This window comes from Pistacia vera, unplaced genomic scaffold (genome assembly GCF_008641045.1).
Source record: "Pistacia vera cultivar Batoury unplaced genomic scaffold, PisVer_v2 Contig269, whole genome shotgun sequence".
In the NCBI taxonomy this organism is placed as follows: Eukaryota; Viridiplantae; Streptophyta; class Magnoliopsida; order Sapindales; family Anacardiaceae; genus Pistacia; species Pistacia vera.
The window spans coordinates 22718-94806 of record NW_022196078.1 but is presented as its reverse complement, the minus strand read 5'-3'; positions in this window follow the sequence as shown (position 1 = coordinate 94806).

Sequence of the window (72089 nt, the reverse complement as noted above, 5' to 3'; positions counted from 1 at the left end):
AGGTATTTATGGATGATTTTAGTGTCTATGGGAAATCATTTGATAATTGTTTGGGTAATTTGACATTAATTCTTAAAAGATGCATAGAAACTAATCTCGTTTTAAATTAGGGAAAATGCCATTTTATGGTAAATCAAGGGATAGTTTTAGGGCATATTATCTCATATAGGGGGATTGAAGTTGATAAAGCTAAAATAGATCTTGTACGTTCCTTACCACCTCCTACTTGTGTGAGAGAGGTACGTTCTTTTCTTGGACATGCAAGATTTTATAGGAGATTTATCAAGGATTTCTCTAAGATCGCAAGGCCCTTATGCTGTTTGTTACAAAAAGAGGCAGCGTTTGAGTTCGATGAAAAGTGTATAAAGGCGTTTGAGAAACTAAAAGAACTCCTAACCACAACCCCAATTATTCAGCCACTCGATTGGAGTCTTCCATTCGAGTTGATGTGCGACGCAAGCGATCATGCCATTAGAGCCGTGTCAGGACAACGAATTGGAAAGTTACCACCCGCCATTTATTATGCTTTAAGAACATTGAATGACGCTCAACTTAACTACTCCACAACTGAGAAAGAACTTTTGGCGGTTATTTTTGCATTAGAAAAGTTTCATTCCCATCTAATTGGCACTAAAGTTACTGTTTTTTCTTACCATGCAACTCTTAGGTATTTGCTTACAAAGAAGGAGGCTAAACCAAGGCTTATAAGGTGGATTCTGTTGCTACAAGAGTTTAACCTAACAATCCAAGAGAAAAGAGGGAGTGAGAACGTTGTAGCAGGCCATTTAAATGTAGTAAATTACATAGTGACCAAGAGAACCCCACCCAACATGTCATGTGCTATCAAGGACAAACTGAAGAAGATCGCCAAGCAATATGTGTGGGATGATCCATATCTTTGGAAATATTGCCCCGACCAAATCATAAGAAGGTGCGTTTCCAAAAGTGAATTTAATTCAATTTCAACTTTTTGCCATTCCTATGCATGTGGAGGACACTTCGAAGCAAAGATGACAGCTCTCAAGGTTCTTGAGAGTGGATTCTATTGGCCTACACTCTTTAAAGACGCATATTATTTTTGCAAAACATGTGATTGATGTCAACGCTCAGGTAATTTAGGCCCCAGAAATCAAATGCCCCAAAATCCGATTTTATTTGTTGAGATTTTTTATGTATGGGGTATTGATTTCATGGGACCCTTTTCGTCTTCGTATGGTTACTTTTATATCTAACTTGCTATTGATTATGTGTCTAAATGGGTAGAAGCAAAGGCCACCCAGACTAATGATTCTAAAGCTGTTGTAGATTTTGTAAAATCTAACATTTTTGCAAGGTTTGGAACACCTAGAGCCATAATTAGTGACGGGGGCACTCATTTTTGCAACCGTACATTTTGGGCTACCTTGAAGAAATATAACGTCACCCACAAGATCTCTACGCCATACTACCCACAAACAAGTGGACAAGCCGAAGTCTCTAATCGGAAAATCAAGTCCATCTTAGAGAAAACCGTGAATCCAAATAGGAAAGACTGGAGCTTGCGACTTGATGACGCATTGTGGGCATACAGGACAACATATATGTAACGCCCACACGGTGGTATGTAATTTAATTTATGTTTTTATATCCCTTAATTGATTTTTGTTAGAATTATTGTAAGAGAATATGAAGAAATTGCCTTAAACTTGCATTAAGGGTAAAATAGTCTTTTCACTCAAAATTAGTTGAAATTGTGGGGAGTGAAAAGAGATAGAATTTCATAGAGAATACAATAAAAATGAGGGCATTATGATAATTGACTAAGGGGCAAAGATGGAATTTCTAAGAAAGAGTAAGGGCAAAATGGGAAAGTGTGGTTATAGAATAAGATATTAAGGGTTTGTAACCCTTATTTCTCTCCTTTCCACCGCCACTTTCCTTTTCCATTTTCTCTCAATTTTTCACTCAATTCTCCAAGGATTTTGAGGACTTTTGAGTGGATTTTAATAGGGTTTTGATCCTAGGCAACAAGGGGTAAGAATTCTTGCTTTATATATATGATTTATTTGTGTAGAAGTTGAATTTATTAAGTTTATGCTTAGGGTTAATAGAAGGTTTGAATCCAACAAGAGTTGAGAGCTTTAGTGGAGACTACTCAAGTATAAGGTAAGTAAATTCCACTCAAACTCCAAATCCAGTTAAGGTTTAAGAAATCAAGTGAGTAGAGATTTCTTTTAAGCATGCATATGTTAAGATTATTGAGAAATTGAGATGACATGATGATTATTTATGCTTGTTGTTGGATATATTTGAGTATGAGAAGTGTATGTGGATGAGGGTTGTACCAAGAAGAATTTCCTACATGCATGCCACCTTAATTGAGTGGCCTAAGAAGAAAGAAAGAATGTGTACGGTCCACAAGAGTGCATGTAGATGAGGACTGTACTCACTCACACAGCCAAGGTTCCAAATCCATGCATCAACCGAGACTGATCGGCAAAGAATAAGAAAGGAAAGAATAAGAAAGAATGAGAAAGCTTGAACAAGCAAAGAAAAGAAAAGAAAAACAAGAAAGAAAAGAGAAGCTTGAGCAAGACAAACAAGAAGAAAGGAAAACAATAGAAAGAAAAGAAATAGAAAGAAGAAAGAAAATGCATTATTGCACATGCATTTCATTCATGCATATTACCATGTAGTCCACCATGGTTAGAAAGAATAGAAAGAAAAGGAAGAATAGAAAGAAAGAATAGAAAGAAGGATAGAACAGCGAGAATTAGGAAGAAAGAAAGAACAGTAAGAATTAGAAACAGAGAAAGAACTAGGAACGAAAGAAAAAAGAAGAGAATTAAGTAAGGAAATAACCAAAGAAGGAGAAAAGATAAGGGATTTACTTACTGAGCATTTTTGTGCTCACCCCGTTGTTTTTCCATGTTTTTGCAAGAAATAGGTGAGCAGCGGTTGGAAGGACGTCAACAAGCGGAGAGCATTGGCATTACTGTCCACCGTTGCTAAGTTTTTGTACTTGTTAATTTCATATGTGTAAAGAATTACATTTTATAAGTAAAGAAAAATTTGGGCCCAACTATTTTTCATATGCTAAGTATGTATGTTTTATTGTATATATTCTAAAGTATACTAGTAGAAAGAAGTCATTACATTTTTGGTATCAGAGCAAAGATTTTGGGATTTGACAGTGTGCCATTCTCACCGCAGAGAAATTACATAGCCAACCATTGTAAGTTAAATTTTCTTTCCTTACTTAAAGTGTTGCATGAGTTGATTAAATGTGGTTGTTTTATAGATGAGATGTAGAACCCGAGCAAGTAGTAAGAAAGCAGTGAGTACGGGGGAACCTTCTAACCCACCAGAACCTACTCCCCATACCCTTGATGAAGCTAGAATTCAGGTGATTGTATAGCAAGTCGTAGGAGAAAGACAGGGGAGAGTTGAACAAGAAAGAATTGAAACCCCCATTCAAATACCACCTACTAGAGAAGAAAGAGAAAGGCCGGTACCCCCGACAGTACAGAATCAGATTGAACTGATTTATGGGCTTCCAAGTCAATATCAGCCATCAGACATTAAAGGTACAACAGACCCTTTAGTGGCAGAAGAATGGTTTAGGTCCGTTGAGCGTACGACGACACTGTTTCCTATGACGGATAAGGAGAAGATCCGGTATGCCAGTTTCTTGTTTTGGGGTGATGCCCGAATTTGGTGGGAATTGATAGAAGACACTCATAATGTTTCAGTGATGACCTGAGGTGAGTTTAGAAGATTTTTTGATGCCAAGTATAGAACAGTGGATCGGGTACATGAGAAGATACAAGAGTTTATTAATTAAAAGCAAGGGTCGAGTACAGTGAAAGAGTATTCTGTGCGGTTTAATTCGCTTGCCAGGTTTGCACCTGGAATAGTCAGTACCCCAGAATTGAGAAGAGATAATTTTGTCCATGGGTGGAAGCCAGAGATAGCCCAGGATGTAATGACAGGAGCTGAGCCCCCTAAAACCTATAGTGAAGCTTTAGAGCGGGCTTTGAGGGTAGAAATTTTTGTAAACAAGCTCATCCCAACAGGACCAAGTGAATCATCTCCCGCTCTGCAGAGAGAAAGATTTGAGAGTGCAAGAAATAGAAAAGTGAAGAATAAGAAGAAGTTTCAGCCAAAGAAGAACAGAAAAGATTGGTAGAATAAACGGCCAAGAACAGTGGAGTTTCCCCCATGTCCTAAATGTGGGAAGACTCATCCAGGAGAGTGTCTGAGAGAGTTAGGCCGTAATGTATGTTACCGATGCCGATAGGTAGGGCATCTGATGAAAGATTGTAAAGCTCCTCTTACACCTACAGCACAGAATTCTAGAGGCATTAATGCCAGAGTGTTTATAGTATTACAAGGTGAAGCAAAGGCCAGTCCATCAGCTGTTACTGGTCAGTTATTATTTCATGCAGTTCCTCTTTATGCTTTAATTGATTCTGGAGCCACTCATTCATTTATATCTTATGGGATGATAGAAAGATTAGGTTTGAAACCTACTAGAGTGAGTCGACCCATTACGATAGAGTTACCTGATGGGGTTAGTATTGTGACACATGAGATGTTGTCAGGTGAGTCCGTGGTGATCCATGGTCTGGAGTTAGCAGTTGATTTAATAGTGTTTAATATGCCTGACTTTGATGTGATTTTGGGTATGGATTTCCTAGGGAGGTATGGAGTAGAAATTGACTGTTGGAAGAAGAAAGCGAGATTTAATCTCGATAGTGGAAATAAGTTTAGTTTCGGAGAGGGCCATCAGTTGAGTATGTTGATTAGTAGCATGAAGGCTACAAAGATGCTAAGAAAATGGTGTTCTGGGTATATAGCCCATGTGGTATAGAGTAGAGATGTCCCACAACCAGAATTGCAGAGTGTGCCAGTAGTTCGAGAATTTCTAGATGTATTTTTGGAAGACTTACCGGGTTTTCCTCCAGAAAGAAAAGTTGAGTTTAGTATTGAACTGGCACCAAGAACAACACCGATATCTAAAGCCCTTTACCGAATGGCCCCAACCAAGCTTCAGGAATTGAAGAAGCAACTCCAAGAGCTCCTAGATAAAGGTTTTATCCGACTAAGTCATTCTCCTTGGGGAGCTCCAATCTTGTTTGTAAAGAAGAAAGATGGGTCATTACAGATGTGTATTGATTACAAAGAGTTGAATAAAGTGACAGTGAAGAATAAATACCCGTTACCTCGGATAGATGATCTTTTTGATCAATTAAAGGGTGTAGTAGTATTTTCCAAGATTGATTTGAGGTCGGGTTATCATCAGGTAAAAGTGGCAGAACAAGATATAGCTAAGACTGCCTTCCGGACAAGGTATGGGCATTATGAATTTGTGATGATGCCTTTTGGGTTAACTAATGCCCCAGTAGTCTTTATGGAATTAATGAACCGGGTGTTCCATGATTGTCAGGATCAGTTTATGGTGGTATTTATTGATGACATCCTGATTTATTCAAAGTCGAGAGAAGAGCATGAGGAACACTTAAGATTTGTGTTGCAGTGATTGAGAGAAAAGAAGTTGTATGCCAAGTTTTCTAAATGTGAGTTTTGGCTTGATCAGGTGATATTTCTAGGCCATACTGTTTCTAGCGAGGGAATTTCAGTGGATCCTAGTAAAGTAAAGGCAATCCTAGAATGGCAAAGGCCAAAGACAGTAAAAGAAGTGAGGAGTTTCTTGGGACTAGCAGGTTACTATCGCCGGTTTGTGGCAGAGTTTGCCCAGCTGGCTAAGCTATTGACAACTCTTACTAAACAGAGAGCTCCTTTTATATGGTCAGTTACATGTGAAGAGAGTTTTCAAGAGTTGAAGAAAAGATTAACGATAGCTCCAGTGTTAGTGTTACCACATGAGGGTGTAGATTATGACATTTATACAGATGCCTCACTGTAGGGACTTGGTACCATATTGATGCAGTTAGGTAGGGTTATAGCTTATGCTTCTCATCAATTGAAAGAGTACGAGATAAGATACCCTACACATGATTTAGAATTGGCAGCAGTAGTCTTTGCCTTGAAGATTTGGAGGCATTGCCTTTATGGTGCCGAGAGTAATATCTACACCGACCATAAAAGTTTAAAGTATTTCTTTACTCAGAAGGAGTTGAATATGAGACAGAGAAGATGGTTAGAGCTGGTTAAAGATTATAAGTGTGAGATTAAGTATCAGCCAGGGAAAGCTAATGTGGTAGCTGATGCTTTGAGCAGAAAAGCTTATTTGTCCCGACTCACAAGACAGAAATAGTTAATAGAAGAGTTGTGTAAAGAGCAGATTGAGGTCATACTAGGAAGGATTGCCAGGTTAGAGGTTCAGTCTATTTTACTGGAAGAAATTAAAGAAAAACAAGTAACCGATGAGTGGTGTCAGAAAATAGTTTAGCAGGTGCATGAGGGCAAGACATTAGAGTTTCAGATGTTGGATGATGTCCTCCATTTTAGGAGTCAGTTGTGTATTCCTCAGGATGATGAATTGAGAAACAGAATCCTTATAGAGGCTCATGACACACCTATAATGCCTGGTTTGTCAGCAAGTGAAAGCAGAACACCAAAGGTCATTAGGGTTGCTTCAGCCACTTAGTATTCCTGAATGGAAATGGGAGAGTATCTCGATGGATTTTATTACAGGTCTCCCTATAATGCAGAAAGGATACAATGCTATATGCGTAATTGTAGATAGATTGACTAAATTAGCTCATTTTCTTGCAGTAAAGGAAAGTACCACTTCGAATCAATTGGCCTAGATATATATTAAAGAGATAGTGAGACTTCATGGTGTACCCAAGACAATAGTATTAGACAGAGATTCCAGATTTGTCTCAGCTTTCTGGATGAGTTTACAAAGGAACTTGGGTACCAGGTTGGCTTTTAGTAATGCCTATCATCCTCAAATAGATGAAAGTATCCTAGCATGAGATGTTACCCTTGGTGAGTTTGCTTATAATAATAGCTACCAGTCTACAATTAAGATGGCTCCTTATGAGGCTTTGTATGGTAGATGGTGTAAATCTCCACTGCACTAGGATGAGATAGGCGAGAGAGATGAGCTGAATATAGCTCTTGGCTAGAAATGACTCAGAAGATGATAGAAGATGTAAAGCTGATCAGAAGCAGAATGAAGCAAGCCCAAGATAGGCAGAAAAGTTATGCTGATCTGAAAAGAAAAGAAGTTGAGTTTGAAGTGGGTGACAAAGTTTTTCTGAAAGTTTCCCTCTACAAACGGGTGATGCGTTTCGGTAATAAAGGAAAGTTAGCACTAAGATTCATTGGTCCATTTGAGGTGTTACAGCTAGTAGGAGAAGTGGCCTATAGATTAGCATGACCACCTAGTATGGACAAAATTCATAATGTATTTCATGTCTCGATGCTTCAGAAGTATGTAAGTGATCCCTCCTATATTCTGAGTATAGAGGACGTAGACTTCGAAGAGAATCTTGCGTATGAGGAGCATCCAATGTAGATTTTGGACAGAAAAATTAAAGAGCTCCGGAACAAGAATATCCCTTTAGTGAAAGTCCTCTGGAGAAATCATAAAGTTGAAGAAGCTACATGGGAGACAGAGCAAGACATGCAGAACCGTTACCTGGAGTTGTTTGTTTGAATTTCAGGGACGAAATTCTTTTAAAGGGCGGGGGGGAGAATTGTAACACCCACATGGAGGTATGTAATTTAATTTATGTTTTTATAGCCCTTAGTTGATTTTTGTTAGAATTATTTTAAGAGAATATGAAGAAATTGCCTTAAACTTGCATTAAGGGTAAAATAGTATTTTTACTCAAAATTAGTTGAAATTGTGGGGAGTGAAAAGAGATAGAATTTCATAGAGAATACAATAGAATTTCATAGAGAATACAATAAAAATGAGGGCATTGTGGTAATTGACTAAGGGACAAAGATGGAATTTCCAAGAAAGAGTAAGGGCAAAATGGGAAAGTGTGGTTATAAAATAAGATATTAAGGGTTTGTAACCCTTATTTCTCTCCTTTCCACCGCCACTTTCCTTCTCCATTTTCTCTCAATTTTTCACTCAATTCTCCAAGGATTTTGAGGGCTTTTGAGTGGATTTTAATAGGGTTTTGATCCTAGGCAACAAAGGGTAAGAATTCTTGCTTTATATATATGATTTATTTGTGTAGAAGTTGAATTCTTATTAAGTTTATGCTTAGGGTTAAGAGAAGGTTTGATCCAACAAGAGTAGAGAGCTTTAATGGAGACTACTCAAGTATAAAGAAAGTAAATTCCACTCAAACTCCAACTCAAGTTAAGGTTTAAGAAATCAAGTGAATAGAGATTTCTTTTAAGCATGCATATGTTAAGATTATTGAGAAATTGAGATGAGATGATGATTATTTATGCTTGTTGTTGGATATATTTGAGTATGACAAGTGTATGTGGATGAGGGTTGTACCATGAAGAATTTCCTACATGCACGCCACCTTAATTGAGTGGCTTAAGAAGAAACAAAGAATTTGTACGGTCCGCAAGAGTGCATGTAGATGAGAACTGTACTCACTCACACGGCCAAGGTTCCAAATCCATGCATCAATCGAGACCGATCAGCAAAGAATAAGAAAAGAAAGAATAAGCAAGAATAAAGAACAAGAAAAGAAAGAATAAGAAAGAATGAGAAAGCTTGAACAAGCAAAGAAAAGAAAAGAAAAACAAGAAAGAAAAAAGAAGCTGGAGCAAGACGAACAAGAAAAAAGGAAAAGAAAAGAAAGAAAAGAAAAGAAAAGAAACAGAATAAGAAATAGAAAGAAGAAAGAAAATGCATTTTTTGCATTATTGCACATGCATTTCATTCATGCATATTACCATGTAGTCCACCATGGTTAGAAAGAATAGAAAGAAAAGGAAGAATAGAATATATAGAAAGAAAGAAGAATTAGAAACAGAGAAAGAACTAGCAACGAAAGAAAGAAGAAGAGAATTAAGTAAGGAAATAACCAAAGAAGGAGAAGAGATAGGGGATTTACTTATTGAGCATTTTTGTGCTCACCCCGTTGTTTTTCCATGTTTTTGCAGGAAATAGGTGAGTAGCGGTCGGAAGGACGTCGATAAGCGGAGAGCATTGGCATTACTGTCCACCGTTGCTAAGTTTTTGTACTTGTTAATTTGATATGTGTAAAGAATTATATTTTATAAGTAAAGAAAAATTTGGGCCCAACTATTTTTCATTTGCTAAGTGTGTATGTTTTATTATATATATTCTAAAGTATACTAGTAGAAAGAAGTCATTACAATATAAGACACCAATTGGAATATTCCTATTCTGAATGGTTTATGGTAAACCATGTCACCTCTATGTTGAATTAGAGCATAGAGCCTATTGGGCAATTAAGCAATGCAATATGAAATTAGACGCAGCAGGAGAACAATGGAAATTCCAATTGAATGAACTTGAGGAGATACGGAATGAAGCTTATGAAAGTTCACGCATTTACAAGGACAAAACAAAGGCCTTCCATGGTAGAATGATCCAGCGAAAGCATTTTGAAGCTGGACAAAAAGTTCTTCTATTCCATTCACGTCTTAAACTTTTTCCTGGTAAGTTACATTCTCGTTGGGTTGGTCCTTTTGTGATTACTAATGTTTTTCCCAATGGTGCAGTAGAAATTAGGAGCATGAAGATCGGGAAAGACGTCAAGGTTAATGGTCATCGTCTAAAGCCATACTACGAGCCATTCATGGAACAATTGGATGAAGTACCTCTCCATGAACCAACAGACTTGGACGGTTAAGCAAAGAACAATGTCAGGCTAACGATGCTAAACAAAGCACTACATGGGAGGCAACCTATTGAGTTGTGTTAGTTTTCATTTTTCCGAATGATTTTTGTTTAATACCAATTAATAGAGCAATGAGGACATTGCCCAGTTTAGGTTGGGGGTGGGACATAGAATTATTAATTCTTTGGTATGTCTAAGTATGTGTTTACATTTGTGTGTTTGCATTTGTTGTTGTTGTAGTTTTTTTAAGTGTTTGCATGTAACAACTACTGCAAACTAGTACAATGCATGCATAATAACAATGTAAAATTGGGCCCAAAGTTTTCTTTTCATTTCAACTCATATGTCTTTTATACACAAAGAGTACTGTTTACAAAAATTCATTTTAAAAGACAAAACAGGGGAAACAGTGTAGCTATTGCTCCTCGCTTGCCGACGCCCCTCCGACCGCATCAACACCTAGAACCTGCATCCACAAAGGAAAATAACGGGGTGAGCACAAATAATGCTCAGTAAGTAAAACCCTCTAACTGTCTGTCCCCGTGTATAACTCTTAATTCTTTCCTTTTTCTAATTCTGTTTCTGTTTCTACTAAATACCATGGCCTCATCTTACCGGAGGTACGGCCGGATGGCGTTCACACAGCACCATCACACTCTCCATGACTACCGGGTGGAATTCACACAGTACCAACCCGTTCTTAGTGACTACCGAGTGGGGATCACAAAGCACCTACTCGGTTTTCCTAACTATCGGGTGGAGACCACTTAGCACCTACCCGTTTCTCATGACCTTTGGGTAACGATCACCAAGCATTAACCCGTCTCTAGTCACTGTCGGGTGATGATCACAAAGCATCAACCCGCTTCTACTAAATGTTGGATGATGATCACAAAGCATCAACCCACTTATCTAACAACTAACCGGGTAGTGGTCACAAAGCATCTACCCATTTCTACTACTCATCGGGTGACGATCACAAAGCATCGACCCATCTCTAAGGGCTATTCGGGTGGTGATCACAAAGCATCATCCCGATTCCCATAACTGTCGGGTGATGATCACAAAGCATCAACCCATTTCTAATAACTATTCGGGTGATGATCACGAAGCATCAACCCGATTCTCATAACTGTCGGGTGATGATCACAAAGCATCAACCCATTTCTACTACTCTTCTCATTCACTCTACTCTAGCACTTCTCATTCTCTCTACCCTTAGAGTAGTTGCATCCACAAAGTTCTCTACTCATAGAGCAAGTGCATACACAAAGTTTCCTACTCTTTCTTAGGTCACTTCTCAATGCACAATTAATGCCTATGGATGGTTCATCTCCACTAATGCACTTATGAAATGCCAACATGCAATGTTGCAAGAATTAAGGTTCACTACTCATACTCAAACCTCTATTAGGCATTTCATCAAACAACTCAAGTGCATAATAAAACTCTACTATAACAATAATTCTAAATCTTTCTCTAACCATCCAAAATGGGGAGAAACCCCCTCACATAGCCACATATCCTGCCAAAGAAAGACACTTCCAAAAGGATTCCTCAATACCCTTCAATTCCATCTCAAACTACCTTTCCAACCCACAACTCACTTCTTATATTTGAAAGGTATAAACAATCACAAAGCACTAGAAATCTCTATTTAAGCCTCAATAACATGGCATATAACATGTATATAACATACATACATAATTGCTATCAAAACCCTAATCAAGAAAATTCCCAAATCTCAACTTGGGTTGGGGTTTACTTACCTTGTTATGGAGAGATTTCACTAACTCTTCCTTTCACTTGGTTTGCTTGACTTTTTCTCTACTCTTAAACAAAAGAACAAAAACCCTCAATATTCAATATATACAAAAACTCACAAAGCTTCACAACCAAAGCAAGAATCCTTACCTTAGGATGCCTTAGGTTGATTTTCTACCCCAAATCACTCCAAAAGCCCTTTAAAACTCCTTGATCAAAAGAAAGAGAAATTGAGAGGAAGCAAGAGAGGAGAGTGGCGATGGAGAAGAAGAATGAAGGGTTTGCAATGACTTAATTCCTTTTAATGAAATTTATACACAAGCATTCCCATTTTGCCCTTACTCTTCTTTGGGAATTCTATCTATATCCTTTGATTCATTACAAACACACCCCCATAGCAACATATTCTCCATGAAAATTCCTTACATTTTACTCCCCACTTTTCCTGCTAATTAGGGGTAGAATGGTCAAATTGCCCTTAGGGAAGAAAATATCTAAAACTTAACAAACATTTTGGTCGGCCTGTCGCCGCGGCGAGGAAGCTTCTGTCGCCGCGGCGAAACTGTCCAGAAGGTTTCCCGTGGTTTCAACACCTCTTCGCCGCGGCGAAGATTCTTCTTCGCCCCGGCGAAGCTTGGCACACTAAACTTCTTCTATTTTCAACCAATTTCAGGGCAAGTATTCAACACAACACTCAATCAAAGGTCAACCAAACAATATTACCAAGAAACCAACTCAAATAAGAGCAAAAGAAGAAACAATAACTACGTACCTCAAGTGGGGCGTTACAATTCTTCCCCCCTTAAAAGAATTTCGTCCCCGAAATTCATACAAATAACTCTGGGAAACGATTCTGCATGTCCCGTTCTACTTCCCAAGTGGCCTCTTCCACTTTGTGATTCCTCCAAAGGATCTTCACTAGCGGAACACTCTTGTTCCGAAGCTCTTTAACCCTTCGATCTAAAATCTGAACTGGACGTTCTTCATATACTAGATTCTCTGTTACTTCAACGTCCTCTACACTCAGGATGTGGAGGGGATCACTTACATATTTCCGTAGCATCGAGACATGGAAGACATCATGCACCCTGTCCATGCTAGGTGGTAGTGCCAATCTGTAGGCCACCTTTCCCACTCGTTGCAAGACCTCAAATGGACCTACATATCTCGGTGCTAACTTCCCTTTGCTTCCGAAGCGCATTACTCGCTTGTAAGGGGAAACTTTCAAAAACACTTTGTCGCCCACTTGGAATTCCACCTCTTTCCTCTTCAAGTCGGCATAACTCTTCTGTCGATCTTGGGCTTGTTTCATTCTATTTCTGATTAACTTCACATCTTCTACTAGTTTCTGAGTCATCTCTGGCCCAAGAGCGGTACTCAACTCATCTTTTTCGCCTACTTCATCCCAATGAAGCGGAGACCTACACCGTCTACCATACAAAGCCTCGTAAGGCGCCATTCTAATTGTAGACTGATAACTGTTGTTGTAGGCAAATTCCACTAAGGGTAACATCTCATGCCAGGATACTCTATAATCCATGCAACAGGCTCTCAACATATCCTCGAGCACCTGATTCGTTCTCTCGGTTTGGCCATCTGTCTGAGGATGATAGGCAGTACTGAATGCTAAACGGGTACCCAAACTCCTCTGTAAACTTGTCCAGAAGGCTGAAACAAATCTGGAATCTCTATCTGATACTATAGTCTTGGGCACACCATGCAATCTGACTATCTCCTTGAGGTAAATCTGAGCCAACTGATCTGTAGTGGTACTTTCCTTTACTGGGAGAAAATGGGCTGACTTGGTTAATCTATCCACAATCACCCATATAGCATTACATCCTTTCTGCACTCTGGGGAGACCCGTGATAAAATCCATTGAAATGCTCTCCCATTTCCACTCTGGAATACTCAATGGTTGAAGCAACCCTGACGGCCGTTGATGTTCTGCTTTCACCTGCTGGCAAGTTAGACATTTAGCCACAAACTCTGCAATGTCTTTCTTCATACCTGACCACCAATAGCCTTTCTTTACATCCTGATACATCTTGGTTGCTCCCGGATGAGCGGTGTACGGTGTGTCATGAGCCTCCATAAGAATTTTCTGTTTCAACTCCTCATTTGGAGGAATGCACAACCGATTTCTGAAATAGAGGACACCATCTCTCACAAAGAACTCTGCTGTCTTGCCCTCAAGCACTTGCTGAACTGTTTTCTGACACCACTCATCGGCCACTTGCTTTTCTCTAATTTCCTCTAGTAAAGAAGACTGTACCTCTAGGCTGGCAATTCTTCCCGGAACCACCTCAATCTGTTCCTTAGACAATTCTTCTATTAACTCTTTCTGCCTGGTAAGCCGGAAAACATGGGCTTTTCTACTCAAGGCATCGGCTACTACATTGGCTTTCCCCGGTTGGTACTTGATCTCACAATCATAATCCTTGACCAGCTCTAACCACCTTCTCTGCCTCATATTCAACTCCTTTTGAGTGAAGAAGTACTTTAAACTCTTATGATCGGTGTAGATATTACTCTTCACACCATAAAGGTAATGCCTCCAAATCTTTAAGGCAAAGACCACGGCTGCTAATTCTAAGTCATGCGTAGGGTATCTGGTCTCGTACTCTTTCAATTGACGAGAAGCATAAGCTATAACCCTACCTAACTGCATCAACACGGCGCCAAGTCCCTGCAGAGAGGCGTCTGTAAAAATGTCATAATCTACACCCTCCTGTGGTAACACTAATACAGGAGCTGTTGTTAACCTCTTCTTCAACTCTTGGAAGCTTTCTTCACATGCTGCTGACCAGACAAAAGGAGTTTTCTGTTTGGTAAGAGCTGTCAACGGTTTAGCCAACTGGGCGAATCCCGCTACAAATCGCCGGTAGTAACCTGCTAAGCCTAAGAAACTCCTGATTTCTTTCACTGTTCTCGGCTTCTGCCATTCCAGGATTGCCTGCACTTTACTCGGATCTACCGAAATCCCTTCCTTCGACACGGTATGACCCAGGAATATCACTTGGTTCAGCCAAAACTCACACTTAGAAAATTTAGCACACAACTTCTTTTCTCTCAGCCGTTGCAATACTAATCTCAAGTGTTTCTCATGTTCTTCTCTTGACTTTGAGTAAATCAGAATGTCGTCGATGAAGACAACAATGAACTGATCCAAATACTCATGGAATACCCTGTTCATCAAGTCCATAAAAACTGCTGGGGCATTAGTCAAGCCAAAAGGCATCACTACAAATTCATAATGCCCATATCTTGTACGAAAGGCAGTCTTAGCCACATCTTGCTCAACCACTCTTACCTGATGATACCCGGACCTCAAATCAATTTTGGAGAACACTGCCGCTCCTTTCAACTGATCAAAAAGGTCATCTATCCGGGGTAGCGGGTACTTATTCTTCACTGTAACTTTATTCAACTCCCTATAATCAATACACATCCTTAGTGATCCATCCTTCTTTTTCACAAACAGGATTGGAGCTCCCCAAGGAGAATGACTCGGTCGGATAAAGCCTTTATCTAAAAGCTCTTGGAGTTGCTTCTTTAATTCTTGGAGCTCAGCTGGGGCCATTCGATAAGGGGCTTTAGATATTGGTGCTGTCCCTGGTGCTAGTTCGATACTAAATTCTACCTCCCTCTCTGGAGGCAAACCCGGTAACTCTTCCGGAAACACATCTAGAAAGTCTCGAACTACTGGCACCCTCTGAATCTCTAACTGTGGAACATCACCACTCTGCACTACATGGGCAATATACCCCGAACACCCCTTTCTCAACATCTTCCTGGCTTTCACATTACTAATCAGCATGCTCAACTGATGGCCTTCTCCAAAACTAAACTTATCTCCACTATCGAGGTTAAACCTCGCCTTCTTTTTCCGACAGTCAATCTCTACTCCATACCTTCCTAGGAAGTCCATACCCAGAATCACATCAAAATCGGGCATATCAAAAACTATTAAGTCAACGGTTAACTCTCTACCCTGGATCACTAAGGACTCTCTTAACAAAATCTCTTGAGTCACAACACTAACCCCATCGGGTAGTTCTATCTTAATGGGTTGAGTCGCTCTAGTAGGTTTCAAACCTAATCTCTCAAGCATCCCATAAGATATGAACGAATGAGTAGCACCTGAATCAATTAAAGCATATAAAGGGACTGCATGAAATAATAACTGACCAGTAACGGCTGATGGACTGGCCTCTGCTTCCCCTTGTGCCACAGTAAAAACTCTGGCATTCGCAGTACCTCCTGAACTCTGAGTGGTTGGTGGAAGAAGAGCTTTACAATCTCTCATCATGTGCCCTGGCTGTCGGCACCTATAACACACTCTCTAGTCCCTTAGACGTTCTCCTGGGTGATTCCTCCCACATTTAGGGCAAAGAGGAAACCCTTCCGTCCGGGGTCGCTTATTCTTCCACTCTTTTCTATTCCGTCTATATTGAAACTTCTTCTTCTGATTCTTCATGTCTTTACCTTTTACACCCTCATATTTCTCTCTTTAGGGGGCAGAGGGTGGCTCATTTGGTCCTCCTGTCGAGGATCCTATGGGGAAGATTTTATTCTCAAAAATCTTCGCCTTCATTGCCCGCCTCAAAGCCTCACTATAATTTCGAGGAGGGTTGGAACTTGTCATTATATCCCGGGCTATCTCCGGCTTCAACCCGTGCACAAACTTATCCCTTCTCAAGGCCGGAGTACTAACTATTCCGGGTGCGAACCTTGCAAGAGAATTGAATTTCACCGAATACTCTTTCACGGCACTAGTCCCTTGCTGTAAACTGATTTAATGGTTTTAGTGATTAGTTGACGAGTATATAACTAAAGAAAGCATTACAGATGTATTATATCCTTGAACTAAGATATCACCAGTGGGATTTTTGCATAACAGCATATAGTTCCTATGGTGTATTAACACGAGGCTAACCTGTCTATTTTAATAAGCCAATTTGTGCCCTTCTTGTTATGTGGACTGCAAGTGGTTAGTCAAGATGGATCTACAGACTGGTGTATAGATGTGATATCAAGTTCCTTAGAAAGTGTCAAGATACATTGTGAAAAGGTAAATCTCTGTCGGGGGATATAAAATGTATCGACCAAAGGTTGTTCATGGTGACATCTCCATATGTATTGATTGTCAATTGAATATAAATTAAATAAACGATTTTTGACATACCCATGATCCATTTCTTAATTAGGATTAGACAATGGATATAAACAGTATTATATAAAAGGTTCGTTGGAGGTATTCTTTCATTGTGACTAGGGTTTTGGAGCTTGCTAGATGCTCTACCCATAATTGGGGAGTTTTGTCATAAAAAGTTATGGACAAAAACATATCGGAATAGACGAGATATACGGCCCCGGACTCTAGGCCACACTGAACCTTAAGTCACACATCAAAACTAAGGAGGATGAGAAATAGTCAAGAGAGTGATTGTCCAAGGTTGCTAGCACCCTACCAAGGGTAATAAAAGTTGTATTTTTATATTATTAGTCATTGAATTAGATCAATGGAGGTGTTCATTAGTTTTTTTTAGTTTTTTTTTTTTTTTTTATATTTTTATATTATTTTATTGATAATTCTCAGTTATTTAATAATTAGAGTTATTGCTAATTGAATTAAATGGAATTCATCCTATAGATTAATCATTTTCTTTATATTTAAGTTGGATTTAAACCAATGGTTGTAATTATAAACATATGAATCATATTTTAAGGGTGTAAATTGTTATGTCACCAATTTAAAGTTATATTGTTACTTAATATAATGGTATATCCATGTTATATTTACAGGGCATTTACAACTTTATAATACATTATGGAATTATTGACAACTCCAAACAATTATGGAATTGTTAGGAATTCCAAAACATTTATTAATTGTACAAGGCTACATATATAAAGACAATGATATAGTCAAATTGAGATAAATCAAAATTTTAAGAACCCCTAATGTCCTCTGAGGCCTAATTCTTCGTTTTACCTAGTGTGGAACATTTATTGAAGTGTTACAATGCTACATATATAAAAAAATGATATATAATCTGTGAATAGAAATCAAAAATTTCTAAGAACCCTAAATGTCTCTCTGGCCTAATTGTCTTCTTTTCCTTAGTGTGGATACTCTTTTTTAATTTCTCTTGAATTAAAAGATCTCCAAGATTGTAGACTAAAGGTACAAGTTAAACTACTTGTTTTCAATTTGATGATTTTTGATGCAAATATGAGGATATACATGTTATAGTATCACAGCATCATTCTCCATGTATCCATCTTTCAAAAACCCTTCCCTCCTTTTGATGGATGCAAATCCTTCCTTACACCACAGTTTCCTCAAATCACGATGAGCATTCAAGTTGCTTTGGTTTTCCCCTACATATCTAACAATGTCTCTATATATTGTCACATCATTTTTTTTCATGTGCCATGAATCCAAATTGTGACGCAATAAGTTTCTTTGTCCCAATATGCAATTAAAAAAAGAAATGTTTTCTCCTCCAATTTAGGGTTGTTTTGGTTTTTATCAGGCCTGTTTGATTTTATATTTTATCTGCTTTCCTTTCTGCCTTACCAAATTGTAACAAGTTTAAGCATTTGCAATGTGTTTCACAGATCATCTCCTGACATCTTCTTGGAAGCAACCTGTTCTTCCAATTTTCCATCAAAGGGAAGACTTGTTCTCTTGCTATTTATGATTCAATAGGTAAAACTGTAAGCCCCCATGTAAGAAAACTTACAACCATATTTAATGTCAAGTAGAAGGGGTCGCCTCATTACATGAAGACAAGCCAGTGCTCCTTTGTACTCCCTTTGACAAATTAGATAGTGCAGGAATAAACTATTTAATTGTCCACACAAGGTGTAGCACGCTGCACAAAATTTTCCTTTTTTGAAGCATCAAGTCTCAACTCATAATGCATAATTCTTGTAACTCGTTGATTGAAGTTGCAAGTACTACATCAATGTATTCCCATAGATTTAGGTCTGAGTATTACACAATGTAGCAAAACAATAGGTGTTTTGCTTAACTTACACATCCAAGAGGTAAATTATATACATTCAACATTCTTAGCCAAGTTGCTATACTGAACACTATATGACCAAAGTGGTTGATTCCATCAGATGCAAGGCCCAAGTCTACACCCCCCTTACCGAGGCTCTAGAACAATGTGATGTAAACCATCGAAGAGATTTCCATCAGTCAGTAGTCAACAGATGTTTAGAATGCCTCTGGGGACACTTTCATGATGCATTCCTATCTAGCCTGTTGTGATGACTAAATAGATCTTTCTAATCTTGTTTAGTGCAAATAGGTAAGACTTTCCTATAATTATCCTTACACTTCTTTTTGGATATATCGCATGCCTTCGCAATCCATGTTTCCATCTAGACTTACCACACAATCAAAAAATTTTCATCATTTTGCATTGTCACTTCGAAAAAGACACACAATCATTCTCACAAGCATCACTTTTTTCTAGTGAAAGACCTAGATCTCTTATAAGCTTTCGTGCATCACAAAATTTTTGGTAAATTTTCACCATAGAGAGCTGCCTTTTTTAAGCAATTGCATTCATGCAGTAAGTGATAATCCTAGGATTATACTACTAGGCTTTTGCCGGATATGTTGGATCTATCTTATTTTCATTTTTGTGCCTCATTCCAAACTTAATTGCATATTTTATTTTAAGGCCAAAACGTGTAGTTAGAACAAATAATGAGTTGGAAACTGAGTTTTCTGTACCCAGAACAAGCAAATCTCAGATTCGGGGAATTTTGTAAGTTGATTTGAAGCACTATGAAGCTTGGTCCTATTGGAGACACCAAAGATTGAAGATCAGCAAGAGAAGCAAGGCGGAGGGCAGTTTCGTAACAAATTCAGAATTGTTCAAAAAATTTCGTGCGGCGGATACCTCTCGGACAAATTAGATTTTAAATTCTTACCGCGACTCAAGTATGCGTAATTTCAGTTTTCAAAACTGTGCGTTTATTTTATGGTGAGAGTTTTTAGGTTTTTTTGGGACCAACTAGATAACGAAACTTAGCATTTTAGAAAGGAGTTTCGACATTTTTGGAAAAAAGAGAGAAGATTGAAGAGTGAACTACTTTGGATTCATCAATAGAAGAAGAGTTGTTCTCTTTTCTGCAAATTCCAAAATGTGATAGATGTTTAAGTTTTTTATTTCCATTTTGTTAATTTTAGTATAATAACTCACGCTTTGGGTTAGGGTTTTTTGATGTAATTGGGATTTTATGTTTAATCAATAAAATAATGTTGCTCTACATCATGCATGGATTTGTATGAGTATCTCTTGTTTGTATTGAATATTTTGTTGACATGATGAGTGAGAAATGATCCTGTATGACCTTCTTAGGTAATTCATTGTTGTTTGAATGCTAGAGATAGGTTTGAGAATCAATGATAAGTTAAGGATTCCATAGCTTAATGACTTGGAACTATAGTCTTCATTTGTTGGGTGTGGGAACTGAATCAGGGAAAAGTAGAAACATACTGAAGTAAGGTATTTTTTTACTACACATTAGGGGCGTTCGCATTTTAATCCGTGCATGTGAGTCATAGAACGTAGCATAATTCGAGATTATTCATAACATCTCAGTGAAGTCAAAAACCCTAACCCGTTTGTTAGATAGATATTTTCGCTCGAATTAGTTTACTGTCTTTAATTAGTTTTCAAGTACGTAGTAAATTTTGTTTATCACTTTAGCGTAAATTTCTCCTGCAAATCCAACATCTTTCGGTTTCTTCCACTTGATACAACACTAGAGGAAATCAAATGCTAAACAAACATCCTCGTGGGAACGTATACTCTACTTTATCACTTTAGTTACGTTTTTGCGAACTATTCTTGCACACATTGCATGTTGTAATTCCAACACCAGCAAGTTTTTGTGCGTCATTGCTGGGGTTGATTTGTTTTAACACTTGACACTTGTCTGTGTGTACCTAATTAGAGTTTAATTTTAGTTTTAATTGTTTTATATTATTTTGTTGTTCTTTCTATAGTACTAGGATCTCATGCTTTCTTCTTTCATGTAGTTTACGCGGAAAATCTAGACGTCATCCAGTTGTTCCATCGATCCAGAGATATAAAAGACTGCAAGAAGACTTAATAGAGAAAGAGAGAAGAGAGGCCGTAGTCATTGAGAGGCAAGAAACGAAGAACATTAAGGGAATTTCAGTACCCCATGGTTGATGGCAGTGGTCCACAGTATAACTAGGCCACCAGTGCAGCCAATACTTTCAATAAGCTAGCAATCATCCAGATGATCCAAAGTGTACAATTTAAGGGAGATCTGAAGGAAGATCCAAATTCACACACTATAAAATTCTTAGAGATCTCCGATACCTTCAAATCAACCTGGAAGTGTCAGATGACGCCATCAAATTAAGATTTTTTTCTTTTCTTTAAGGGATAAGGCAAAGGGATGGTTAATGGCACTACCACTTGGACACAACACAACCCTAGAATGATTGGCACAAAATTTCCCCACTAAATCCCTCAAGCGAAGTCTGCAAAGATGGAATATATCACATTGTTTCTACAGGAAGAGACTGAGTCACTTTATGAAGCTTGGAAAGTACAAGGAAATACTAGCGAAAGTGTCCCACCATGGTTTGCTATTTGGATACAAGTCTACAATCTATAAGGGGTGATGGTTATATGCAAACGATGGTGGATGCGGGGACATCTGAAGGAGCATTGTAAAACAAGACACCTGAGAAGCTTATGAGTTGCTTGAAGTCCTGGGTAGTAATAACTATCAGAGACCCAATGAGAGAATGCAGTCGAAGAGTCTATGGGATTCATGAAGTTGATGCTTACACAGCCATTTCAACCCAACTTACAGCACTTCAGAAGCAGTTAAGAGGTATGCAAGTGAATTCCATTCAAGCACCTCAACGACATGTGATTTTTGTGTAGGTAACCTGTGAGCAATGATGGTTCAAGTGGGGAACACTTCGCTTTAGCTTCATCATCATTGGAAACAAGTTAACTACTTGGTAGGGAATCAAAAGCAACAGAACAATCTTTCTCCAACACGTACAATCCTGGTTGGAGAAATCACCACCTTGTTTTGGGGCAATTAGAACAGCAGAATAAACCAATGGAATCAAAGAACAATGCCAAACAATCAAGGGAGTGAATATCAACCAGGGATAAAGATTGTCAAATTGGAGAATATTGTTCGGGGGAAATTCATGCAAGAGACCAAGGGGTTTCATGAGTGAGACGAGGGCAAATTTTAGAAAACAACAGGTGTCCATTCGAAACTTAGAGGTACATGTGGGGCAATTAGTAGAAAACACTAAATGAACGACCACAAGGGTTCCCTACCAAGCAACACAGTGACTAACCATGTGAAACAGCGAAGTAATAACTCTACGAAGTGGAACATCTTGGAAGCGTGGTGGAACAAACAGGGAAAAAGAGAGTGCACCAAAAGACAAGAAAGATTCTGATGAGGAAGTCGACGAAGAGATCATTAGACATGCCTGTTAGTGGAATAGTACTTATGTAATGCTGATTCATGTTTACCATGCTAATATAATTAGTTTTTGTAGCAAATAATAGAGGTCTTCATTATTGGTAGAAAATGATTGGCAAATAGCGAAAGTATTTCTTCTTTTTGAAACTTTTTACCAATCCACTTTACAACTTTTGGTCTGTATTATACTACTAGTCCATTAGTAATACATCAATTATAAAAATTTCCGAGTAATTTATAAAAACAAAGACAATGTAATTTAAATGCACCAATAAAGGCAATGGAATTTTTTTTTTTTTAAATATTGGGAACCCATTCCTTTTCTTTATTGTTTAGGTGCTATATGTGAATACGAGAATTAAATTAGCAGGTTTAGAAAATGGTTTCGACCATTTATGTGAAAATTTACAAACTGAAGTATATGCCAACAAATATGAGAGGTAAAAATACACTTTTGAAGTATATTTCCAGTATGAAAACAGGTATGGGAACCGCCAAGAGGCGAAACATCCAGGGAAGCTGCCATCAAAGAAACAAATGAAGACTTCTACTTGGGGTGCACTTAATAGGCCGAAGAGGATCCGAATTCGAAGCCACAACCTACTCTTTAGAGGCTCCACCACCACCACCACACCAACAACACAACAAACTAATGTACTATCTTCCAGCAGTCGCAGGAGTAAGAGCTCAACAATATTGGCAACCCCTGAAATGTTACTAGTAGATCCACAACAGAGAGCCAACATGATATCTTAGACTATTGGAGAGCCAGAAAATATATTTTTCCGTATTATCCAGACTTGCCTTGGATGTTTTCGTTTGTTCCTGTTCAACCGTCTCATCTGAACAAACATTTAGTGCAAAGGGAAGAATTTAAATGAAAGGAGGACTAAAACTTACACAACAAATGATTGAAGTCCTCACATGTATTCGAGATTGGGAACGGTCGAGCCATCAAGGTCACATACGAGGTTGTCGACGATATTTAATTAGAATCATTTCAATGTGTAATATAGATGTATCAGATGAGGGAGGTTTAGTGAAACGCGCAAAATTAGTTGTTTTGTAAATTGTAACTTGTAAATTAATTGTCAATATTGCAACCTTTTTCCTTACCAACTTTTTGTCCTATTGGGTTTTTCTTGCAATCTTTTCTCCCTACCAACTTTTTGTCCTATTGGGTTTTTCTTGGTGAGTTTTTAACGAGGCATAAATATTGTATTTCTTATTTTATTTTTAATACATGAATAAATTTAATCTATTCTTATATACAATTTTAATGTATTAAAATTGAATTAATATTTGGAATGTTAACCAAAAAATTAATTTAATTTAATTATTGTATTTTGAAAAGAAATAACAATTAACTAAAAACCATTACATTATTAAATTGTTAATTATTATTTGAAAGTTAATTAAATATTTAAAATAAACAAAACAAAATTAGAAAAAAAAGTCACGCACCTAACCGACGGGTTAGGGTTGGCGGTCGGGTTGTGACCAGCCAATTCTATAATGTGGCGGGCCAGGTTCGCAGGGTGGGTCGGGCCGACCCGCCCATTTCCAGCAACCTACGCGGGCCGGGCCGGTGGGGTCAGGTCAGGCCGGGCGGGTTGTTTTCCACCTTTACTCACAACCCCCAACCATTCTTTAACGATTCGCACCTCTTTTCACTTTTGTGTTGCATTAGGCCAAGATTCTCCTAAGGGAAAGATTCATTCATGGGCGGCTGGGAAACGCTCAAATGTTCCGATAAAAAGGCCTAAGTCATTCCTCGACAATGTCATTCTAGATTTGCCTCCGCACTTCTCTACTAGGGTCTAGGAGTCCCACCAACATTATCAAACTTTACCTAACCACATAAGTGAATCTAGTATGATGAAATTAATGAAACTAGTGGTTGAACCCAAACAAACGTCAATAAAAATTCAGTCATAAACATAAACTTGAAGCAATGCTTACATTTTTCAACATAAATCCCAACATCCTAGTTTATCATGGACGTATGCAATTCAATTGGCAACCACAATAAAAACACAAGTTAACTGAAACAAAATCAAAAATTTTCAAATTTTCTTACCCCAACTAAATTGACATTGTCCCAATGTCACATTATGCATAAATTAGAATGGAAAACAAAAATAGAAAAAGGTGTGAGATAGTTCCCTGATTATCGTGAAGTTGAAATTCTGCTTAACATTGTGCCACACCCGGTCCTCAGCTTTTTCATCACCACACATCTGTAAAACATTGCAAACTGTGGTGTTCACTATGGTAGAAAATCCACTGACCAATATGAAAGTATTACAACCTATCTCGTCTTTACATCAACTGAATTTAAAACAAAAATGAAACAAACTGAAGCAACTACATAACCCAAACAAAAATATCAACGGAGTTCAATGTTCAAAATTAAAGAAAAACAAAAACAACTAAACAAAAAAAATAACAAAACTAAAAACAGGTGCTCATTCGGTCGGTCTTCCTCTTCCTCAGCACCATCCTTTTCTGAATCGGAGCATAGTTTGGATCTTTTATGTTTTTGGTATAATCAATGCTAGTTTATGAGCCAGCAGAGTCAATCTCATCGAAAACCTGATGAACAAACGAGCAGAAAATAGCCATGGGCCTATACACCGTTTTACTCAGTTTTTCAGCCACCGGTAATGGGTCTCGATTTAGCTGAATCGCACTAGTTCTTGAGCGTTTCTTTTTGGTATAATCATACTACGTTAGACGAGGCACCGAGTCGATCTTGCGAAAACTGATGACAAAACGACGAAAGCACCATAAGGCCTATACGCCATTTAATTTTAGTTTTTCAGCTAGCATAATGGGTCTCGATTTTGGCTGAATCGAGCACTAGTTTGATCTTTTTTTTGGTATAATCAATCTATGTAACAACTGCTGAAAACTGTACAATGCATGCATAATACAATAGAAAATTGGGCCCAAAAGTTTCTTTTCATTTTAATCATAGTCTTTTATACACAAAGAGTAGTTTACAAAAAGCATTTTAAAAGACCAAACAGGGGAAACAGTGTAGCTATTGCTCCTCGCTTGCCGACGCCCCTCCGACGCATCAACCTAGACCTGCATCCACAAAGGAAAATAACGGGGTGAGCACAAATAATGTCAGTAAGTAAAACCTCTATTTCGTCCGATGATAACTCTTAATTCTTTCCTTTCTATTTTTTTCTATTTCTGTTTCTACTAAAAATCATGGCCTCATCTTACCGGAGGTACGGCCGGATGGCGTTACACAGCACCATCTCACTCTCATGACTATCGGGTGGAATTCACAGTACCAACCGTTCTTAGTGACACCGAGTGGGGATCACAAAGCACCTACTCGGTTTTCTAACTATCGGGTGGAGATCACCTAGCACCTACCGTTTCTCAGATTTGGGTAACGATCACCAAGCATTAACCCGTCTCTAGTCACTGTCGGTGATGATCACAAAGCATCAACCCTTCTACTAAATGTGGATGATGATCACAAAGCATCAACCCACTTATCTAACAACTAACGGGTGGGGTCACAAAGCATCCACCCTTTACTACTCATCGGGTGACGATCACAAAGCATACCCTCTTAAGGGCTATTCGGGTGGGATCACAAAGCATCAACCGATTCCCATAACGTGGGTGATGATCACAAAGCATCAACCACTATTCTACTCTTCTAATTCACTCTATTGTAGCATTTTTCATTCTCTCTACCCTTAGAGTAGTTGCACCACCAGCTCTCTACTCATAGGTAATTGATAACCAAGTTTCCTACACTTTCTTAGGTCACTTTTCAATGACAATAGGCTATGGATGGTTCATCTCACCAATGCACTTATGAAAAGCCAACATGCAATGTTGCAAGAATTAAGGTTCATTCACACTCAAACTCTATTAGGCATTTCATCAAACAACTCAAGTGCACTATAAAATCTACTATAGCAAGATTCTAAAACTTTTTTAACCATCCAAAATGGGGAAAACCTTCACAAACCACAAAACCTGTCAAAAAAAACTTCCAAAAAGGGATCCACAAACACCCTTCAATTCATCTCAAACTACCTTTCCAACCCAACACTCATTTCTATATTTGCAAGGTATATAACAATACAAGCATAGAAATCTCTATTTAAACCCCATACATGGCATATACATGTATATCACATACATACATCATTTCTATCAAAACCCTAATCAAGAAAATCTAAATCTCAACTTGGGTTGGGTTTACTTCCTTGTTATGGAGAGACTTCACAACTCTCCTTTCACTTGTTTGCTGACTTTTCTCTACTCTTAACCAAAGAAAAAAACCCAAACTCAATATAAACTAAAACTCACAATAACAAACTTAAGTAAGAATCCTTACCTTAGGAAGCCTTAGGTTGTTTTACCCCAAATCACTTCAAAAAACCCTTGGAACTCTTGATCAAAAGAAGAGAAAGTTGAGAGGAAAAGAATGGGAGTTGCGTTTTTGAGAAGAAGAATGAGGGGTTTGCTAATCTTAATTCCTTTTAAGAAATTAACCAAACATTCCCATTTTGCCCTTACTCTTCTTGGGAATTCCATCTCTATCCTTTGTTCATTCAAACTCCCCCCCATATCAACCATTCTCCATGAAAAATCCTTACAATTAACTCCCACTTTTCCTGCTAATTAGGGGTAGAATGGTCAAATTGCCCTTAGGGAAGAAAATATCTAAAACTAACAACATTTAATCGGTGTCCCGCGCGAAGAACTTCTTCGCCGCGGCGAAACTCCAAGGATTTCCCCGGGTTCAACACATTTCGCGCGGCGAAGATTTTCTTCGCCCGGCGAGAGCTTGGCACACTAACTTCTTCTATTTTCAACCAATTTCAGGGCAACATTCAACACAACACTCAATCAAACAATATTACCAAAACCAACTCAAATAAGAGCGAAAGAAGAACAATAAACGTACCTCATGGGGGCGTTACAATTCTCCCCCCTTAAAAGAATTTCGTCCCCGAAATTCATGCAAAAAACTCTGGGAAACGATTCTGCATGTCCCGCTCTACTTCCCAAGTGGCCTCTTCCACTTTGTGATTCCTCCAAAGGACCTTCACTAGCGGAACACTCTTGTTCCGAAGTTCTTAACCCTTCGATCTAAAATCTGAACTGGACGTTCTTCATATACTAGATTCTCTGTACTTCAACGTCCTCTACGCTCAGGATGTGGAGGGGATCACTTACAATTTCGTAGCATCGGACATGGAAGACATCTGCACCCTGTCCATGCTAGGTGGTGTAGCCAATCTGTAGGCCACCTTTCCTACTCGTTGCAAGACTCAAAAGGACTACATACCTCGGTGCTAACTTCCCTTTGCTTCCGAAGCGCATTACTCGCTTGTAGGGGGAAACTTTCAGAAACACTTTGGCCCACTTGGAATTCTACTCTTTCCTTTCAAGTCGGCATAACTCTTGTCGATCTTGGGCTGTTTCATTCTATTCGATTAACTTCACATTTCTACTAGTTTCTGAGTCATCTCTGGCCAAGAGCGGTACTCAACTCATCTCTTTGCACTTCATCCCAATGAAGCGGAGACCTACAACGTCTACCATACAAGCCTCTAAGGCGCCATTCTAATTGTAGACTGATAACTGTGTTGTAGGCAAATTCCACTATGGTAACATCTCATGCCAGGATAATCTATAATCCATAACAGGCTCTCAAATATCCTCGAGCACCTGATTCGTTCTCTCGGTTTGGCCATCTGTCTGAGGATGGTAGGCAGACTGAATGCTAAACGGGTACCCAAACTCTCTGTAAACTTGTCCAGAAGGCTGAAACAAATCTGAATCTCTATTGATACTATAGTCTTTGGCACACCATGCAATCGACTATCTCCTGAGGTAATTGAGCCAACTGATTGTAGTGGTACTTTCCTTTTGGAAGAAAATGGGCTGACTTGGTTAACCTACCACAATCACCCATATAGCATTACACCCTTTCTGCACTCTGGGGAGACCCGTGATAAAATCCATTGAAATGCTCTCCCATTCCACTCTGGAATACTAATGGTTGAAGCAACCCTGACGGCCGTTGATGTCTGCTTTCACCTGTGACAAGTTAGACATTAGCCACAAACTCTGCAATGTCTTTCTTCATACCTGACCACCAAAGCCTTTCTACATCCTGAACATCTTGGTTGCTCCCGGATGAGCGGTGTACGGTGTGTCATGAGCCTCCTAAGAATTTTCTGTTTCAATCCTCATTTGGAGGAATGCACAACCGATTTCTGAAATAGAGGACACCATCTCTCACAAAGAACTCTGTTCTTGCCCTCAGCACTTGCTGAACTGTTTTCTGACACACTCATCAGCCATTTCTTTTCTCTAATTTCCTCTAGTAAAGAAGACTGTAACTCTAGGCTGGCAATTCTTCCCGAACCACTTCAATTGCTAATATATAATTTTATGTTATATCAAGGATTGAAGAGTGAAACCCTAGCCACTCTTCAACCCATTTTCGCACCACCTTCTCCTCCAAATCCTCTCAATTTCTTCACTTCTTTTTCAAAAGAAATTCATAGATTTTGGGTATTTTTGAGTGGATTTTCAATCTCAAGCAACTTTAGGTAAGATCCTTGCACTAAGAAGTGATTTTTCATTTTTAAAGTGTTGAATTTTGATGGTTTGTGCTCACAGGATTTAAGAAGAATTAAGTTTGATCAAAGAAGATTCTTAAAGTGTTGGATTGCTCATATCAAAGGTAAGTAAATTCTACCCTAAGTATGATTTAAGTTATGTTGAGTAGAGAATTTTCTTTATGCATATATATGTGTTATGTGTAGAATTGTTGATGGATTTGGTGTTGAATGATGATTAGAACTTATCCATCAGAAGTTGTGTTGGTATATTTGATACTTGATGAATGTTTGGATGAAATTTAGAAGAATTCAAATGGAGATTTTGAAGTGTGTATTTTGGGAAGATTTGGCGTCAATTATGGAGGATGTTATTCCAAATTTTTGGTGGCCTAAAAGAGAGATAGAAGTGTAGCCAAATTAGTGTTGATTTGTGCACATGACTTGTTTGATGAAATGTCAAAGAGAAGTGCATGTTTGAGTATGATTATGTGTTACTTTGGGATGATGGTAGAGAACGACATGTTTGCATTCCATAATGCATAATTGCATCTAAACATGTGAATTTAGAAAGAATTATAAGCATGAAACCATCTACATGCATACATATTCATAAGAGCATGAAAAAGCATTAAATTATGTTAAAGAGACAATAGAAACAAATGAGAATATTAAAGATAGTCAAATCTGAATTTTTATTTAAAGAAGTGTAAAAAGATAAAAAGAAGAGAAGGTTGTTGCGATGGGGAACCCGTGAGAGACATAACACCACATGCACGCCGCCTTTAGTGAGCGGCCTCAGAATTGGATAAAAAGAATTGTATAGTCCATTAGAAGTGCGTGTGGATGAGGACTGTACCTAGAATTAGAGAATTCACTCACACGGCCAGGGTTCCAAATCCATGCCTCAACCGAGTCCGATCGGCAAGAAAAGAAAGAATAGAAAGAAAGACTAGAAAAGAAATAAAGCAAAAGAAATAGAAAATAGAATAAGAAAAATAGAAAAGAAAATGCATAATCTATGCATTTGTGCATTTGCATCATGAATATGCATAAGACCATGCTCATTATCATGAGTAGTGAAAAATTAGAAAATGGAGGGAAAAACAGAGAACGAAACAGAGAAAGAATGAGAAAGAATAGAGAAAGAACAGAGAAAGAATGGAGAATAATTGGGAAGTGTGATGTAAGGAAAGAAAATTCAGAACTTAAGCAACGGAGAGAGAAAGGTAGCATAGCGGGTTTACTTACTGAGCAATTAGTGCTCACTCCACTGTTTTTAATGTTTTTGCAGGTACTAGGTGAGTTGCGGTCGCTTGGAACGTCACGCAGTGAAAGGGTTGGGCTACACTGTCAAGTTGCTATTTTGAGTATATTTTATAAATATTTGTATATAAAGAAAAATTAAATATGGGCCCATACTTTATTACTCGTTTATATGTGTATTTTCTTATATATATATTGCAGTCTTGTACGTGGTTTGGATCAAGAAGCTCATTATTGAACTTGATGTGGTTCCAAGCATTGCTGATCTAGTATAGTTCTACTGCAATAACAATGGATCCCTTGTTGTGGCTGAGGAATCATGGTCTCACCAATAATCCAAACACATACTTAGTTAATTCAATCTGATTTGAGAGATCGATCTAAAAAGGAATGTGTAGATTTACAGAATACCTACTAACCCACTATTGAAGTCTCTATTGTAGCTGAAGCATGATGGGCACTTGGGTCATTCAATGTTGAGTGCATGAATGATTGGCTATAGTGCTAGTGGGAGATTGTTAGAGTAGGTACCTTAGAGTCAATCAATTATTGTAGGATTGACTCTTTGTAATAATGTTTATTGATCAATAAAAGGGCATTTTATTCTATATCGCGTAAATCATCATTCTATGTATTGATATATGTCCTTAGAGTGGTAGAACCGTGACGAGGGTATCAAGTGTTTCAAATCTTGATAATGAGAACCCTAGGAGCACATATGGTGGCCATTCTAGAAACGTCTATAGCCCTAGTATTTTTCTGAAGTAAGGGCACAGATAATACGTTAAGGCTATCGGTGTTGAACGACCCTGTCGAAAGGTAGTGACTGGTCTCACTTGTCAAGGTTGTTTAGTGACAACTTGGTGCAACACATGGGTGCTTGCTATAGGCAAGTTCACTAGACTAACCCACCAGAGGATTCCATATGGATGGTAACCCTAGTGTCTATGGAACAAATCCTCTAACAAATGGTGGTGCATGTGATCCTTAGACTTGAGATCACTGGAGCACCTTGTGTATCGATTGGTGTAGTTTGACACTAGCCCAACGCAGTTCTATTCAGAGCTGTCAATACGGTAGTGATTGGTTGCATCAAGCAGTGTATCAAGACTATGGTGGATCGACAGAGGATTCATCATTCCCGGGTACGGGGGGAAGTTATCTCATGGCGCAATTTAGTAAATGGCAATGACACTAAAACTGTGGTTACAGTGGGATTGAGTTGTTGCGCTATTCAGTTTATAATTCAGGATATTGGTCTAGTAACTAAATACGTAATAATGAGAGTAACTGAGGTTGACACTATTTCTATGCCTCGATCTCGTTGAGATAACGGATAATGAAAGGATTGGATTGTACTGTAACCATATCGTTGACTGGTAGCTGCTTCACTGAATCCGAATCTATCAGGTGGCCATGATGCCTTACTAGGGGCCAATCTTGGTCTGTGTGTAGTGAGACGGTTAATTGGTGTTAATCGCAATACTACACACTGCTGATATGATAAGGAGCCTACGGGTCATACACATAGAAGATAATTTAAGAACCAATTTATGAGAAGGGTGTTTCCGTCTTTTTAGGCAAAATGATATTTTGGTAATCTCACAGTGTAATTAAATTTGCTGAGGTCATAGCTTTATTTAATTTGATATTAAAATTAAATAAGTGAGATTACGTTTAAATATGCATTCGCATATATTTAAATAAATTATCATTATTGATAAATGTTAATATATTATATTATATATATTAATTTAATTTAATTGAGATAATGATAATTAATATTAAAATATCTAATTGGGGCCTGTTTGGATTAAGGGGTGTTTGGGTTGGTGCCGAAATCTATTTCATGATGGAATAGGGCAAAGTGTCCACTATATAAGTGTGACACTTTGTGAATTAAATATGTAATTCATTTTTTCAATCATTTGATAAAAACCCCAGCCCCCTTTTTCCCTCCCACGCCAGATTTCCTTTTTGCTTGAAACGAAATTTGCTTGATTTTGTTCTTGGTTCTTAAGGCTAAAGAGGATCTAGGAAATCCCTCTTTAGTTCCTTAGGGTTAGCTTTGTGTGGAATAACAGTGTTTCGATCTTACCCTTGGATCGGTAGCGAAACCCATTCAGAGTTAAAGTTGGAGGAGCCTCCAAACGTGGGTATGGTTTCTTAACTTTAAATTGATTTTCTACAGATTTGTATTTAATGCATAGATTATTAAATTTGTACCCTGATCTTGGTTCTAAGGAACGATCCATGTTGTTTATGATTTTTGTTTCCGCTGCCATAACTTGATTGTTTCCTAACAAAGATGTCAATGGAAAGTTCATTTTGAGCCCAACAATATGGTACCTCTAGCACAAGAAGTCCTAAAGAGGGCTGCATGTCAGAAGCCCAAATGCAAGGCCCAAAAATCATAAATGCGCATGTCAACTAAAAATGGCCATAACTTTTGATCCTGTAGGAGTTATGGGCCCGTAAGATATAATCAGAAACCTTGTTTTGAGCCTAGGAATGTGGCACATCTAGCACAAGGATTCCAAAATAGGTTACATGTCAGAAGCCCAAATGCAAGGCCAAAAAGTCCTAAATGGCATGCTAAATTAACACGATTGTAACTTTTAATCTAGGAGGAATTATAGGTCTTGTAAGATATCAACGGAAAGCTCATTTTGAGTGTAACAGATAGCATGGTGGGCCTCTCTACTATCTGGCCATCAGAACTTGATCCCTCTTTTGGACGGCAGGTATTGTCCCTCCCCCCCCCCCCCTCCCCCCCCACCGCGCCCCCTCCTTAAGGGATTTCTTTGCCTCCCACACCACTAGAACCCATGCCCAAGGGGCTATACGCAAAAGTTAGCCCAATGGTACACACCATGCTTCCCATTTGCCTATAGCCCCTTAGGCATGGGTTCGAGTGGTTTGGGAGGCAAAGAAATCCCTTAAAGGGGGGAGGGGGGGGGGGGTGGGATAATACCTGCCATCCAAAAGAGGGACCAAGGTTGTAACAACTGCTGTAAACTAGTACAATGCATGCATAATAACAATAGAAAATGGGCACAAAACTTTTCCTTTTTTATTATAAGTCATATGTCTTTTATACACAAAGAACGTCATTTACAAAAATGCCATTTTAAAAGAGAAAACAGGGGAAACAGTGTAGCTATTGCTCCTAGCTTGCCGACGCCCCTCCGACTATTCCGCACCGAGATCTTGCATCACAAAGGAAAAACGGGGTGAGCACAAAATAATGCTCAGTAGTAAAACCCTCTATCGTCTACCCCGTATGTATACTCTAATCTTTCCTCACACTTCTGTTGTGTCCTACTAAACGTCATGGCCTCATCTTACCGGAGGTACGACCGGATGGCATCACACACACCATCTACTCTTCATGACTATCGGGTGGAATCACGCACCAATCCGTTCTAGCGACTACCGGTGGATCCCAAAGCACCTACCCGGTTTTCGTAACATCGGTGGAGACCACATAGCACCTACCGTTCCCATGACTTTCGGGTAACGATCACCAAGCATTAACTCGTTCCTAATCACTGTCGGGTGATGATCACAAAGCATCAACCCTCTCTAATAATATCGGGTGATGATCACAAAGCATCAACCCCTTTTCTAATAACTAACGCGGGATGGTCACAAAGCATCCACCCGTTTCTAATACCTATCGGTGATGATCACAAAGCATCAACCCATTCTAATGGCTATTCGGGTGGTGATCACAAAGCTCACCCTTCTCATAACGGTTGGGTGTGTTCACAAGCATCCACCCATTCTAATACTCTTCTCATTCACTCTATTCTAGCACTTCTCATCTCTCTACCCTATAGTAGTTGCATCCACAAAGTTCTCTACTAATAGAGCAGTGCATACACAATTTTCCTACTCTTTCTTAGGTCATTTCTCAATGCACATATGCCTATGGATGTTCATCTCCACTAATGCACTATGAAATGCCAACATGCAATGTTGCAAGAATAAGGTTCACTACTCATACTCCAAACCTTTATGGCATTTCATCAAACAACTCAAGTGCATAATAAAACTCTACTATAACATAGTTCTAAATCTTTCTCTAACCATCCAAAATGGGGAGAAACCCCCTCACATAGCCACTGTCCTGCCAAGAAAACACTTCCAAAAGGATTCCTCAATACCCTTCAATTCCATCCAAACTACCTTTCCAACCCACATCTCACTTCTTATTTTCAATGTATACAACATCAAAGCACTAGAAATCTCTATTTAAGCCTCAATAACATGCATATACCTGTTAATAACATACATACATAAGTGCTATCAAACCCTAATCAGAGAATTCCCAAATCTCAACTTGGGTTGGGGTTTCATTACCTTGTTATGAGAGATTTCACTAACTCTTCCTTTCACTTGGTTTTGCTTGACTTTTTCTCTACTCTTAGACAAAAGACACAAAACCTCAGTATTCAATTATCATACAAAACTCACAAAGCTTCACACCAAAGCAAAAATCCTTACTTAGATGCCTTGGTTGATTTTCTACCCCCAAATCACTCCAAAAGCCCTTTAAAACTCCTTGATCAAAAGAAGAGAATTGAGGGAGCAGAGAGGAGAGTGGCGATGGAGAAGAAGAATGAAGGGTTTGCAATGACTTAATTCCTTTTAATGAAAATATACACAAGCATTCCCATTTTGCCCTTACTCTTCTTCGGAATTCTATCTATATCCTTTGATTTATTAAAACACACCCCCATCAACATATTCTCCATGAAAATTCCTTACATTTTACTCCCCACTTTTCCTGCCAATTAGGGTAGAATGGTCAAATTGCCCTTGGGAAGAAAATATCTAAAACTTACAACCATTTTGGTTGCCTGTCACCGCGGCGAGGAACTTCTGTCGCCGCGGCGAAACTGTCCGCAGCTTCCATGGCTTCAACACCTCTTCGCCCCGGCGAAGCTTGGAACACTGAACTTCTTCTATTTTCAACAAATTTCAGGCAAGTTTCAACATAACACTCAATCAAGGGTCAACTAACCAATATTACCATAAACCAACTCAAAAGAGCAAAAGAAGAAACAATAACTACGTACCTCAAGTGGGGTGTTACAATTCTTCCCCTCTTAAAAGAATTTCGTCCCCGAAATTCATACAAATAACTTTGGGAACGATTCTGCATGTCCCTTCTACTTCCCAAGTGGCCTCTTCCACTTGTGATTCCTCCAAAGGATCTTCACTAACGGACACCTCTTGTTCCGAAGCTCTTTAACCTTTTGATCTAAAATCTGAATTGGACGTTCTTCATAACTAGATTCTTTGTTACTTCGACGTCCTCTACATCCGGATGTGAAGGTGATCACTTACATATTTCCGTAGCATCGAGATATGGAAGACATCATGCACCCTGTCCATGCTAGGTGGTAGTCCAACCTAGGCCACCTTTCCCACTCGTTGCAAGACTTCAAATGGACCACATATCTCGGTGCTAACTTCCTTTGCTTCCGAAGCGCATTACTCGCTTGTAAGGGGAAACTTTCAAAAACACTTTGCGCCCACTGGAATTCCACCTCTTTCCTCTTCAAGTCGGCATAACCTCTCTGTCGATCTGGGCTTGTTTCATTCTATTTCTGATTACTTCCATCTTCTACTAGTTTCTGAGTCATCTCTTGCCCAAGAGCGGCACTCAACTCATCTTTTCACCTACTTCATCCCAATGGAGCGAGACTACACCGTCTACCATATAGAGCCTCGTAGGCGCCATTCTAATTGTAACTATAACTATTGTTGTAGGCAATTCCACTAAGGTAACATCTCATGCCAGGATACTCTATAATCCATGCAACAGGCTCTCAACATATCCTCGAGCACCTGGTTCTTTCTCGGTTTTGGCCATCCTTCTGAGGATGTAAGGCAATATGAAAGCTAAACGTGTACCCAACTCCTCTATAAACTCGTCCAGAAGGCTGAACAAATCTGGAATCTCTATCTGATACTATAGTCTTGGGCCACACCATGCAATCTGACTATCTCCTTGAGGTAAATCTGAGCCAACTATCTGCATTGGTGCTCTCCTTTACGGAAGGAAATGGGCTATTTGGTTAATCTATCCCAATCACCCATATAGCATAACACCCTTTCTGTACTCTGGGGAGACCCATGATAAAATCCATTGAATGCTCTCCCATTCCACTCTGGAATGCTCAATGGTTGAGCACCCTGACGGCTGTTGGTGTTCCGCTTTCACTTGCTGACAAGTTAGACATTTAGCCACAAACTCTGCAATGTCTTTCTTCATACCTGACCACCAATAGCCTTTCTTTACATCTTGATACATCTTGGTTGCTCCCGATGAGCGGTGTTGTTTTTGTCATGAGCCTCCATAAGAATTTTCTGTTTCAACTCCTCATTCGGAGGAATACACAACCGATGCTTAAAATAGAGGACACCATCTCTCACAAAGAACTTGGATGTCTTGCCCTCAAGCACTTGCTGAACTGTTTTCTGACACCACTCATCGGCCACTTGCTTTTCTCTGATTTCTTTCAGTAAAGAAAACTGTCCTCTAGACTGGCAATTCTTCCCGGAAGCACTTCAATCTGTTCCTTAGACAATTCTTCTATTAACTCTTTCTGCTTGGAAAGCCGGAATAATAGGCTTTTCTACTCAAGGCATCGCTACTACTTGGCTTTACCCGGTTGATACTTGATCTCACAATCATAATCCTAACCATTTCAAACCACCTTCTCTGCCTATTCAAATCTTTTTGAGTGAAGAAGTACTTAAACTCTTATGATTGGTGTAGATATTACTCTTCACACCATAAAGGTAATACCTCTAAATCTTTAAGGCAAAGACCACGGCTGCTAATTCTAAGTCAGGCGTAGGGTATCTAGTCTCGTACTCTTTCAATTGACGAGAAGCATAAGCTATACCCACCTAACTGCATCAGCACGGCGCCAAGTCCCTGTAGAGACTGTCTGTAAAATGTCATAATCTACACCCTCCTGTGTAACACTATACAAGAGCTGTTGTTAACCCTCTCTTCAACTCTTGGAAGCTTTCTTCACATGCTGCTGACCAGACAAAAGGAGTTTTCTGTTTGGTAAAGCTGTCAAGGTTTAGCCAGTTGGGCGATCCCGCTACAAATCACCGATAGTAACCTGCTAAACCTAAGAAACTCCTGATTTCTTTCACTATTCTCGGCTTCTGCAATTCAAGGATTGCCTGCACCTTACTTGGATCCACCGAAATCCCTTCCTTCGACACGGTATGACCCAGAATATCACTTGATTAAGCCAAACTCACACTTAGAAATTTAGCACACAACTTCTTTTTCTCTTAGCCGTTGCAATACTAATCTCAAGTGTTTCTCATTTTCTTCTCTTGACTTTGAGTAAATCAGAATGTCGTCATGAAGACAACAATAAACTGATCCAAATACTCATGGAATACCCTGTTCATCAAGTCCATAAAAACTGCTGGGGCATTAGTTAGCCAAAAGGCATCACTACAAATTCATAATGCCCATATCTTGTACGAAAGCAGTTTTAGCCACATCTTGCTCAACCACTCTTACCTGATGATACCTGGACCTCAATCAATTTTGGAGACACTGCCGCTCCTTTCAACTGATCAAAAAGTTCATCTATCCGGGGTAGCGGGTACTTATTCTTCACTGTAATTTTATTCAACTCCCTATAATCAATACACATCCTTAGTGATCCATCCTTCTTTTTCACAAACAGGATTGAGCTCCCCAAGGAGAATACTCGTCGGATAAAGCCTTTATCTAAGCTCTTGGAGTTGCTTTTCATTCTTAGAAGCTCAGCTGGGGCCATTCGATAAGGGGCTTTAGATATTGGTGCTGTCCCTGGTGCTAGTTCGATACTAATTCTACCTCCCTTTCTGGAGGCAAACCCGTAACTCTTCCGGAAACACATCTAGAAAGTCTCGAACTACTGGCACCCTCTGAATCTCTAGCTGTGGAACATCACCACTCTGCACTACATGGGCAATATATCCCGAACACCCCTTTCTCAACATCTTCCTAGCTTTCACACTACAATCAGCATGCTCAACTATAGCCCTCTCCAAAACTAAACTTATCTCCACTATCGAGATTAAATCTCGCCTTCTTTTTCCGACAGTCAATCTCTACTGCATATCTCCCAGGAAATCCATGCCCAATACACATCAAAGTCGGGCATATCAAAAACTATTAGTCATGTTAACTCTCTACCCTAGATCACCAAGTCTCCTTAACAAAATCTCTTGATCAGAACACTAACCCCATCGGGTAACTCTATCTTAATGGGTTGAGTCACCTAATAGGTTTCAAACCTAATCTCTCATCATCCCATAAGATATAAACGAATGAGTGGCACTTGAATCAATTAAAGCATATAGAACTGAATGAATAATAACTGACCAGTAACGGCTGATGGTGCCTTTGCTTCCCTCTGTGCCACAGTAAACACTGGCATTCGCAGTACCTCCTGAACTCTGAGTGGTTGGTGGAAGAAGCTTTACAATCTCTCATCATGTGCCCTGGCTGTCGGCACCTATAACCACTCCTAGTCCCTTAGACGTTCTCCTGGGTGATCCTCCCACATTTAGGGCAAAGAGGAACCCCTTCCGTCCGGGTCGCTTATTCTTCCACTCTTTTCTATTCCGTCTATATTGAAACTTCTTTCTTCTGATTCTTCATGTCTTTACCTTTTCACCCTCATATTCTCTCTTTAGGGGCAGAGGTGTCTCATTTGGTCTCTCTTGTCGAGGATCCTATGGGAATTTTTATTCTCAAAAATCTTCGCCTTCATTGCCCGCCTCAAAGCCTCACTATAATTTCGAGGAGGTTGGAACTTGTCATTATATCCCGGGCTATCTCCGGCTTCACCCGTGCACAAACTTATCCTTCTCAAGGCCGGAGTACTAACTATTCCGGTGCGAACCTTGCAAGAGAATTGATCACCGATACTCTTCACGGCACTAGTCCCTTGCTGTAAACTGATAAATTCTTGACCTTCTCATGAACTTGGTCCTCTGTTCTATACTCGCCTCAAACTCTTGCCTGAACTCTTCCCAAGTCATTACTGTCACATCATGATTTTTTTTCCATTAATTTCCCCAAATTCGGGCATCACCCCAACAAGAAACTCGCATACCGATCTTCTCCCAGTCTGACATGGGAAATAAACCCGTGGCTCGTTCTACGAACCCAAGCCACTCTTCTGCTATTACTAGATCTGTAGTACCCTTAAACTCTTAGGGTTGATGTTGACTAAAAGACCATAATCGTTCAACTCGCTCTATACTGGGGAGGGTACCGTTGCCCTCTTTCGACATGCGCAACTACGGTACCTGTATGGGGTTTCAACTCTCCCTTGGGTTTCTGCCATGACTTGCTGTATAATTCCCCGAATTCTAGCTTCATCCAAGGAGGGGTTGTAGACTCTGGTGGGTTAGAAGGTTCTCCTTCATTCACCACACCCTTACCACGATTCTGATAACTACGCCTCATCTACAAAATAATCACACCAATGACCTCGAGAAACAATTACTGAAGAAAGAATTAACTCCCACAGTCGGTTATAGGACTCGTGGCGATGAGAATAGTACACTGCAATCCCAAATCATTGCTCTGATACCAAAAATGTAACACTGCTGTAAACTAGTAAAATGCATGCATAATAACAATAGAAAATGGGCCCAAAACTTTTCCTTTTTATTATAAGTCATACGTCTTTTATACACAAAGAACGTCATTTACAAAAATGACCATTTTAAAAGACAAACGGGGAAACAGTGTAGCTATTGCTCCTCGCTTGCCGACGCCCCTCCGACACATCTCACCTAGATCTTGCATCCACAAGGAAAATAACGGGGTGAGCACAAAATAATGCTCAGTAAGTAAAACCCTCTATCTGTCTATCCCCGTATGTATTACTCTTAATTCTTTCCTCACACTTTTTTGTTGTTTCCTACTAAACGTCATGGCCCATCTTACCGAGGTACGCCATGGCATTCACACAGCACCATCTCACTCTTCATGACTATCGGTTGAATTCACAGCACCACCCGTTCTTAGCGACTACCAGTGGGGATCACGAACACCTACCCGGTTTTCGTAACTATCGGGTGGAGACCACATAGCACCTACCCGTTCCCATGACTTTCGGGTAATGATCACCAAGCATTAACCTTTCCTAATCACTGTCGGGTGATGATCACAAAGCATCAACCCATCTCTAATAATATCGAGTGATGATCACAAAGCATCAACCCCTTTTCTAATAACTAACCGGGTGATGGTCCAAAAGCACCACCCGTTTCTAATACCTATCGGGTGATGATCACAAAGCATCAACCCATTCTAATGGCTATTCGGGTGGTGCCACAAGCATCAACCCGATTCTCATAACGGTCGGTGGGTGTTCACAAAGCATCCACCCATTTCATACTCTTCTCATTCACTCTATTCTAGCACTTCTCATTCTCTCTACCCTTAGAGTAGTTGCATCCACAAGTTCTCTACATAGAGCAAGTGCATACACAAAGTTTCCTACTCTTTCTAGGTCACTTCTCAATGCACAATTAATGCCTATGGATGGTTCATCTCCACTAATGCACTTATGAATAGCAACATGCAATGTTGCAAGAATTAAGGTTCACTACTCATACTCAAACCTTTATTAGGCATTTCATCAAACAACTCAAGTGCATAATAAACTCTACTATAACAATAGTTCTAAATCTTTCTCTAACCATCCAAAATGGGGAGAAACCCCCTCACATAGTCACAATTCCTGCCAAAGAAGACACTTCCAAAGGATTCCTCAATACCCTTCAATTCCATCTCAATATACCTTTCCAACCCACATCTCACTTCTATATTTGCAATGTAAAACAATCACAAAGCACTAGAAATCTCTATTTAAGCCTCAATAACAGGGCATATAACATGTATATAACATACATACATAAGTGCTATCAAAACCCTAATCAAGAGAATTCCCAAATCCAACTTGGGTTGGGGTTTACTTACCTTGTTGGGAGATTTCACTAACTCTTCCTTTCACTTGGTTTGCTTGACTTTTTCTCTACTCTTAGACAAAAGAACAAAACCCTCAGTATTCAATATACACAAACTCACAAAGCTTCACAACCAAAGCAAAATCCTTACCTTAGAGCCTTAGTTGATTTCTACCCCAAATCACTCTAAAAGCCCTTTAAAACTCCTGATCAAAAGAAAGAGAATTTGAGAGGAAGCAAGAAGGAGAGTGGCGATGGAGAAGAAGAGAAGGGTTTGCAATGACTTAATTCCTTTTAATGAAATCTATACACAAGCATCCCATTTGCCCTTACTCTCTTTGGGATTTCTATCTATATCCTTTGATTCATTACAACACCCCCATAGCAACATATTCTCCATGAAAATTCCTTACATTTTACTTCCCCACTTTTCCTGCTAATTAGGGGTAGAATGGTCAAATTGCCCTTAGGGAAGAAAATATCTCAAACTTAACAAACATTTTGGTCGGCCTGTCGCCGCGGCGAGGAAGCTTCTGTCGCCACGGCGAAACTGTCCAGCAGCTTCCCGTGGCTTCAACCCCTCTTTGCCGCGGCGAAGATTCTTCTTCGGCCCGGCGAAGCTTGGAACACTGAACTTCTTCTATTTTCATCCAATTTCAGGGCAAGTATTCAACATAACACTCAATCAAGGGTCAACCAAACAATATTACCAAGAAACCAACTCAAATAAGAGCAAAAGAAGAAACAATAACTACGTACCTTAAGTGAGGCATTACAAAGGTCCAACGGTCAGATAATAGAGGGGCCTACCATGCTATCCGTTACATTGAGCCCATCATAGAAACTCCGACATATGAATTCCTTGAGGGGGTTGTATGTTAGAATCCAGAATGTAAGGCCAAAAATTCCAAAATAGGTATGTCAACTTGAAGTAGCCATAAGGTTTTATTTGGGAGGATTTATCGAGCCCATAAGATATTAACAAAAAATAATTTTGAGCCCAACAATATGGCACATCTAGCACAATAATTCTGTCAAAAACCCAAAGGGAAGGTCCAAAAGTATTGGATGGGCATGCAAACTTAAAACGGTCGTAACTTTTGATCCAGGGGGAGTTACTGGCCCATAAGATTTCAATGGAAAGTTTGTTTCGAGCCTGACATAGAATTTCTAGCATAAGAATTCCTTAAGAGGGTTGCGCGTTAGAAGTCTAAACGCAAGGCCCAATTGTCCTAAATGGGCAAGTCAATTTAAAATGGCCATAACATTTTATCCGGAAAGAGTTACGAGGCCTATAAGATATTAACGGAAAACTGGTATTGGGCCCAAAAATGTGGTACCTCTAGCACAATAAGTCCTGAAGAGGGCTGCATGTCAAAAGCCTAAACGCAAGGCCCAAAAATCCTAAATGGGCATGTCAACTTAAAATGGCCATAACTTTTGATTCTCGAGGAGAAATGGGGCCCGTAAGATATCAACAAAAACCTCGTTTTAGGACTAACAATGTGGCATGTCTAGAACAAGAATTCTAGATAAGGTTGCCCATTAGAAGACCAAACACAAGGACCAAAAGTTCTAAAAAGCATGACAATTTTAAACGACTATAACTTTTGATCTGGAAGGAATTATGGGTCCCATTAGATATCAATGGAAAGATTTTTTTGAACACATCCTAAAAATTCGAGCACATGAATTCCTAGAGGGGGTTGTACATCAGAATCCTAAAAGCAATGCCAAAAAGTCCCAAATGGACATGTCAACTTAAAACAACCATAACGTTTTATCTGGGAGGAGTTACCCAGCCCGTAAGATATTAATGGAAAGCTCATTTTGAGCCAACAATGTGGCATGTCTAGGACAAGAATTCCTGGAGAGGGCTACTCGTTAGAAGCCCAAAAGGAAGGTCCAAAAGTACTAAATGGGTATGCAAACTTAAAACGATCGTAAATTTTGATCCAGGAGGAGTTAAGGGCCCATAAGATATCAACGGAAATTTTGTTTTGAGCTTGAAGTAGAACGTCTAGCACAAGAATTCCTTAAGAGGGTAGAGCATCAGAAGTCTAAATGCAAGGCCTAAAAGTCCTACATTGGCAAGTTAATTTAAAACAGCAATGACTTTTGATCCATGAAGAGTTACGGGGCTGGTAAGATATAAATGGAAAGCTCGTTTTAAGCCCAAAAATATGGCAACTCTAGTACAAGAAGTACTGAAGAAGGCTTCATGCCAGAAGCCCAAATGCAAGGCCTAAAAGTCTTAAATGGGCATGTCAAATTAAAATGACCATAACTTTTGATCCTCCAAGAGTTATGAGGCTCGTAAGATATCAACAGAAACCTCGTTTTAAGCCTAATAGTGTGGCATGTATAGCACAAGAATTCCAAAAAGGGTTGTGTGTCAGAAGACCAAACGCAAGGTGCAAAAGTTCTAAATGGGCATGTCAACTTAAAACGACCATAACTTTTGATCTAGGAGGAATTATGGGTCACGTAAGATATCAACAGAAATCTCATTTTGAGCCCGTCCTAAAAAGGAACTCCTAGAGAGGGTTGTATGTCAGAATCCCAAAAACAATGCCAAAAAGTCCCAAATGGGCATATCAACTTAAAACGGCCATAACATCTGACTTGGGAGGAATTACAGGGCTGTAAGATGTCAGCAGAAAGCTCATTTTGAGCCTAACAATGTGGCATGTCTAGCACATGAATTCCTGGGGAAGGCTACGTGTCAAAAGCGTAAAAGGAAGGTCTAAGAGTACTAAATAGGCATGCAAACTTAAAACGGTCATAAATTTTGATCTAGGAGCCATTATGCGGCCCATAAGATATCAACGAAAAGTTCGTTTCAAGTCCAAAAACATGGCACATCCAACACAAGGATTCCACGAGAAGGCTGCACGCTAGAAGCCCAAACGCAAGGCCCAAAAGTCTTTAATGGGCATGTCAAAGTAAAACGACCATAACTTTTGGTTTAGGAGGAGTTATGTAAACCCAACGTTATTATTCCGATGCCCTAAGGTATGAAATTTTACCTTTTCAAATAATTTTCTATTTTTTGAATGGAAGGGTAAAATGGTCAATTTGCATGCATTTCGAGATGTGGCCATTCTAAAGTGTAAGGGTGATATCATTGAAGAGAAATAAGGGTAGAATGGTCATAAAGTTGATTGATAGGGTTAAATGGCGTAAACGATAACCAAGGGTATAATGGTCTTTTCACACAAATCCATATGAATTAAGTATCCATGAAAGTGCACCAAGGGTAAATTTGTTATTTACCTAATGGGATTGGTTGATTACCAAGTGTTTAAAAGAAGTCAAATGGCATTAAAGGAGTGTTATAATCATGTTGTAATAATAATGACCAAAATGCCCTTATATGCAAAATTATCTAGCTTTTGATGGCCAATCCCATTTGGGAATTAAAAAAATGAAATATTTATAAGATCTCTTCCTGGTTAAGTTGGCCAACACTCTTAAAACACCAAACTCTCTTCTTCAAGTCTTATTTTCCTCCATTAAAGGCTTTAATTCAAGCTCTCTCTCTCTCAAAATTTTCATAGGATTTCAAGTTGAATTTCGAAGGAGATCACCATCCACACTTTAAGAACTTCAATTTCAGGGTTTAAGTGAGTTTTTAAACCCTAGTTTGTTGTGATTTTTAGTTAAAAGAGAAATTCATAGGTGGTTATGTGTGTAAGATAGGAAGGGTGAACCTTTGGAGCTTAGGAGGAATGTCTTTTTGCTTTGAATACTAAGGTAAGGAAAAAATCTTCCTTATGACTACAATTGATAACACCTAGGGTTGATGAAACTTACATTTATTTATGTTAATTTGGGTGTGATGCTATGTTTTGGTTATGGATTGTGTAAATGGGTGTGTTGATTGGTGTATGTGTGCATATGGAGGATGATTATGCCAATTAAGAGATTTGTAGTTGGACGATGTTTTGGCACTTTTTGGTTTTCTAAAAAGGGAGGTTCTTATGGCCTTTTATACTTAGAATGATATGGCAAATACTATGAATGTGCAAATGAAGGTGACATGGTTAAAAATGAATAGAATTCAGATTTGGCTTTTTAAGACTTATATTGTACATGCATCATTGAATCAGTCATAACTGAAGTTATAAAAGTCTGATTGAGCTGATTCTTGAAGTATTAAAAATTGGAGAAATAGACCTAAAACTTTTTTGTTTTAGCCAAAAATCAATTCGAATTGGAAGATGAGGAAAAAATTACTTGAAAAGTGATGAACTATGTGGCATCCACCTCCTTAATAGAAATTCCCATCTTTTTTTTTTATAAATTCTAACAAACCACTAAATAATCTTGCTGTTGAAATTGCTTGTGTTGTATGAGAAATTGAATGACTTAAGTTGATGAATGACTTAAGTTGATGAATTTAGTAGGAGAATATTCATGTCATGGAGTTTTGCTAAATTGATTGATGAGTTGTGCAATTGGCCAAAGGTACATGTTAAATGAATGAATAGTATGAATGAGCGTGGGAGATGTTATCCCATATGTTTGCATTCATAATGGTAATGCATATAGCTTATTTAGTTGACTTGTGCACAAATTTAGGAAATGTTAAAGAATGAATTCCATGAGTCTCTTGAGGTATAAACCAAGATGAGAGGAATGGAATCTTTGTGGAAACCATGAGCCCTTTCAGGTGACGACCAAGAACAAGGTAATGGTTCAAATGAATCTGATCATGTAACACCTCCTCTTTACTACTATTCTTATAATACATACTATGTAAATTATAGATATACATAGCGTATGGGAAATAATGGGCTCAAATTTTTCTTTACTCATAAAAACATAATTCTTTACAAATACAAAATACTATGTATTAAAAACTTTCTAATTAATACAAAATATCATAGCTGGTGGATAGTGGTGCCAATACTCTCTGCTCCTCAACGTCCATCCGACCGCTGCTCCTATTTCCTGCAAAACAGAGAAGAACAACGGGGTGAGCACAACAATGCTCAGTAAATCCTCTACTACCTGTCCCCGCAACTCACTCTTTGGTTCTTTCCTTACTCTACTGTTCTTCTATTTCTATTTTTCACTGTTTTTCTCTTTCTTTCTCTCTGTTCTCATTCTCTTTTCTTCTTCTCTTATGCTTACTCACCATGAAGGGAAATCATGGTTCTCTCTTATGCTCATTATACTCTCACTAACCATGGAAGAAATCATGGTGCATGCATGTATGAAATGTACATGCTCAAACTATCTCATTCTTTCTTATACTCTCTCTTTCTATCTCATTCGTTCTCAAGCTTTCTCAAGCTTTCTCATTCTTTAATTCTCTCTATTATCTCATTCTCATTTCTGTTTCTCTTTCTCATAATTCTTTTCTGTTAACTCTCTTTAGTAGTCACGGCCTCATCTTACCGGAGGCACAGCCGGGACTCGCTCCCGCTCTACGTGACTTCTCCTCATTCTAGCTGATCAAACTTGGTTATGCATGGATTCGGAACCTTTGGCCATGTGAGTGTACAATCTCTCTCTTGGGTACTCGGGTATAGCCCTCATCCGCATGCAGTCTCACGGGCTACACCACTTCTCTTTCTCATACTCATGCCGCTCTTTCAATGCGGCGTACATGCGGGAATACTCTACCCATTACTCACGGATTCCCCATCGCATAACCTACTCTATGCTCTTATCTCTCTCTTATTCTTTCTCATGTTTGCTCATCTCTTTCTCAAGTTTGCTCATCTCTTTCTCAAGCTAGTACTCATAATATAGCTTAACTCTTAGCTTTTCTCATCTCTGTTCTTTCTATTTCTGTTCTTTCTCATTCTTACTCATTGGAATGTCACGACCTCATCTGACCGGAGGCACGGCTGGGCGCTACCACTCTACATGACTTCCGCTCATTTCGCTACCGATCGGATTCAGTCATGCATGGATTCAGAACCTTTGGCCATGTGAGTGTATTCTCTCTCTCTCTGAATGTCACGACCCCATCTTACCGGAGGCACGGCTGAAACCTCATGTTCCACTCTACGTGATGGTCACGGCCTCATCTAACCGGAGGCACGGTTGGGGATCACAAAGCACCCACTCTCGTGACTCTACTCGTCACTCACAGGTTCCCCATCGCACAACTTACTCTATTCTCTTCTTTAGCACTTTTCGCTCTTTTATTCGCTAGTGCTCAATCTCTCTTTCTCTTTACTATCAGAGTGTTCTTATTCTCTTTACACATTCTCTACTCTTTCTCACTCAAACTATTACTCATAGCATAGCTTATACTCAAAATTCTCTATTCTTCCTCAAGCTAATATTCATCTCTTCCTCAAGCTACTTCTCAATGCACAATTAATGCATATGGATGGTTCCTACTCATAAATGCACTTATGAAATGCCAATATGCAATGTTGCACTAATTAAGGTTCATAACTCATTCTCATGCTTCTCTTAGGCATTTTATCAAACAACTCATGTGCATATAAAAACTCTTCTCTAACTACAACTCTATTTCTCTCTTTAACCATCCAAAATTGGAAGTAAATTCCCTTCCATAGGCATAATCCCTACCATAGAAGAACACTCCCAAAATACATACTCAATCTCATCTAACTTCATCTCAAATCATCATACATCTACACTCCTTATAGAGGAGAAGTATCCGACAACTCAACATAAATACTCATCTCAATTTAATTCCTCAACAAGTAAGCATATATCTCTACACAATTTCTCAACAACATACATGTTTATCTCTACTCAATTTCTCAAATACTTGCATAAAACATGCATAAATAAATCTCTACTTAAGAATTTCTTAAACTTTAGCTTGAGTTGGATTTACTTACCTCATACTTGAGTAGTCTCCACTAAAGCTCTCTACTCTTGTTGGAACATAACTTTCCCTTATTTCCTAAGCATAAACTTAGTAAGAACTTAACCCTTACATAAATAAAACTCATCTCTAGAGTAGGGATTCTTACCTCTTCTTGCTTAGGATCACTTCTTTGTCAAATTCCAACTCAAAACTCTCAAAAATCCCTTGGAAGATTGAGTGAGGAAATTGAGAGGAAATGGGAGATGAAGAGGCGGTGGAAATGGGTGAAAATGAATGCGTTAAGAGAATTCAACCCTTATTAGCTCATATAATATACACTCTTTCCCATTTTGTCCTTACTCTTTCTTGAAATTTTCACCTCTATCCTTTGATTCTTTACAAACTCACCCCTATTTTACACTATTCTCCATGAAATTTCCTTGCATTTTACTCCCCACTTTTCCTGCTAATTAGGGGCAAAGTGGTCATTTTACCCCTATGGAGAATTCTCTAGAAACCTCAAGAACTTTTCTGCCGTCTCGTCGCCGCGACGAAGAACTTTCCGTCGCCCCGGCGAAACATTCCAGAACCGACACCGCCAACACAAAACCAGCGTCGCCGCGGTGAAGCTTCTCCCTCACCCCGGCGAAGACTGCAACTCCAAAATCTGCCAAGTCTTGATCGATTCCATGATAAACACTTAACCAAACCCAAAACATAAACTCAACCAAAGGCCAACCAAACAACATGAATAATATGCAAACTCATTTAGGGGCAATTCAGTAATCCTTTAGGCCATACCATAAACAATGGCTACATATCTCAAGTGGGGCGTTACAGATCAGATAATAAAGACTAATGAAAACATCAAGTACAAAGACAAAAGAAATAGGCATGCCATGTTTGTGAATATTGCATAAGTCATATATGTTTTATGTTATATTATGTATGGTTATGTTATGACTTATGTTTATGAGGAAAGTCCAAAGTGTATGACATGTTTCATGAACTTGTTAATGTCAATGAATGAAGGTCATCTCTTGTAGGTATGTAAGTTAGAGTAGGTGCCCTAGAGCCAATCAATTATCGTAAAATTGACTCTGCAATAAATGTTTATTTATCAATAAAAGGCATATTCTTCTATATCGTGTGTGTAATTATATATGTCCTTAGGATGGTAGAACCGTGACGAGGGTATCAAGTGTTTCAAATCTTGATAGTGAGAACCCTATGATCACATATGGTGGCCATTCTAGAAATGTCCGTAGCCCCATATTATTTTGACTAAGGATATAGATAATATGGCAAGACTATCATAGTGTTGAACGACCCTGTCAAAAGGTAGTGACTGATCTCACTTGTCAGGGTTGTTTGTCAACAACCTAGTGCAATGCATAGGTGCTTGCTAGAGGCAAGTTCACTGGACAGACCTAGCAAAGGATTCCATATGCATGGTAACCCCAGTGTCTATGGAATAAATCCTCTAATGGCTGGTGGTGCATGTGATACTTAGACTTGAGATCACTGGAGTGCCTTGTACACCAATTGGTGTAGTTTGACACTAGCCCAACGTAGTTCTATTCAGAGCTATCAATACGATAGTGATTGACTACATCGAGAAGTGTATCAAGACTATGGTGGATCAACAAAGGATTCATCACTCTTGAGTATGGGAGAAGTTATCTCACTAGGTAATTCAGTAATTGACAATGACACTAAATCTGTGGCCACAGTGGGATTGAGTTGATGCTCAATCCAATTTAATATTCCTATCATTGGTCCAGTAACTGAATACAAACATGTCAAGGATATTTGAGGTTGACACTATTTCTGTACCTCAGTTTCAATGAGATAACAGTTGATGAAAGGATTTGATTACACAGTAACCATATTGTTGATAGGTTGCGATTTCGCTGAATTCGAATCTATCGCGTGGCCATGATGCCTTGCTAGGGACCAATCTTGGTCTGTGCGTAGTGAGACGATTAATTGGTGTTAATCACGATACTACACACTGCCGATATGATGAGAAGCCTACATGTCACACAATTAGAAGACAATTTAAGAATCAATTTGTGAGAAGGGTATTTTTGTCTTTTAGGACGAAAGGGTATTTTTGTAATCTCATAGTACAATTAAATTTGCTGAGGTTGTTGCCTGTATTTAATTTTAAATTAGTGAGATTATATTTAAATATATCTCTGTATATATTTAAGTGAATTGTTATTATTAATTAAATATTAATATATTATTATATATTAATTGATTTTAATTATAATAACAATTAATTAATTAAAATACCATAAAAGGCGTGTTTGGTTGTACCGGGTAAACTATGGTTGGAGCCCATTGCTATTCCTAAGCGGAATAGGGTTTTAATTGTTGCACTATATAAGTGCAACTTAAAATTAAAACATAGGTGAATTATTCATTCAATTAAAACCCTAGCCACCCTATCTCTCTTTATCTCAAGAATAAAACTTTTCTTGTTCTTCTTTCTTGATTCTCGAAGCCCTGATTGTTCTAGCAAAATAATCAAGGGTTCTATGGATTATCTTCGTGTGGACTTTTGTGAGTGTGATCCTACTTTGGATCGATTGGTGAAAAATCATGTGAATAGTAGATAGTGAACAGTAATAGTAAATAGTATATGGTGAACAGTAACCATGAACAGTGTTCTTATCCGAAGTCAGAGATATTCGGAGGAGCCTCCAAACATACGTAAGTATTCTATTCCTTGAATGGATTTACTTTATACAGATTTTGTTTATAAACATGTAAACAGTATATTCTATACTCGGATCTTGCCAAAGAAAGGTAATTGATTTACCGATTGAATTTTTGTTTTTCCACTGCGTATGGTAGATCAATTACTAACAGTGGTATCAGAGCCTCGGGTATTAGATTATATTGTTTAATTGATGTTTGATAGCATGTATATTTGTTTGATAACATGTTATTGCATGATTTGAAGTGTTTTTTTTTTTTTTTAAAATCTAGAAAAATTATGCATGTTGAATGTCTTAATTAATCAACGGATTAAATAATGTGTTGATTGAATGTGTATTGGTTGGTTGGTGTCCTGGTCGAATGTTTAAGCATTCGATTTGATTTTGATCTGTGCCATTATCTGAAGAATTGCAAAAGACATTAGTGTGCCTGATTCACTGCTTTGCAACATTATGTAACACCCTCATCAAGGTACATAGCTTTATTTATGCCTTAATAGCCTCAGTTGAATTTTGTTAAAGTTATCTTGAACAAGTGTGAAGGAAATTCCTTAAAACTTCATTAGGGGTAGAATGGTATTTTCACTTATAACTAGATGAAAAAGTGGGAAGTGAAAGGAAGTAAAATAATGTGAAGAAGATAATAAAAATGAAGGTAATTGACTAAAGGACATATATGGAATTTCATAGAAAGTGAAAGGGCAAAATGGGAATACATGGATATAATATTAGATATAAGGTTTCGTTGAAGAAACCCTAGCCATATTTCAGCCCTTGTACAAGCCACCCTCACCCCTTTTTCTCTCAATTTTCTTCACTCAATTTAAAGGGAACTCATAAGATTTGGCTTGGATTTTTATAGATTTCCAATCCTAAAGCATCCAAAGTAAGATTATAGCACAAGGAGTGTGATTAACCATTAAAGTTTTAAATTCTTATGGTTTTTATATGATCCAGGTCCAAGAGGGTGAGACTTTTAGCAAAAGGGAGGTGACATCTCACATTCAAGGTAAGTAAACCTAATTTTAGATTTGATTGGGGCAAGACTTGTGTAGAATGATTCTCACATGTTTTTATGTAATTGTATGTGAGGACTGTTGGCTGTTTTTGATGTAGAATGATGTATAATTTCCAGCCATGAGAAGTAGTGTATGAGTATGTGTTGAATTGGTGAAGTTATGGAAGAATTAGTGTTGAAATTTTGAAGTGTTGAGATTTATTGAAAATCGGCCAGGTTTGATGCTATGGTTAGGGAGTTTTTTGCTCCAATTTTGGTGGCTCGAGAAATATGTGGAAGTGTAGCCAACTTAGGGTTTGTATGTGCATGTAAGGTGTTTGATTAAATTTCAAAGAAAGTGCATGTATATGAGAATGTTAGATTTTTATCTTGTTATGGAAAGGTTGTTGGTAGAGAATACTAGTTCCATAATGATATCTTTATATGCCATAATGCATTCTTACATTTGAGCATTTGCATTTAGAAAGAATGTCAAAGAATGAGTATATTTACATGCACATATACATGTATGAGAATATTAAAGAATAAAGAGAAAGAAAAAAAAAGGAATTAATTGTAGAATCATTATCTAAAGAATATAATTAAAGAATACTTCAAATCTGAAATTTTATTTAAAGAAATGTAAAAAGATAAGAGAAGAGAAGGTTGTTGCGATGGGGAGCCCGTGAGCGACAGAGAAGAAGAATAACCCCGCATGCACGCCACCTTTATTGAGCGGCCTAAGAATAAGAAAGAAGAATTTGTACAATCCGTAAGAAGTGCGTGTGGATGAGGACTGTACCCAAGAAAGAATTTGAGAATACACTCACATGGCCAGGGTTCCTAATCCATGCCTCAACCGAGTCTGATCAGCAAAGAAAGAATAGAAAATAAAAGAAAGAAAAAATAGAAAGAAAGAATAGGAAATAGAAAAGAAAGAAAAAATAGAAAATAAAAGAAAAGAAATAATAGAAAATAGAAAAGAAAGAAAGAAGAGAAAAGAAGAGAAATAGAATAGAAAGAAGAGAAACAAAAATTGAGAGAATTGAAACAGAAGAAGAAAAATAGAAAAAGAAAGAAAATAGAAAAGAAATAGAGAACAAAATGAGAAAACATAAATGAAAATGCATTGCTTAGAAAAGTTTATGCATTTGTGCATATGCATCATGCCATTTCTACTATCCTGAGTTAGTTTTCCTACTTGTGCTTTGTAATAACTCTTTCTAGCTAGTATACTTTGCGAAAATCTAATATGAAATCACTAAATATGATATAGAAAACATATAAGTATACAAGTATAAGATAGTGGGCCCAGAATTAATTTTACTTTCATAAAGAAACTCTCTACATCAAGTAAGAAACTCATATACATAAACTCAAATTACAACTAGACAGTACTGCTGCTCTCTTCCACTTCTCAACGTTCCTTCCGACCGCTTCTCACCTACTACCTATAAAAACAGTGAAATCAACGGAGTGAGCACTAATTGCTCAGTAAGTAAACCCGCTATGCTATTCTTCTTCCTCTGTTGCTCAGATTTTGAATTTCTTTCCTTACACCGAACTTCTCTATTTTTCTCTCTGGTTCTTTCTAAAATTCTTACTTCTCACTTACTAACATGTAAGTACAAATAATGCACTCATTTTGAATAATAGAAATGGCATAATGCATATGCACAATGCATAAGAGATGCATTTTCTTTTATGTTTTCTATTTTCTCTCTCTTTTTCTATGTTTCTTTCTTTCTTTCTTTTCTTTCTTTTTCTATTCTTTCTTTGCTATTCTATTTTTTTTCTCTCTTTTCTCTTCTATTCTTCTTTCTTTTCTTTCTATTCTATTCTTGTTTGCCGATCGGACTCGGTTGAGGCATGGATTTGGAACCTTGGCCATGTGAGTGAGTACGGTCCTCATCTACATACACTTCTTATGAACTGTACAAATTCTTCTTTCTTCTTCTTAGGCCGCTCACTGAAGGTGGCATGCATGTAGGTATGTTTTTCTCAGTACAGTCCTCATCCACATGCACTCTTACAGACTATACAAATTCTTCTTTCTTCTACTTAGGCTGCTTATTGAAGGCGGCATGCATGTAGGTATGCTTTGCTCAGTACAGTCCTCATCCACATGCACTCTTACAGACTGTACAAATTCTTCTTTCTTCTTCTTAGGCCGCTCACTGAAGGTGGCGTGCATGTGGGAATATTCTTCTTCTTGTCACTCACGGGTTCCCTATCGCAACAACCTTCTTTTCTCTTATCATTCTTTTGAAAATTAGTATTCAGTTTCTTTTCTTTTCTTTTCTTTATTCTTTAATGTTCTCATGTATTCATGTATGCATGTAGATAGGCTTATTCTTATTATTCTTTTTGAATTCAAATGTTTAAATGCAAGAATGCAATATGGCATGTAGACATGTCATTCTCCACTTTCTCTACCATCTGCAAACTCATCTCAAAATAATATGCTATCATGATCATACATGCACTTCACTTTGAAATTTCATCAAACACTTTGCATGCACAAACAAGGCACTAAGGTGATTACATCTCCATATCTACTTCTAAATCCAAAATTTGGAGCAAAGCTCCCTAAATTCAACACCAAACCTGGCTAGGAAATTCACACTTCAAAATTCTATTCAAACTCTTTCATGACTTCTTCAAACTTCCACCAATTCATCTCATACTAAACACTACTTCTCTTGGTGGAATTCTAACCAACACTCAACATCAATCCCATCAACAATTCTCATATTCAAGCACATAAATGCATATAAATATTTCCCTACACAATTCTTGCTCAAATCATGACTAGGGTTAGATTTACTTACCTTGAACTTGGGTAGTTCCACACTAGAATCTCTCTCTTTTGTAGACTTCCTCTTAAACCCTAAGCATATAAACTATAAGAATTCAACACTTTAGAAATTAATCTCAAATCCTATTGCAAGAATTCTTACCTTTGGATGCTTAGGATTGAAATTCTACCAAAATCCTATAAATTTCCTTGGAAATTTGGTGAAGAAATTGAGAGAATTGGGGATGAAGGTGGCGTGTGAACGAGTAGAGAATGTTAGGGTTTCAATTCTTGAACCCTTAATATCTCATAATATTACTTGTACCTTACCATTTTATCCTTGCACTTTCTATGAAATTCCATCTTTGCCCTTTAATGAATTACAATAATGTCCTCATTTCCATTGCATTCTCCTTGAAATTCTACTACTTTTCACTCCCCACACTTTCAACTAATTCTAAGTGGAATGACCATTTTGCCCTCGAGCAAGGTTTCTAGAATTTTCCCAAAAATTCCAGCAAGTTCTTTGCCTTGGTGAAAACATTCTAGAGCATACATTGCTGCAACGAACTTCTTTCCTTGCCGTAGCGAAATATATAATTCTAGGAACACGATTTGGGCAATGTGTACAATGCCGCCGCGGCAAAACTCTTTTGCCGTTGCGAAGTCTGTAAATTCTAAATTTTCAATCTTTCACCTTGCAACAAGAGAAACTAAGGGCATTAGAACATAAATAGCGTACCTCAATGTGGGTGTTACATGCTTACATATCGGAAAGTGAGAAACTAGAATCTTAGAAAGAGCAAGGGGAATTGAGAAGTTTGGTGTAAGGAAAGAAAATCCAGGATCTGAGTAATGGAGAAAGAATAGAAGTATTGTGGGTTTTCTTATTGAGCAATTAGTGCTCACTCCATTGATTTCATTGTTTTTACAGGTAATAGATGAGATGCGGTCAGGAGGAACGTCAAGTAGTGGAGGAGAATGGCACCACTGTCCGAGGTTACTTTGTACTTATTTTTGTTACTTTGTTACTTGATGTAGAGATTTGTACAAAAAGTCAAATTTATTTTGGGCCCACTATTACCTTCGTATATACATATATGTTTCCTATAACACGTTAGTGAGTTTTACTTATATTTTTCTAAAGAACTATTGGTTAGAAAGAATATTACATTTTTGGTATCAGAGCATGGTGTGCCTCTCCCGCTACATTGATGTATCGTAGCCGACCGTTGTAAGTTATTTCTTTCCTTACTTATAGATGAGTTAACTTAGTTGACTAATAGTGTTGGTGCTATGTGATTTAGATGAGACGCATGACCCGATTAGGTAAAAAGAATGCAGTGAGTATGGGTGAACCATCCAACTCGTTAGGATCTACTCCCCCTGTCCTCGATGAAGCGAGGATTCATAGTATCGTACAGCAAGTAGTGGCAGAGAGTTAGGGGAGACCGATATCGGAGAGAGTTGAGACCTCAATCGTTGTATCGACCACCAGAAAAGAGAGAGAGAGGCTAGTACCCCCTATAGTATAGAGCCATCTTGAGCCTATTTATGGGTTACCTAGTCTGCATTAGCCATCAGAATTCAGAGGTACGACGAACCCAATAGTAGTAGAAGAGTGGATTAGGTCTGTTAGCATATGACGACACTGTTCCCCATGATAGATCGAGAGAAGATCCGATATGCCAGTTTTTTATTTCAGGGTGATGCCTAGATATGGTGGGAGTTGATGGAGGATGTGCATGAGATAGCCATTATGATTTGGGGAGATTTTAGATGACTGTTTGAGGCAAAATACCAAATGGTTGACAGGGTTATGCGAAGACTCAAGAATTTATTAGCTTGCAGTAGGGGACTAGTTTAGTGAAGGAATATTTGGTGAGATTTAATTCCTTTGCAAGGTTTGCACCGGGTATAGTGAGCACACCAAAGTTGAGAATTAGTAAGTTTGTGCATGGGCTGAAACTAGAAATAGCTCGAGATGTGATGGCAGGTGCCCAACCCCCTCAGACTTATAGTGAGGCTTTGGAACGAGCCTTACAGGCTGAAATATTTGTGAAAAAGCTGACCCCAACAATTCCATCAGCAGCAGCACCTAGTGTTCCACCTCCCACTCCACAGGGAGATAGAATTGATGTCCTCAGAAATAGAGAAGTGAGAAATAAGAAAAGATTTTAGCCCAAGAAGAATAGAAGGGATTAGCAGAATAAACAGCCGAGGACTACTGATTTTCCCCCATGTCAAAAGTGTGGGAGAACTCATCCGGGGGAGTGCCTAAAAGAGTTGGGTTGGAATGTATGTTATAGATGCTGACAGCCAAGGCAGATGATGAAAGGCCGCAAAGCCCCTCCTGCACCCGCAACACAGATATACAGAGGTACCAATGCTCGGGTGTTTATAGTAGCATAGAGTGAAGCCGAGGCTAGCCCATATGTAGTTACTGGTCAGTTATTATTTCATTCAGTTCCCCTTTATGCATTAATTGATTCAAAAGCCACACATTCATTTATTACACATGGGATCATAGAGAGATTAGGTTTGAAACCTATTATAGTGGGACATCCCATTAAGATAGAATTGTCAGATGGTGTTAGTGTGGTAACTTAGGAGATGCTTCCAGAGGAGTCTGTAGTGCTCCATGGAAGGGAGTTGCCAATGGATTTGATTGTGTTTGATATGCCCGATTTTGATGTTATTTTAGGCATGGATTTTCTGGGGAGATATGGAGTATAAATTGATTGTCGGAAGAAAGCAAGATTTAATCTTGATGATGGTGATAAGTTTAGTTTTGGTGAAGGCCACTAGCTTAGTATGTTAATTAGCAGTGTAAATGCCAGAAAGATGCTAAGAAAATGGTGCTTTGGATACATTGCCCATGTAGTACAAACCAGTGATGTCACACAACTAGAGATTCAGAATGTGTCAGTAGTCCGGGAGTTTATAGATGTATTTTCGGAAGATTTGTCGGGCTTACCTCTAGAAAGAGAAGTGGAATTTAGTATTGAGTTGGCACCATGGACAGCACCAATTTCTAAAGCCCCTTATCGTATGGCCCCAGCCGAGCTTTAAGAATTGAAGAAGCAGCTTCAGCAAATCTTAGATAAGGGCTTTATTCGACCTAGCTATTCTCCTTGGGGAACTCCAGTCCTATTTGTGAAGAAGAAAGATGGATCCCTGTAGATGTGCATAGATTATAGAGAGTTGAATAAAGTGGCAGTGAATAATAAGTACTTGTTACCTTACATAGATGATTTATTTGATCAACTAACAGGAGCAACAGTGTTTTCAAAGATTGATTTGAGGTTGGGGGTTAGGTTATCATCAAGTAAGAGTTGCAAAGCAAAATATTGCCAAGACTGCATTCCAGCAAGATATGGGCATTATGAGTTTGTGGTGATGCCTTTTGGGTTAACCAATGCCCCAACAGTCTTTATGGATTTAATGAACCGAGTGTTCCATGATTGTCTTGATCAATTTATTATGGTATTTATTGATGACATCCTGGTTTATTCTAAGACAAAAGAGGAGCATGAAGAACACCTGAGATTTGTGCTACAGCAATTAAGAGATAAGAAGTTGTTTGCCAAATTTTCTAAGTGTGAGTTTTGGCTAGATCAAGTTATTTTCTTAGGCCATACTGTCTCAAAGGAAGGTATATCAGTGGATCTTAGTAAGGTGAAGGCAATTCTCGAGTGGCAAAAGCTAAAGACAGTAAAGGAGGTTAGAAGTTTCTTGGGGCTAGCAGCCTATTATACGCTATTTGTAGCAGGATTTGCCTAGTTGGCTAAGCCACTTACAACTCTTACCAAACAGAGAACTCTTTTCATATGGACGGATGCCTATGAAGGAAGTTTTCAAGAGTTAAAAAGAAGATTAACCACGGCTCCTATCCTAGTATTACCAGAGGAGGATGTAGACTATGATATTTATATAGATGCCTCACTTCAGGGACTTGGTGCAGTATTGATGCACTTAGATAGGGTAATAGCCTATGCTTCTTGATAGTTGAAAGAGTATGAGATGAGATACCTTACGCATGATTTAGAATTGCCCGCTGTAGTTTTTGTACCAAAAATATGGAGGCATTACTTGTATGGAGCAAAGAGCAATATTTATACTAATCATAAGAGTTTGAAGTACTTCTTCACCTAGAGGGAGATGAATATGAGACAAAGGAGATGGTTAGAGCTAGTAAAAGATTATGATTCTAAAATTAAGTATCAGCCTAGAAAAGCTAACGTAGTAGCTGATACCTTGAGTCGAAAAGCCTATTTGTCCCGACTCATAATGCAGAAAGAATTATTGGAAGAATTGTGCAGGGAACAAATTGAGGTGATACCAAGAAGGATTGCCAGGTCAGAAATTCAGCCTACTTTTCGAAAGAGATTAAAGAAAAGCAAGTTGTCGACGAGTGGTGTCAAAAAATAAGTCGACAAGTGTTGGAAGGTGAGATATCAGAATTTCACCTTTTAGATGGTGTCCTCCGTTTTCGGAATCGCATATGCATTCCTTAAGATGTTGAGTTGAAGAAGAAGATTCTTGAGAAGGCTCACGACACACAATTTACTGCTCATCTTGGAGGAACCAAAATGTATCAAGATCTAAAGAAGAGTTATTGGTGGCTAGGTATGAAGAGAGATATCAGAGATTGTGTAGCTAAATGTCTGGTTTGTCAACAAGTTAAAGCAGAACACTAGAGGCCATCGGGATTGCTTCAGCCACTCAGCATTCCTGAATGGAAATGGGAAAATATATCAATGGATTTCATTACAAACCTTCCAAGAGTTCAAAGAGGGTAGAATGCGATATGGGTAATAATAGATAAATTAACCAAATCAGCGCATTTTCTTCCAGTAAAGGATAGTACCATAGCAGATCAGATCAGCTGGCCTAGATTTATATTAGGGAGATAGTTAGACTCCATGGGTTGCCTAAGACCATAGTATCAGATAGAGATTCCAAATTGCTTATAGCTTTCTGGACCAGTCTACAGAGAAACTTGTGTACCAGGTTAGCATTTAGTACAACATACCACCCTTAGATAGATAGCCAAACTAAGAGAACAAATTAGGTACTTGAGGACATGTTGAGAGCATGCTATATGGATTATAAAATGACCTGGCATGAGATGTTACCATTGGTGGAATTCGCTTATAATAACAGTTACTAGTCTACAATTAAGATGGCTCTTTATGAAGCTCTATATGGTAGACGATGTAAGCCCCCACTGCATTGGAATGAAATAGGAGAGAATGATGCTTTGGAAACAGCTCTTGGGCCGGGGACAACACAGAAAATGATAGAAGACATCAAGTTGATTAGAAATAGAATGAAACAAGCCCAAGACAAACAAAAGAGTTATGCGGATTTAAAGAGAAAAGATGTAGAATTTAAAGTGGGTGACAAAGTGTTTATTAAAATTTCCCCCTATAAGCGAGTAATGCGTTTTGGTGGAAAAGTGAAGATAGCTCCAAGAGACATCGGTCCATTTGAAGTGTTACAACAAGTAGGAAAGGTAGCTTACAAATTGGCGCTACCACCAAATATGGATAGATTGCATAATGTGTTCCATGTCTCCATGCTTCGAAGGTGATCCCTCTCGTATATTAAAAGTAGAAGAAGTGGACTTAGAAGAGAATCTTGTTTATGAGAAGCGCCTAGTGCAAATATTGGACAGAAAAGTTAAGGAGCTCCAAAACAAGAGTATTCCATTAGTAAAAGTCCTATGGAGGAATCATAAAGTAGAAGCAGCTACATGGGAAGTAGAGCCAAATATGTGGAGCTGCTATCCCGAATTGTTTGGTTGAATTTTAGGGACGAAATTCTTATAAGGGGGGAGAATTGTAACGCCCACATCAAGGTAGGTAGCTTTATTTATGCCCTAATACCCTTAGTTGAATTTTGTTAAAGTTATCTTGAACAAGTGTGAAGGAAATTCCTTAAACTTCATTAGGGGTAAAATGGTTTTTTCACTCATAACTAGATGAAAAAGTGGGAAGTCAAAGGAAGTAAAATAATGTGAAGAAGATAATGAAAATGAGGGTATTTTGGTAATTGACTAAAGGACATAGATGGAATTTTATAGAAAGTGCAAGGGCAAAATGGGAATACATGGATATAACATTAGATATAGGGTTTCATTGAAGAAAACCCTAGCCATATTTCACCCCTTGTACACACCAACCTCACTATTTTTTCTCTCAATTTTCTTCACTCAATTTCAAAGGGAACTCATAGGGTTTGGCTTGGATTTTTATAGATTTCCAATCCTAAAGCATCTAAAGGTAAGATTCTAAGGAGTATGATTAACCATTAAAGTTTTAAATTCTTATGGATTTTATATGATCCAAGTCCAAGAGGGAGACACTTTTAGTAAAAGAGAGGTGATATCACACATTCAAGGTAAGTAAACATAATTTTAGACTTGATTGGGGCAAGACTTGTGTAGAATGATTCTTACATGTTTTTATGTGATTGTATGTGAGGATTGTTGGCTGTTTTTGATGTTGAATAATGTATAATTTCTAGCCATGAGAAGTAGTGTATGAGTATGTGTTGAATTTGTGAAGTTATGGAAGAATTAGTGTTGAGATTTTTTGAAAATCGGCCAGGTTTGATGCTATGGTTTGGGAGTTTTTTGCTCCAATTTTGGTGGCTTGAGAAATATGTGGAAGTGTAGCCAACTTAGGGTTTGTATGTGCATGTAAGGTGTTTGATGAAAGTTCAAAGAAAGAGCATATATATGAGTATGTTAGATTTTTATCTTGTTATGGAAAGGTTGTTGGTAGAGAATACTAGTTCCATAATGATATCTTTATATGCCATTCTTACATTCTTACATTTGCATTTAGAAAGAATAGCAAAAAAATGAGCATATTTACATGCACATATACATGTATGAGAATATTAAAGAATAAAGAGAAAGAAAGCAAAAGGAATTAATTGTAGAATCATTATCTAAAGAATATAATTAAAAAATACTTCAAATCTGAAATTTTATTTAAAGAAATGTAAAAAGATAAGATAAGAGAAGAGAAGGTTGTTGCGATAGGGAGCCTGTGAGTGACAGAGAAGAAGAATAACCCTGCATGCATGCCGCCTTTAATAAGCAGGCTAAGAATAAGAAAGAAGAATTTGCACAGTCCGTAAGTGTGGATGAGGACTGTACCCGAGAAAGAATTTGAGAATACACTCACACGGCCAGGGTTCCGAATCCATGCCTCAACTGAGTTCGATTAGCAAAGAAAGAATAGAAAAAAAAAAGAATAGAAAAGAAAAGAAAAGAAAGAACGAATAGAAAATAGAAAAGAAAGAAAGAAGAGAAACAGAAGAAGAAAAACACAAAAAGAAAGAAACACAAAAAAAGAAAGAAATGCAAAAAAAAGAAAGAAAATAGAAAAGAAACAGAGAACAAAATGAGAAATAGAAAACAGAATGTGAAAATAGAAAAACAAAAAAGAAAATGCATTGCTTAGAAAAGTTTATGCATTTGTGTATATGCATCATGCCATTTCTACTATCCTGAGTTAGGTTTTCTACTTGTGCTTACATATCGATAAGTGAGAGACTAGAATCTTAGAAAGAGCAGAGAAGAATTGAGAAGTTTGGTGCAAGGAAAGAAAATCCAGGATCTGAGTAATGGAGAAAGAATAGAAGTATTGTGGGTTTACTTATTGAGCAATTAGTGCTCACTCCATTGATTTCACTTTTTTTGCAAGTAATAGATGAGACGCGATCGGGAGGAATGTCAAGTAGCGGAGGAGAATGGCACCATTGTCCGAGATTACTTTGTACTTATTTTTGTTACTTTGTTACTTGATGTAGAGATTTGTATATAAAGTCAAATTTGTTTTGGGCCCACTATTACCTTCATATATACATATATGTTTCCCATAACATGTTAGTGAGTTTTACTTATATTTTTCCAAAGAACTATTGGCTAGAAAGAATATTACACATTAGCCGCAGTGAAATAGCACTTCGCCATGGTGAGATGCAAAAAGTGAATCTGGTCGTGGCGAAATAAACCTTCGCCATGGCAAAATTCCAAAAAAGTAGATCTAGCCGCGGCGAAATAAAATTTCGCCGTGGCATAAAACTCTCTGAAACGATTTGTGTTTTCTGGAAGTTTACAGTCACCACGGCAAAATAAAACTTCACTGCAGCGACCATGTGTGCATGAACTTTGCCGCGGCAAGAAACCTACTGTTCCCTTTTTGCTTTCCGTTTTTCGCACAGGGGCTAAATTGTAGTTTTTTTAATCTTTAAAGCCAATATTCATTCTACACGTTTAAGGTGGTAACTTGATAATTCAACCCACCCAATTCAAAAATTGATTATTTTTTAATGTATGCAATGTTCTTGTTTGATAATTGCATGGTGCCCGGTACATGAGCCTTAGACCTATTGTTTATTGTTTATTGGGTTTGTTTGTGATTTTTACAAACAAATAGGACATGTGTGTCCTACCTCTCTCTCTCTTAAATCTCCATGTATTTCTTCTCCTCATCTTTGTCACGGCCCCATCTTACCGGAGGCATGGCCGGGTGGAGTTCACAAAGCACCAACCCACTCTTCGTGACTCTAAGGAATATCTCCCCTTCCCCCCCCCCCCCCCTTCCGGGATTTCTTTCGCCTCCCCCCCCCCTCGAATCCAAGACCAAGGGGCTATAGTCATTTGGGAAGCATGGTGAGTACCATCAGGCTATTTTAAGTGTCACACCCAGCCTTCTGCCGGCTCGCCCGGCGGGCTTAGGCCTAGACCCGAGTGTGAATTCTACTCAGTATTGTCCCCCCTTTAAGGGATTTCTTCGCCTCCCCCATGGCTCAAACCCATGCCCAAGGGGCTATAGGCAAATGGGAAGCACCATGAGTACCATCAGGCTAGCTAGGCTGGGTGTGACATTTAAAAGGCGCCTTTTAAATGTCACGACCCAATCTGCACCGTGGGCACGGCTGGGCTGGGCTCGCCCCAGGCCCACTAACGTGAACACTCTACTCAGTACTGTCCCCCCTTAAGGGATTTCTTTCGCCTCCCCCACCACTCGAACCCAAGACCAAGGGGCTATAGTCAATTGGCTAGCCTGATGGTACTCACCATGCTTCCCAATTGACTATAGCCCCTTGGTCTTGGGTTCGAGTGGTGGGGGAGGCGAAAGAAATCCCTTAAGGGGGGGGGGGGACAGTACTGAGTAGAAGTCACGAAAAGTGGGATGAGTTCCTGGCCGTGCCTCCAGTAAGATGGGGACGTGACAATCTCACTCCCCTCGTATGTAATGCGAGGTGTCTATTTTATTGATGTAAATTAGAATAGGTTTTTTATTATAAAATTATTTGTAATGATCGTGAAGAAGAAACAAAGGAGCTATAAAGAGGAATAACTTGAAGATCCAAGATGTATTTTTAAACCCTAGGTTGACCCACTGATTCCTCTAGGCTCGGGGAAATCAGCTTTAGTGGGCCATGTACCGACACATTTTATTTTGTTTAGAATGCATGCTAAGGTTGAATGTTCAATAACATGCCAAATAATGACATTCTAACAAACATAATAATCTGGTGAGACATTAAATAAAAACCCTCAAATAAGATTGATTAAATCACGTATGCCTTCCATCACCGTGGTTTTAATCAAACAACTGTTTGTCGGAACCTTATTCGCAACAGCGAAGGGTACACTTCTACCAGTGGGAGGTTAAAATTCATTGGAGTTTTCCTTAATGATGATGGGTCGACTTAAAATGATAGTTTTGCTTGTTTGCCACAGTGAAGGTTGATAAACACGTCATAGGCATAGTAGAGAAGTACAAATGTTGAATGTACGTAGCGACATGTAGTGTCCACTCTATTGATACTGGGAATCACACTTGAGGACGATGGCTAGGCTATTGAATTGTGTGACTGGCTTGTTAGATTAATTTACATTTAAGAAACAATAAACATTATATTGACTTTACTTTTCTGAATTGTAGATTCACTTAAAAAATGAGCATTATGAACCTGCAACTGATAATTGAGAAAGAAAATAGGTTGGATAGATCCAATTTCTTAGAGTGGTATTGTAATCTTCGGATTATACTTAAATCCAAAAAGAAATTGTATATCCTTGATAAGTCATACATGGCTGAGCCTGATCATGATGCCACTCAAGAAGTAAAGGATACTTATCAAAAGTTCCTTGATGATGCTAATGGCGTTCAATGCTTGATGTTAGCATCGATGAAACCAATGCTGCAAAAGTAGCATGAGAATATAGACGCTACTGCCATTATTCTACACCTCAAGGAGCTTTACGGAGGGAATGCTCGACATGAGAGGTACAAGGTGTCAAAAGCAATGCTTGAAATTCGCTTGACCGAGGGAGCCCAAGTTGGCCCTCATGTGCTCAAAATGATCGAGCACATGGAGAGGCTTGAGACTTTGGGGTTTGAGTTGGATGCAAAATTACAAATGGATTTAATTCTGCAATCCTTGCCTGACTCTTATGCACCGTTCATAATGAACTTCAATATGAACGCTATGGTGAAAACCCTGTCAGAGCTTTTGAACATGCTAAGGACTGCAGAGCAAGACTTGAAGAAGTCTAAGCATGTTTTATTGGTAGCTGCTAGTAAAGGAAAGGGTAAGGGCAAGGGAAAGGCCAAGGCCAATCCCAAGCCCAAGCCTAAAGGACAGGATGCTCTCAAGCCTACGGGTGGCATTGGGAAAGATGGGAAGGTAGTCTGTTTCTATTGTGGCAAGCCTAGCCACTGAAGGAAGCACTACAAGGCTTTCCTCGCAAACAAGAAGAAGTTAGATGCTTCAACTTCAGGCATGTTTATGATTGAGATTAACTTCTCTATTTCAACATCTTGGGTCATTGACACAGGATGTGATAATCACATTTGTACTAATGTGCAAGGACTAAGGTAGAGTGGATTGCTCGTCAAGGGAGAAGTGGACCTATGAGTTGGAAATGGAGCACATGTGGATGCATTAACTGTAGGGACTTATTGTTTGTCTTTGCCTTCGGGCTTATTATTAGAACTCAAAAACTGTTATTTTGTACCTACAATTTCTAGAAACATTATTTCAGTATCCACTTTGGATAATATAGGATATCGTTTTGAGATTTCTAATGGATTGTTGTCCTTTAGTTTGAATGGTATTCTATTTGGAATTGCAAGGTTATATAACGGATTATATGTTCTTGATTTGAACAATAAGGATATTCTCAACCTTGAAACTAAGAAAGCTAAACATAGTGAACAAAACCATACATACCTCTGGCATTGTAGATTGGGTCATGTTAATCAGACTCACATTGCAAAACTTCAAAGGGATGGAGTTTTGGACCCTTTTGACTTCCAGTCATTTGAGGTATGCGAGTCATGCCTTTTAGGCAAGATGACCAAGTCACATGTCATAGGACAAAGTAAAAGGGCTACTGAACTATTAGGCATAATCCATAGTGATGTATGTGGTCCACTAACAGCAGGGGCGGACCATAAAAAACTTGCTATTAATATATATATTCCAGGCCTACATCATATCAAAAGTTTAAAACTCTCTCCACTCTTTTCTACGTCCACCTGTTTTTTATGATTTTATCCCTAAAATTCTTTACTCTCTCATTCTCTCTTTCACTTTCTCTATGTTATTCGTTCTTAAAACTTTTGAACACTGAAATTGTTGAAGCTTTCACTAATCAAGTTGCCACAATTAGCTTCATTTTCTATTTTATCAGTTTTAGGTATGTGTATTGCTCATTTCATTTTAGTTTATTTTAGGGTTGAATCATGCTTATTTTTTGAAGGTTTTTTATTCTAATTTGATGGAAAAAGGTATGGATCTTGTGAGTTTGTTTTGTGTTTTGTGTTTAAGAATGTTCTTGCTTTCCCAAATTAAACCTTAACTATATTTTATAGAATGTTATTCTTCATCTTTCATCCATCACTTTCCTACATTTCAAACGTCACCGTTTGGCTGCTCAAAATTATTAAAGAATTTTGAATTATTATCTTTGTTTAGATTAAGAAAATTTTCCTTTTTTTTATTAATTCATATTAAATGTCAAGGCAACGTTGACTTAATTTAAGTTTTGATTGACTTTAGCTTAGGCTAGGCCTAATCAAACTCATGAAAATTTATATTATAATTTTTGAAAGTAAAAAAAAAAAAAAAAAAAAAAAATTAAGGAAAGAAGAGAAATAAGAAATTTGTGTTGAACATTTTTGGTAGATTGTGATTGTTGTAAACTCTTTTAATTATATTGGATTTAAGTGGATCGTTAGATTCCCGTGGTCTTTTGCTCTCTTTAATTGAAGAGGCTTTTCCACGTAAAAATTTTCTTGTGTTTTCTCGTGAATTGGATGTTATTTTCAACATAATTTGCTCAAGGTTTTGCTTCTCATAGATTTATTCAAGTAGTAAAGTATCGTGTTATTGCATTATTTTCTTTTAGATTATTGATATTGTATTATTTCTTTTGCTTAAAGTTTTTTGTGATTTTTTACAAGTTTTCACTAGTTGTTTGACAAACAATAGCAGAATCGTGGAGGCCCCCCCTCAGCAAAAATCTTGGGTCTACCACAGACTAACAGTTGAAGCCAGAGGTGGATATTCCTACTTCATCACATCTACTGATGATTTCAGTAGATATGGTTATGTCTACCTCATGAGACATAAATCTGAAGTCTTTAATAAGTTCAAAGAATTCAAGAATGAAGTATAAAATCTGTTGGGCAAAAGTATTAAAGCTCCTCCGTTGGATCAAGGAGGTGAATACTTAAGCTCAGGGTTTCCTGAATACTTAAAGAAATGTGGAATAGTATCACAACTCACCCCTTTGTATATACCCCAACAGAACAGAGTGTCTGAAAGGAGGAATAGGATGTTACTTGACATGATTAGGTTCATGATGAGTTTTAGTGATTTACCTGCATCATTCTGGGGTTATGCCTTAGAGACTGCAACTCACATTTTGAACCGTGTGCTATCAAAGTCTGTAGACAAGACTCCATTTGAAATATGGAATGGGCAAAAGCCCAATTTGTCTTATCTAAGGATTTAGGGTTATGAAGCTTATGTCAAGAAATTGACTTCGAACAAGCTGGGCCCAAAATCCTACAAATGTATATTTGTGGGGTATCCTAAATAGACTAAAGGATATTATTTCTACCATCTAGAAGAATGCAAAATTTTTGTTGCTCGTATTGGTGTCTTCTTAGAAAATGAATTTTTTCTAAGAAGTACTAGTGGGAGAAAAGTAGAACTCGAGGAATTTCTAGAGCCATAAGATATACTAGACGAAGGACGGGAAGATGTGCCACAAGCAGTGGTTGAACATCAGAAGGAGGTTACTCTAAAACTTGTGGATCAAAGTGAACCACCTCAAGTAGCACAGGAGCTACGTAGATCTGGGAGAGTACGCCATGAGCCTGAGAGATACAGTTATCTCATAACTCAACATGGTGATGTACTTGTCTACCAAGAAAATGAACCCAAAACCTACGAAGACGCTATATCGGATCCAAATTCTGTTAAATGGCTTGAAGCCATGAAATCTGAGATGGACTCCATGTACCAGAACCAAGTATGGTCTTTGGTGGAACCACTTAAAGGGGTAAAACCCATAGGGTGTAAATAGGTCTTAATAGGTCTTCAAAAAGAAGATTGACATGGACGGCAAGGTGCACACTTATAAAACACGTCTGGTTGCCAAAGGTTTCAAACAAATTCATGGTATTGACTATGAGGAAACCTTTTCCCCAGTTGCCATGATTAAATCTATTTGGATTATGCTTGCAATTGCTGCATATCATGATTATGAGATTTGGCAAATGGATGTCAAAATGGCTTTCCTGAATGGAAACCTTGAAAAGGATGTGTATATGACACAACCCGATGGTTTCGTTCTTGATGGGCAAGCTAAGAAGGTATGCAAGTTGCAGAGATCCATTTATGGACTCAAGCAAGCTTCAAGGAGCTGGAACATTCGTTTTGATGAAGCCATAATAAAATTTGGTTTTATCAAGAATGAAGATGAGCCTTGTGTTTACAAGAAAGTGAGTGGGAGCGCAATGGCATTCCTAATGTTGTATGTTGATTACATACTTGTGATAGGGAATGATATACCGAACTTGGAGTTGGTAAAGACTTAGTTATCCAAGTGCTTCTCTATGAAAGACTTAAGAGAAGCAGCCTACATCCTCGGAATAAAGATCTACCAAGATAAATCACGTAGGTTGCTTGGCCTAAGTCAGAGTACATACATTGACAAGGTACTAAAGCGATTCAGCATGGAAGAATCCAAGAAGGGATTTCTTCCAATGTCACATGGTGTCCATCTCTCTAAGGATATGTGTCCTAAAACACACAATGAGAGAGATAGAATAAAGAGGATCCTATATGCATCAGTAATTGGATGCATCATGTATGCCATGTTATGTACTCGGATTGATGTCTCATGTGCGTTAAGCACTTGTAGTAGATATCAATCGGATCTAGGTGAGTGTCATTGGATGGTTGTCAAGAACATCCTTAAGTACTTGAAGAGGACATGTTCTTGGTTTATGGAGGGGAAGATGAGCTCATTGTAAAAGGATACAGTGATGCTAGTTTCCAAACGGATAAAGATGATTATTGATCGCAGTTAAGGTTTGTATTTTGTCTTAATAAGGGTGTAGTGAGCTGGAAGAGCTCCAAGGAAAGCACTATAGTGGACTCTACAATGGAGGCTGAGTATATTGCATTATCCGATGCGACCAAGGAGGCAGTCTGGATTAAGAAGTTTTTCACTGAACATGGTGTGGTTTACATCATTGTTGATCCGATAGATGTCTATTGTGACAACAATGGAGCAATTGCTCAAGCAAAGTGTAACGCCCCACTTGAGGTACGTAGCTAATTTATGTTGCATTGTTTGAATGTTTATTGTTTTGCTCTCAATTGAGTTTGTATGTTGTTATTTTTGGTTGGTTGGCCCTTTGTTGAATTGATGTGTTGGTTTGGTGGAGTGTTTGCCCTGAAATTGGTGAAGTCTTGCAGAATTTTGGAAGTGCAGACTTCGCCGCGGCGATGTAGCCCTTGTATTTCTTCGTCGGGGCGAAGAAAGAAACTTTGCCACTGCGAAGCTCCGGCAGAAAAGTTGGGTGAAGTTTCTAGAGAATTTTCCATAGGGACAAAGTGACCATTCTACCCCTAATTAGCAAGAAAAGTGGGGAGTGAAATGTAAGAAAATTTCATGGAGAATGTGTTAGAGTTGGGGGTGTTAGTGCAAGGAATTAAAGGACAAAGATGGAATTTCCAAGAAAGAGCAAGGACAAAATGGGAATGTATGTGTAAATTATGAGCTAATAAGGGTTTGAGTTTAGTAAACCCTTCATTTCATCACTTCTACCGCCATTCCCATTCATCATTTCCTCTCAACTCTTCATTAACTCTTTCAAGGATTTTAAAAGGGCCTTTTGAGTAGTTTGGGTAGAGAATTAATCTAAAGCATCCTAAGGTAAGGATTCTTGCTTTAGATGTGAAGTTTTGCTTATACATATATATATATATATTGAAGTCTTATGGTAGTATTATTTAAAGTTGTAGAGAAGAGACAAGCTACCAAAGGAAAGGAGAAGTGTTAGTAAAATCTCTCCATCACAAGGTAAGTAAATCCAACCCAAGTTAAGTTTTAAGAAATCTTTGAGTAGAGATTTTCTTTATGCATGTATGTAATATGCTTGTTGAGAATTGGGATGAGATGAGTTAATAATTGATGATTGGTTGGATATATGTAAATGATGAGAAGTATTTGATGTGTGAAGAGAGAGTGAAGTTGAGTTGAAGTTGGAGAGGTTTTGTGTAAACCTTTGTGGGAGTGTTTTCCTTGACAGGAATTATGGCTATATGAGAGAGAGTGAAGTTGAGTTGAAGTTGGAGAGGTTTTGTGTAAACCTTTGTGGGAGTGTTTTCCTTGACAGGAATTATGGCTATATGAGAGAGTTTTCTCCCACTTTGGATGGTTAAAGAAAAGAGTAGAGTTGTAGATAAAGTAGAGTTTTTGTATGCACATGAGTTGTTTGATGAAATGCCTAAGAGAAATATGAGCATGAGTAATAAACATAAATTCTTGCAACATTGCATATTGGCATTTCATGAGTGTATTAATGAGCATGAACTATCCATATGCATTAAATTGTGCATTGAGAAGTAACTTGAGAAAGAGTAGAGAATTTTGAGAATAAGCAACTCTAAGAGTAAAGAGAATGAGAAAACTCTAAGAGTACAGAGAATGAGAAAACTCTAAGAGTAAAGAGAAAGAGGGATTTAGCACTAGAGAATAAAAGAGAGTGTAGTGCTAAAGAAGAGAAGAGAATAGAGTAGGTTATGCGATGGGGAACCCGTGAGTGATGAGTAAAGTCACGAAGAGTGGAACATTAGGTTCCAGCCGTGCCTTCGGTTAGATGGGGCCGTAACAGTCACGAAGAGTAGAGCGTCAGGTTCTAGTCGTGCCTCCGATTAGATGGGGCCGTGATATGCAAAAAGAGAGAGAATACACTCACGAGGCCAAGGGTTTCAAATCCATGCGTAACCGAGTCCGATCGGTAGAGAAATGAATAGAAGTCACGAAGAATGGGTTAGTGCTTTGTGAACTCCACCCGGCCGTGCCTCCGGTAAGATGCGGCCATGCCTCCGGTAAGATGCGGCCGTGACATTCAAGTGAGAAAATATGAGAAAATATGAGAAAGAATAGAGAGAGAGAATGAGTAGAGTCACGAAGAGTGGGATGAGTACCCAGCCGTGCCTCCGGTAAGATGAGGTCATGACACATAACAGAAAGTTAATAGAAAAGAGCTATGAGAAAGAGAAACAGAAAGAGAAAATGCATGAGAAGAGAAGAGTGTAAGGAAAGAATTAAGAGAAAGAGTTACAGGGATAGACGAGTAGAGGATTTACTTACTGAGCATTACTATGTGCTCACCCCATTGTTTTCTTTGTGTTTACAGGATCTAGGTGAGGACGCGGTTGGATGGGCGTCGGCAAGCGAGGAGCAATAGCTATATTGTCTACTATTTTAATGACTTTTTTTTGTAAATGATGCTCTATCTTGAATAAAGAATGTCTATATGTAATAAAAGAAAATTTTTGGTCCCATCTACTTTTACTACAATATATGAATTTCATTAGATATATTTCTATGAGTATTCTAGTATAAAGGAGTTATTACACAAAGGAACCACGGTCTCACCAGAAGTCCAGACACATACTCAGACGTCTTCATCTCATCAGAAAAATGGTTGAGAGGAAAGATGTACAGATCAGTAAAGTGCATACTGATGAAAATCTTGCTGATCCACTGACGAAGCCTCTATCTCAACAAAAGCATGAAAAACACTTAAGGTCATTTGGTATTAAATACATGAATGATTGGCTATAGTGCAAGTGGGAGATTGTTAGAGTAGGTGCCCTAGAGCCAATCAATTATTGTAAAATTGACTCTGTAATAAACATTTATTTATCAATAAAAGGTATATTCTTCTATATCGTGTATGTAATGATTTATGTCCTTAAGATGGTAGAATCGTAACGAGGGTATCAAGTGTTTCAAATCTTGATAGTGAGAACCCTCTGATCACATATGGTGGCCATTCTAGAAACGTCCGTAGCCTTAGTATTATTCTGACCAAGGACATAGATAATACAGTAAGGCTATCATAGTGTTGAACGACCCTATTGAAAGGTAGTGACTGATCTCTGATAGTGTGCCGAATGCACCAAATTAATTAACCTTACTAACCTAACTACTAAATTGTATATAGGGTGAGCAAGGGTCAATCCCACAGGGAATGATTCGATTA